A 72,089-nucleotide genomic window follows, 5' to 3' on the forward strand; every position below is an offset into this window, starting at 1 on the left:
GTGTTCTTTCATTTTTCTAAAAAGATTATGTGACTTTCATTTATATGTTCGTTTTCCAACAGCAACACTAGAAATGGTTTATTGTTGATATCATGTGACTATATGACCTCTGATGTTGTCTTATGTAGTCATGTGATCCAGAATGCAAATGGCAAGATCCAAGTCAAATTTCAGCAACAATGTACTTTTGTCTCATCTGTCAGCAGATAAAAGATATAACGAATGATATGCTCACAATTTCTGAGAAAATAAATTATATTCCTGTTGATTTCATGCAGGTATATCTCCATGAAATGTCACTCAAGTTTGTGAGGCCAGCTAGTAAGTGTCTACCCTGCTTCCAACTTTTTGATAGGCAGTGGACTCTATAGACTCTACACCCAAACATGAATGTCCAAATATCACAAATGGGGTGGCAAGGTCAGAGGAAACTCGGACTATTTAGTTAACAGTGTGCTTAGATCATGTACAATTTCCACAAGAACAATGTCCAAAAAAATGTCAGTCACATTACGTCAAAGTAGTATAGAGGTATGCCAACATTCTCTCATTGTGCATGTTTTAAATGCAAACAACTTCACTATACATACATCACTCTATCAAAAGTACACAATAACTGACGAGTGCCCCCTAGGGGCCAGGATTAACAGGGTCTGGACAAAGGTTCCATAGTCTAGGGGCCTGAATTAACAGAGTCTGGATAAAGGTTACATGATTTAGAGGCCTGGATTAACAGGGTCTGGATAAAGGTTCCATGACCTAGGAGCCAAGATTAACAGGGTCAAGATAAAGGAGGCCTCACTCTATTGTGCCCAAACATCATATGAAATATGTTAAATTTCCTGTATTTACTTAAGTTTAGGGCAAAGAATGAACAAATAGTGGACTTTAGTTAATATTGTATTTTTGCATTACGAAAATATACACACCTGTCAGTTGTGTTTTGTTTCTGACAGACAGGCTTTCATAAATGATATTGCAAATGCAACTTTTAACTGTATTATTTACAGGTATTTCTCATGAGTTTCAAAACATTCATGAACATTTACAAAAGATCCCCATAAAATTAATTTCAAAACAATGTATCCTTGTGTTAACAAATTGTACATATATACATAGCATTATATCAAGTAACAAATATGAATAAAATGTTTGAATATTTTGCATTCACTTTCAGACTGCTCAGTTGACAGTTGTGTAGATAATTCTCATCCAAAATTGGTGATGACCCTACATGGTGATGCATATGTGAAACTGGTAATATCTCAATAAATCCTGTAATACAATATCTTTTGAACACCCTCTACATAATTGACTTTCCATGCTTTTGGTTTGGTTCATACTGTATTACCTTTCAAATACACACAAACAATTATCAGCAGAGTATCAAGCTGCCAAGGGAAGTCTCTGATGCATATCCATTAAGCATAATGTTGTTAAGGGTAGTCTCTGATGCATATCCAATATGCATAATGTTGTCAAGGAAAATCTCTGATGCATATCCAATATGCATAATGTTGTCAAGGAAAGTCTCTGATGCATATCCAATATGCATAATGTTGTTAAGGGTAGCCTCTGATGCATATCCAATATGCATAATGTTGTCAAGGAAAACCTCTGATGCATATCAAATATGCATAATGTTGTCAAGGAAAATCTCTGATGCATATCAAATATGCATAATGTTGCCAAGGAAAGTCTCTGATGCATATCCATTAAGCATAATGTTGTTAAGGGTAGTCTCTGATGCACATCAAATATGCATAATGTTGCCAAGGAAAGTCTCTGATGTATATCCATTAAGCATAATGTTGTTAAGGGTAGTCTCTGATGCATATCAAATATGCATAATGTTGTCAAGGAAAATCTCTGATGCATATCAAATATGCATAATGTTGTCAAGGGAAGTCTCTGGTGCATATCAAATATGCATAATGCTGTCAAGGAAAATCTCTGATGCATATCAAATATGCATAATGTTGTCAAGTGTATTCTCTGGTGCATATCAAATATGCATAATGTTGTCAAGGGAAGTCTCTTGTACATATCCAGTATGTATAATGTTGTCAAGGGAAGTCCCTCATACACATCCAATATTCATGTTGTCAAGGGAAGTTTCTCATGCATAACCAATATGCATAATGTTGTCAAGGGAAGTCTCTGGTGCATATCCAGTATGTATAATGTTGTCAAGGGAAGTCCCTCATACACATCCAATATGCATAATTTTGTCAAAGGAAGTCTCTCATGCATATTCTGTAGTGATTCAGAGCTTTACTTTCCTGTAGTGATTCAAAGCTTTACTTTCCTGTAGCAATTCAAAGCTTTACATCCCTGTAATGATTCAAAGTTTACTTCCCTGTATCCATTCAAAATGTTTACTTCCCTGTAGTGATTAAAAGTTTTACTTCTCTAGTGATTTGCAACCCTACAATGATTTGCAGCTTTACATTTCTGAAGTGATTCAAAGCTTTAAGACCCTGTAGTGATTCAAACTATTACTTTCTTGTAGTGATTCAAAACTTTACTTTCCTGTAGCAATTCAAAGCTTTACATCCCTGTAATGATTCAAAGTTTACTTCCCTGTATCCATTCAAAATGTTTACTTCCCTGTAGTGATTAAAAGTTTTATTTCTCTAGTGATTTGCAACCCTATAGTGATTCGCAGCTTTACATTTCTGTAGTGATTCAAAGCTTTAAGACCCTGCAGTGATTCAAACTATTACTTTCCTGTAGTGAATCAAACTATTACTTTCCTGTAGTGAATCAAACTATTACTTTCCTGTAGTGTTTCAAACATTTACTTCCCAAGGATAATTTATAAAATCAGATTTGTATAATTATGAAGAAAATGTTATTTTCATATTCATTAAATTTATAATGTTCAATGAAAAAAGAGCAATCTGGTCATTTTTAAAGTAATTGGAAATTATATAGGTTATCATATTTACCCAAGAATGTGTACACAAAAGTGCTAACAGTGTAGACCATGATATGCCTTCATGTATTATGCCAGCAGCTAGGGTTTAAAACTTTCATTTTAAATTGATAAAACAAACAGTAAAATCAATAATCTGCTTAAATGACGTGAAGGTAGATCTGAACTCAAGACGATTTCAAGTGCATACATATTCCACATGAGCAAATATGATTATCAACTATCATGGGGTATCTCTTTCTCTGTCTCTCTCTCTCTTGCAATAAATACAGAACTAGTCATGTAGAAACTGTTTTCCTTTGTTGTACTTTTGGAATGAAAACCAGTACTATACGATTAGTCATAGCAACTTTATAAACAACAAAATCATTTCTATATATGCAAACTGTTTTTTACCTAAATGTTGATTTAATAAACGTTTTTAATAAAATGTTTTGTCTAGAATTTCTAAACATTTGCTCCTATTAATAACTCATTACAGCTTATGACAAATGTAAAACAATATCAAAGATGCTGAATGTCTGTTGTGATAAAGGAATAATTCCTGACAAACGAAAAAAAATTAATACTACCCTTAAATGTAAATTTTCAAAAGCTTCAACAAATTATTTTAAAATATTTAAATTCTTACAGGTTTTACCACAAGCCATTACCTGTATGAATTCTGCTGTCAACAAGTTTCTTAATTCTACTATGTTCTTTTGCTCAGCCAAGTCAGCAAACCACATTGATTTATGTTAATACTTTAATTTTTCAGCATGAATACTTGAATCAGCATGTTATCCTTTTAAGTGGCTTTTCCATACTATACATAAGCAATATTATTTAGTAGTTAGAAAAATAGGTATTTTCAATGATAAATATTTTATTATCAAAGATATGTTTCAAGAAATTATCAAGTTTAAATTAAATGAATATTTCTATGTTCAAAATAATAAACTGTACATTACTGGTATTCTTGATCTATCATCATTCAAACATACTTTTTTCAACTCTATCCTAAACAGTATACTGTGTGTTAATGGTATTAATTATCAACCACCACATCAGTATACTGTTTCCAATGCTTTGCTTAAGTATACTGTTTCCAGCTTTACACTTAAGTATACTGTTTTCCAAATCTACACATAAGTATACTGTTTTCCAGCTTTGCACTTAACTATACTGTTTCCAACTCTACACTTAAGTATACTGTTTTCCAGCTTTGCACTTAACTATACTGTTTCCAACTCTACACTTAAGTATACTGTTTTCCAGCTCTGCACTTAAGTAAACTGTTTACAACTCTACACTTAATTATATTTTCCAACTCTACACTTAAGTATACTGTTTACAACTCTACAGTTAAGTATACTCTTTACAACTCTGCACTTAAATATACTGTTTACAACTCTGCACTTAAGTATACTGTTTCCAGCTCTACACTTAAGTATACACTTTACAACTCTACACTTAGGTATACTGTTTCCAAATTTTTGCTTATGCTACTTCTTCTACTGAAGAAAAAAAAATAAGAAAAGTTTTGGTTTGAGGATATTAAAAAGAATATCTTATGACATACGCAGCTGTAAGGCTAAGATGAGACTATACGATTTATAAGTTAAATGGTTTATCTTATACAGAAACCACAAAATCTATCAAATATGAGAACTTGCAAATTGTATATTTTATGTAAAAATGGAACTCATTACCTGTAAAAATAGCATGAACTCTAAGCAAGCCATTTCATTTAATACAAGCAAATCTTCATGTAAGTAATGTAATTTCACTATTCTGACTGAAGCTGTTCAGTGAAATCAAACTGAATCTGTATCAGAATAGATGGTTTGATTCAATTTGGTGTTTTACAGCACAGCAACATGTGAAAGTTATATTGTACTGTAGCAATTGGTGTTAAGTGCCTTGCCCAAGGACATACCACAGTAGCTGACTCGGGGATATCCAAGGAAAAGTACCTTGCCCAAGGACATACCACAGTAGCTTCCCTGAGGACACACCACAATATATGACCCAGGGATAACTGAGGCAGGAACTGAACCCTCACCCTTCTGGTTGCAAGTCCCATGGGATTACCATTGGGCCACTGTGCTTGCAAGTCCCATGCAATAACCACTAAGCCACTGTTGTTTCTTTAGGACTGGTAGATTTATGGATGAGGATTAATGGGAAGAGTTAGGTGATATAACCCCATTCTACATGTCTTTGCCATGGTATAAAATGCTGCAACTCCTCACACAAATGCTGAACAGAAAATGAATGTGAATACATATTCCTAGGCTAATATTTCTGTTAAGTTGGTTAACTGTTTATTTCTCAATACATTCTAAATTCTGGAGACAATGAAGGATACTATAATAGCATTTTGCTGAATATACCCTGACTACACAGTTGTCATAGCAATATAAATGTTATGACAAACCTAATGTCACCAGTAGTATGTGTACAATAGCATAAACCTACACTAATGTTGCCAGTAGTACTTGTACATTAATTTAAACCTACACTGATGTTACGAATAGTACTTGTATAATAGTATAAACATACACTAATGTCACCAGTAGTACTTGTAAAGTAGTATAAACCTACACTTATGTCACCAGTAGTACTTGTACAAAAGTATAAACCTACACTAATGTCACCAGTAGTACTTGTACAATAGTATGAACAGACAAATGAAACCAGTAGTACTTGTACAATAGTATGAACAGACAAATGAAAACAGTAGTACTTGTACAATAGTATGAACAGACAAATGAAACCATTAGTACTTGTACAATAGTATAAATTTACATTTGTCACCAGTAGTACTTATACAGTAGTGTCAACTTAAACAAATGTCACCAGTAATACTTGAACAAAAGTATAAACTTAATGTCACCAGTAGTATTTGTATAGTAGTATAAACCTATAATGATGTCACCAGTAGTATTTGTACAATGGTATAAACCTACACTGATGTCACCAATAGTACTTGTACAATAGGATTCCTCCTATAAGAAGAGCTAATCCAACTGTTAATGGCTTGAAATAAGATTTCCTTTTCTTCATGACTTCACTTTTTCGTTGCTTTTCTCGCATCATGTTAATCACCTCTTGTGTGGCTTTCTTCCTCTCTTCTCTCTGCCTTTTCCTCAAGTTGTAACCACTGTGAATAGAATAAGAGGCCCAGGAGAATTAATACATCTGCAGAAGTGAAATTCTGAATGGTATTAAACACATAATGGTTGTGGACCTTCTCACAATAATTTGCCTGCTACGACGAAAAATGTAACTACTAAACTTAGAAATTAAGTCAATGTGACCTACTTTTAAAGTTTTAAAAGAATTTTGGGAATTTAATGACTGGTGACTATATGGCAACAGTGTCAGAACAAGTTTTGTGTCTATAAAACATATTGCCCTTACAGCAGACCAAAAGTCCAAGTAAAAGAAAAAGTTCATAAATGTATTTAAAACAACCCAGAAACAAATGCTGGGAACTATAAAAAAAATAGACGCACTTTCTTTTATTCACCCCCACATCAAACTAACCACCCCTCTTGCTGCATTTAGGATTCAAAATCTTTCTGATGTCATCTTATTTTTCTGAAACATAGCAAATATCACCTCCCTCACTCTGTGCAGATGGAGTTCAGATCACAAGGAAGAGTCCATATTTCCTATGAAAATATGACCTTTAACCCCAAAATCACCTCTTCTGGCGGCCGCATTCAGGATCTGAAACCTTCACTGTCATCAACTCAACCTAAAACATCATATCAAATATGACACAAACTGGTGTTGACTGAGATCAGGTCACAAGAAAAACAGTTTTTCTTGTGACCCTAACACAATCAACACCATTTTGGGAAACATGGACAGACATGATCTATCACACTATATACGTGAAAGTAAGGAATAAAAAAATGCATAATAAAATAAAAATCTACGTAGGTCTGGTACATATGCATAAAAACATGTCTACCAAATTTCATTGTCTACCTCAAGAGGGTTTTTGCTGAGTCATACTAAATAAACAGTAGGTTATTTTTGGGTGTGTTATATTACTATGATATGTTACTGTTGCATTGTTTTCCTTTTCCCAGACTGAAAGTCCCCCATTCAAGCTATAATGCCCTCCCCATCCAATCAGTAATGGTTCAGATATATTCTAGAACTGAAAGAACAAGAACCATTCTAACTCTTACACCACAGCCTACTGTTGGAATCTACTCTTTTGACTTGGACCAGAATGTGCAAGACACTAGAGGTGGCTGAGCAGACTGAGATGAGGAAGTCTTTGCAATAGTAGCAGGTAAGTATTGTATAATTAAAACTAGTTTACCCCACCCCCAATACATTTTAATGTCATTAATACAGTAACTGATACTACTGCACTGCTGAATACCAGTTAGGAAGTGGTTGATGTGATCAACAAATAGTTATAAATTATTGTACTTTACCCTTGTGGTAGGAGATACCCTTGTGGTAGGAGAGATCTGTATGGTAAAATGTTGAGTCACTTTTTTAGCCTTAACTATCAAGCCCAAAAAAAGATGACTGCTCCAATGACAGATGGCAGAATGATGTCATGGTAGTGTTAAAGTGCCAAAACAGCTCTCATAACATCATCAACAGCCATAACCCTATTGGAGTTGGTTCTCATAAAAGACAGGTCCCGCTCAGTAAGAGATTGTTAAGCACTCTTGACAGCGACTACAATCCACCTACAAACAGTGGATGCAGAAATATCAGAGAACCTTTAATAGGTAGAAAGTGTGTGTGATTTGGCTTTTTAACATAGCTTTACCAATTTTTCAGTCATATCGCTATGATGTCTGCAGTATGGCAGCTTACAGTGATGTCTGGCACTGAAGCTTTATGCTGCAGATATGAAACATCGTGTTGCATGCAGTCACATTATCCTGATACCAAGCCAACCAGACCAAAAACTAACCTCTTAATACTGAGCGCCAAGCGAAGCAGCTGTTAGTACCATTTTTATAAGTCTTTGGTATGACTTGGCTGGGTTTTGAACCTGTGACCTCTCACAACTGATACAGATACTCTAACCACTAGGTCAACGAAGCACTTTAATAGGTAGAATTGGATACTTCAGACCCTTCCTTCTCCATTCAAAAGAAGGACATATAAAATTGTATTGCTATATCTGAGCAAGGGAGCCTATCATGGGCATACCCCAGCACAAATATGATTGAGACTGGTATCTGAACAGGAAGTGGAGTTTAGTGAAGGTAGCCAAAACTTCGCCATAAACCCATTTTAACACCAAGTCACAATTACTGTTGAACATATAACAGCCCTATTTGATAGACAATGCATGAAACTCACTCCTCTGTGTTGCATGTGTGTGTGTGTGTGTGATTTGGATTTTTAATGTAGCTTTAACAATTGTTCAGTCACATTGCAACAATGCAGTGTGGCAGTTTATAGTGATGTCTAGCACTGGGGCATCATGCCGCAGACATGTGGCATCAATTCCAACCCAGTCACATTATCCTAACACCAGGCCGACCAGCCCTAGCACTAACTCATAATGCTGAGCACCAAGTGAGGCAGCTGCAAGTAACATTTTTATAAGTTTGTAATTATGATCCCACAAACTTCTGCATCCGAGGCAGATGCTGTAACCATTAGGCCACCGAGGTGGTCTTCCTCCATGCTGAGCAAGAAAACAGTCTTAAGAGTAAGGTTTTTGAAGGAAACCTGAAGGACACATTAGAATCACATCTAAACAATAACAAGCAGGGAACTGTTCTCTGTAGCATGAAATCTCTGATGAGACCAGAAAAATGAGGGTGGTAAATGAATAAGGTTCTCTTCGAAAAGATAGCAAAAAAAGTCAGCAACTGACTTCAAATGGGGACAGCTATGACTAACACATTTCCTACTGCATCAATCACAGAAGATCTACACTCTGTAAATCTTAGAAGTGTCCTAGCCTAGACAATGCAGTTGGCAAATTTGCTTGAAAATTGAAACAGATGGTTTGATCACTTGAGATCAGCCAAGTGTGAAGTCTCACTGTGAAGGTGAAGAATCTGGACTGTTATCAAGCAAAGATCCCTTGTACTGCAACAGTCGATCCATCCTTGGTGTTTATCTCCTGGGTTCTTCTGCAAACAGGTTAAGCAAGTCATGAGGGGTGGGTGGAGATCCTGACTTGGTGGAGCACCAGCAGAATCAATCTTCACGGCAGAGAGGCATAACGAATAGACAATCCATTTTAGACTGTTGGCATCCATTGCCCAGGCTTTCTGATCTGGAACCGGGGAGTTATAAAAGGGTGATTGTTATTAAATATTATTACAAACAAATCCATCACACCAGCTTGAAAAATGCCTCTTACTGATTGATACAGAGACCCTTATATGTGGACCTCACAGCCCCTGGAGAAAAACTGTCCACCTGAATACTCTTCCTGCTGGGAACCTGATGGGCTTGAAGAATGATGTCCTCAGAACCTTACCAATAGAGGTTGTTTCAGACTTCCATGCAAAGAGAAGGGGTATTTGTACCTCATTTAATCCTGATGTACTTGCTACTGTTGTGTTGCCTGTGTCTACCATAATGCAATGACCCCATTCTAGGTTGACACCCTTGTAGGGCCAGTATGCTTTGTGCATTTCCAAGTCATTTATGTGACTGATCATCTCTTCCTGGGACCATGAACCCTGAAGAATAATGACCTAAGTTCCATCTGAGCACTCCATCCCAATTTGTAGCCTCTGTTTACATAAAGGAGTGGGGTTAGGAAGATTAGATATGGACTCAGTCAGAAACTAGTCCTAACTGATTCACCAACTCAGATGAAAATGAAAATCACAGCTTCCAGCAGATTCAGAGGTTCAGAACTGATAAAGGATCCCTGTGAAGTCTCAATTTGTTAAGTTTAAGAATTTGACAGGATGAAAGTGAAGTCTTCATAAGGGAAGAGGAAGATACAGCAGGGGAGGCTGCACATCGTAAAAGTCACAAATCTCGATTCTTTGGGAAGAGGGAGGAGTCTAAAGGCTTTATCCCTTCATCTTACCCACTGCCTCACCTTGAGACTGTTTGAAAAATTTAAAAGGACCTAAAGGGAAGTTAGAGTGAGCTTGCTTCTTGGCCTGTTTCAAAGGGCCAAGAGTGACGGCAAAGGACCAGTAGTGTTGGTCTTTTAAATCTTGGACAGATGCAGACGGTAAAAGACCTCCAGCTCAAGTAGTGCCACTTTCAGAAGATTTTTGCTGTGATCATGCAAGACCTTTGAAGTCTCTAAAGTATTGTCTCTGCAGCAGTTACTCAGCAGAAAGTGCCTACTGGAGACAATGACACCTTCAGGCAACTGAATGAGGCCACTGTAAAGAGATTCACATGGGAGGTAATATTGACCAGCATGCAGGCTTTAAGCTCTAATGCCTCTAAGTTTTTCACTGAGGTAGGTCTCAACCTAAATTCTCATCAGAGTTGCCCTGGAATCCAATGGGGGAACCCAAGCAGGCATGTGGACTCTATAAATGAGTGTGTGTGTGTGTGTGTGTGATTTGGATTTTTAATGTAGCTTTAACACTGTTTCAGTCATATTGCTATCATGTCTGCAGTGTGGCAGTTTATAGTGATGCCTAGTAATGGGGTATTATGCTGCAGACATGTAGCATCATGTCCCACCCAGTCACATTATCCTGACACCAGGTCAACCAGTCCTAACACTAACCTCATAATGCTGAGCTCCAAGCGAGGCAGCTGTTAGAACCATTTTTGTAAGTCTTTGGTATGACTCAGCCAGGGATCAAACCTGTGACTTCCCACATCTGAGGCTGATGCTCTAACCATTAGGCCATCAGAGCAGTAGTTATGTGTCTTGATTGTTTGACAATAAAATTAGGGGAATTTGTCAACCATTATTTTGTGGCTGTATTGCATATACACCAAAGAAAGATCTGAATGGTGATGAAACATTTAATGAAATGTTTTTTTTTTAAAGAAGTGGCATAACATTAAGCAATAACAAGTAATTATACAAAACTGACCCTCATTTAAATGTAAATAGTTTTGTTTATCTGTGGTTGTGAAAAGTATTCACTGAAACAAAATCCACAGTCAATGGAACAATTTTTTAAATAATAAACTTAGACATCTTTTTTCAATCTTCATCAGATTAAACTATTTTATTTAGAATCTGAACAGTGTTTGCACAGGAAGTCACAGTATCAGTTCACAACTCTGTATATTGTAATGATCATATGTTGCACATTTGGTCCATTTCACAATAATTAGATTTGTACACTTTCTTAAACTGGACGAGGAGTTTATAACAAAAACTTCAAAGGTCTTTACCATTCACAGGACTGCAATTTTCTTTTCCTGGCTTTACCCATCATCATCATTATAAAGAACCTCTGCATCAGAAAGATTGAGTTAGTGTGTTATTATTAATCTGTTGATGGTTTTGGTGAGTTGATGGTTTTTGTGAGTTAGTGGTTTAGGTGAGTTTGTGGTTTTGGTGATTTTATGGTTTTGTTGAGTTAATGGTTTTGGTGATCTTCCTTTACACAATTTGCTGTTTTCTTCCTTTTGCCTTTACTGTTGATGTTGCATCAGACATATTCAGTTTCTGCTACCTAGATTCTTTTGTAGCTGATGATGTAAAGGAATAACAAACCAATTTGCCCTTGTCATTCTTCTACAATACTATCTTCAGTGACTGCTTTCCTTCTGAGACTGAAATGCTAAGCAGAAAGATTGTCTTTGCCTATCTATCTTTTTTCCCCATTTTAGAAGCTGATTCTACCATTTTCTTCTTTAACAGTTATTCCATCATCCCTTCTGTCAAATCTAAGATTCTGCACTTCTTTTGGGAAACACCTGATTGAATTAATATTTCCAGTCTTACAGCATTGTTGTTGAATCAGCGGTTTGCCAATTCATCTCCATGTATCAACATCACACTACTGATATACTGATTCAATAGCTGTATTGCTCCATGAATATCCCCTTATACATTGCATCAATAGCCATACTAGTGTTGGTATACCCCTTATACATTGCATCAATAGCCGTACTAGTGTTGGTATACCCCTATATATATTGCATCAATAATTGTACTATGTTGGTATATCCCCTATATATATTGCATCAATAACTGTACTACTGTTGGTATATCCCCTATATATATTGCATCAATAACTGTACTACTGTTGGTATATCCCTTATATATATTGCATCAATAACTGTACTACTGTTGGTATATCCCCATATGTATTGCATCAATAATTGTAGTACTCCATGAATATCCCATATAAATTGCATCAAAAGCCGTACTTACTGTTGGTATATCCCCATATAAATTGCATCAAAAGCCGTATTTACTGTTGGTATATCCCCATGTATATTACATCAACAGCCATACAACTGCAGGAATATCACCATATATATTACATCCTGATTGTGACACTACAATTATAAAGTAGGACTTGAAGCCAACACATCATGATGTACATGAATTAAACCTTTCAAGAAAAAATTAAATTGAAGAGCTTCATATCTCTTCAATATAAAAGTATTAAAGGTTTTGGTGCTGTTTTATTATGTATTATTAGCCAGATATAAGTCAACAGACTGGTTCCCCATCTCAGCAAGTGAAACCACCAGTTTCAATGACAAAACATTTTATTCAGACATGGTTAGATAAAATAATCAATTTTTGAACATTTCTATTTTTATTACAAATTCAGGTGTGAAAGATAGTTTGTAGATTTAAATTCAATTAAAAAACTGCAATCCCATACAGCTTGCAAAAACCGAAAGGACATTTCATACATATACACTACTCAAGTACATTCAAGGCCCCACTTCTAGATATAATCATGTAAAACTGGGTATAGCCTACAACGCTATAATGATGAGACTGTTGTGTCTACTTTCAACAAAACTGAATTTCCATTTAAAAATAAAATAATCATTAAAAAAAATACTGGAAGCAGCTTCTTGCATATTGACAAAAGTCGGCAGAAAGTATATAACAGACTATATCCAGTTTACGTGATCGACATGAACAATCTCTGCGCTCAAAATGTGGGCGGTACAGTTCCTTCTTTTCATAAGAGTATTGTTCAGTTAGGGATTTAGCTGATAAAAGAGTAAAAACATTGAAAACTGAGATAAGCTTTGAGAAAAATGCAAAATCCAACAATAACTTTATGTTGTTTATGTAGACTCTGTCAATGAAGAAATCTGATCAAATGTTAACTGGATCAAATGCTCAAAATTCTCCTGCACACCTTCATTACAACCTGCAAATGGATTTCTTGAGAGTGAACAATAAAACCCAGCAAAAAATAACTGAGCACAAATCCTGAAAATAATTTGTTGATAGTTGTATTAATAGTTGTGGGTCTGTATCATGATACACTAAAGACCTGTCTCGATAGCTGGAGTCTGTATCATGAAACACTTTGGTCAGTCTGGTATCAATAGGTGGAGTCTGTACCATGCCAGATAATATACTGCAATTCATACATGCATCAATGACACTGAAACAGTGCTAAGTCTCTTCATACCAAAATCTCAGCTGAAACAGTCTGACGCCAACACATTAACATGTGATCTGTTTTCACCAAAGCTCAGCTGAGACAGTTCTGCTGCCAACATATTAACAAGTCATCTGTTTTCAACAAAGATCATCTGAGACAGTTCTGATGCCAACACATTAACACGTTATCTGCTCTCACCAAAGCACAGCTGAGACAGTTCTGATATCGGGATATTAACATGTCATCTGTTCAAAAAAACCTGGATGAGACAGATCTGCTGCCAACATATTACCATGTGATCTGTCATAGAATAGCCCATCAATTACCAAGTGATCTGTTCACAGAATGGTCCAGCAATTACCATGTGATCTGTTCATAGAATGGCCCAGCAATTACTATGTGAAATGTTCAAAGAATGACCCAGCAATTACCATATGATCTGTTCACAGAATGGACCAGCAGGGACAGTTTCTCAATATAATGGATAAGAGGTTAATTCTCTTCTCTTGTAAAAAAAAAAAAAGGATCTTTCACCATTTTTGCACTGAGGCTGACTTTCAGCAAAACATTGTCTTGTAAAATCTGTGGGGGAACTCCAAATCTACTTCCAGCATCTTAATTAACATATTTTCTTTCTTTGACAGCTGTGAAAGCTAAGCTTAAATTGTTTCCACCATACTGTTTCAATTTTCTTCTCTCAATGTGTTTGGGGTTTTCTGAAAAATAAATTGACAGAGTTCATTCTAGGCTGTGCAATTATGCAGCTGACCCTTTTCACTGGTGCAAGCTGCCTCTATTGTGCCCCAGAAAACAAAAATAAATTACATTAAGGTTCACTCAGACTGAATGGATCTGTAAATTTCATGCAGATTTAGTGAATAAAAAAGCACTCACTGCCAAAGAAGAATAAAAAGATCGATTTCATTGGTTGACAGGAATGTTTTACTGGTTTTTATTAGTTTGGGCACCAAATGACATCACTTATCAATGATCACATATAGAAGATGTAAAGAAAATAAGAAAACAAAACATGGCTACATTCATTTCTAAAGTTGCCTACAGCGAGGAAAAAAATGGACACAAACGTCCAATACAAATTCAAGTAGGGATTCGTTGCTCAGCATGAGGAAGGATCGTGGCAGTAAAGGTTGATAATGACATGTATGAATTTTCTTGAATAAGCAAGAAACAGGTAAGGTTATTTGCAACCCATTTTTTGTCTCCCATCTAAATTACCTTACGTTTTGACCTGGTAGAAGTCAAAGGCCCCAATTATTCCACTCCTGGAATGAAAACTGTTGACATACTTTTTGTTTAAAATTTTTGATCTTGTTCTAAATACTACCATTAATATCAACACAAACATAAAATATCAACATAAACCTTACATTAACATCAACTCAAATGGTTGGATATGTTTTAAAATTTATTTGCTTATCAAGAAGAAAAACAAGATGGTAAAAGCCTTTTTTATCTAATGTATTCATTTTTCGGATCTTTACAACAAGTATTTTAGCCAACACAGGTCATATGATCACATGACAGGCATGTGACACTGTATATGATTGCTCAAGAATGAATGCCAATCTGAAGTGAATGCTGTAACAGCTGATTGGTAGGTAGAAAAGCAGGACATTAATCATAGATGAGTTAATAAAGAGAAAATAGAGTTATTAAACAGTGTACTTTTTATGTTTTGCTTTTCTGTGTTTAAAGCATTTAATAATTACCTGTTTTGATCACATTTTCCTTGTCTTGAGATTTTCATGCCTGTATCACCAATGCTGCCAATCAAATGCAAGCACAAATTTTCATCATTTAGTGACAAATTCGCGTAAGAAAACCCCACGTCTCAATGAGAACCAATGACTTATTGCAAATCCATTACTTAATGACTACCCATGATTCATTGTCAACCCATGACTCAATGACAACCCATGACTTCATGAAAACCCATGACCTAATGACAACCCATAACTCAATGACAACCCATGACTTAAAGTGAATCATTACTTAATGACAACCCATAATTCAATGACAATCCATGACTCAATGAAAATCCATGACTTAATAACAACCCATGGCTCAGTGAAAAATCCCTGACTTAATGACAACCCATGACTCAATGAAAATCCATGACTTAATGACAACCCATGATTCAATGACAACCCATGACTTAATGAAAATCCATGACTTATTGTTGTTGTTGTTCTAGGGTTTAATGCCATTTTTCAGCACAAGATAGGCTATACATGGCGGCCAGTATAACTGGTGGAGGAAGAACCCTGGAAAACCCAGGGAAGAACCACCAACCCATGAGAAGCTAATGGCAGGCTTTCCCATGTACCCACGCTAGTCGAGCCTTGGACTCAAACCCACACAGACAGAGGTGAGATGGCAGTGATAAATCCATGACTTGATGACAACCCATGACTTACTAAGAACAGACCACAAAAAAGAGAGAAGTTGTACTGAGAGTAAAAAATATAATCAGGAATACATGTCTGTTAATGATCGCAAGAAAATTCGCACCAACTTTTATAGATTACCACACAAAATTCCAACACTTGTCATCACCTTGCTTCACTGAAAACAGTATAAGTTTTGATAATCTTCACCAACACACACCATTTTAGATCCTTTATAGAACACCCACCACACAGTATCGTTTTTGCATCCTTTACACCCACACCTTCACCAACATCTGAAAACAGTATCATTTTATACCCTCCAAACCCACACCCTGCAAATCTGAATATTTCATCATTTTGAATTCTCTCTAATCACTGCCATCACATCTGAACACAGGATAATTTTAAATCCTTTACATCAAAACCCACCATATCTAAACCAACTTGCTTGATTGAAAATGATATCATTTTATATCTACTACACACAAACACACACATCTGAACAAAGATCCTGGAGTGAACATGCATGCATGTGTGCATGAGCACACACATACACATATATGCAGACACACACACAACATCTAAACGAAGACTCAGGGTTGAAATCTGCTACAGATATTATGTATATGATATCCCATGGTACTACTGAAAAAGTCATTGTATTGGAAAATTCTGTACATCTGACCTTTGACCCCTTCCAAGGATTTCAAAAAGAGTGCGAGTCGATAATAATATCCTTCTTGCATGTGGTCCCCATATGGTCAAATAATTACCAACTGTGGTGATTTTCCAACAAGTGGTTTCTTCAGAAATGCTTCAAATAAAATATTTTGCATATTCTAAATGCATTAAAATTTATCTGTTTATATCTCTCAAAAGAATCCCTCAATGCAAAAAACATTCCACTGGCCAAGAACAATTTCTGTTTTCTTTTATCTTTATGTTCATTTTAACTGAAGAATATTAAAATCACCTCCGATATTATTCAGACACTCCAGCATACTAAATTTGGTAACAAAATATTTTCTTATATTTTATTGTTAACATATTCACCAATACTTGCATGTGGAAGTTCAGTCCTAATTGTTCGTCATGGCCTTTGACAATCAATATGATATCAAGTACAGAAGACCAATGATCTTGTCTCAGAAACTGTTGAGATATACCCACCTACTAATAAGAGTGGCAAAGTGTATAATTACTTTTGGTATGAAAGAAATGGTTCAATTTATTGAACTGGCATCATTCAAGGTATTCTTCTGATATATCTATACAATGGGTTTGATACAAATGCATTTATACCAAGGTTTTTTACAAGTATCAACTTCACAAGCCAGAAAAGCTACAGTCATGACCTTGGATCTTAATATCAATGTCAGAGTGCTTACAATCGACTTGTTCATTGGAATCAACTAAATACAAAATCTGGTTTAAATTCATTTGTGTTCATATACATCTAACTGTGTTCATAAACACAAAAATGAATGCAATGATCTCTGAATTGATCCCAAGGTCAAACAGGTCACATACTAAAATACTTCACAAAGCTGCAGATATTTTGGCATACTGATTTCACAAAACTGAATATTTTGGTATACTGATTTTAAAAAAACTGGATACATTGGTGTATTTATTTCAGAAAACTGGATATTTTGGTGTGCTCATTAAAAAAAACTGGTTATTTTGGTGTACCACATTCACAAAACTGTGGATACTTTGGTGTACAGATTTCACAAAACTGCATATTTTGGAATACTGATTTCACAAAAGTGGTGACATGTGTATTACCTGATTTGCACTAATTTTCATTCAAAACTGATTTTCACTATTTTTCATTCAAAACTGATTTGCACTAATTTTCATTCAAAACTGATTTGCACTATTTTTCATTCAGAACAAGCACATTCATATGTAAGGTGAAAAAAGAAAATACCGTGAAGTCACTATTGGTTGTGGGGCTGGGTTGGGTTGGGTGGGGTGGAGACATGGTGCCAATTTTCATGGATTTTGTGGTTCAAGACCCAATAATGAACCTTCAGTAGAAACAATAAGACCACATTCTCAAACCATGAATTTTTGTAGACAAACCCCCCCCCCACATCAAAACTGATGCCAATGAAAATACACAAATTCAAATTATCTTAATTAATAAAGTACTCCATCATTTAACGTCTGACATCAACACTGTTTTGTGACTGTGAAGTACACAGTCAATGTAAAGCAAAAGGGTGTCAAACATTACGACCTGCAGGATGGATACAGACTGTCAGACTCATTCATAGCTGCCAAACCTAGAGTACAAAAACATTGACTGCTTGTGAAAAAATACTGATTTTCAGGAACAAATACTGATTTTTTAAATTTTAATGCATATGTAACTATTTACAACATATACAACAAATCAGTAAAGTATGACAGTGCCTTACATAATTATTTAATGTGAAAGATGCATGTGTTGCACACTTGTACCTTCTGGACGGGCACCATGTTCCATTTGGGTACCCATTCAGAAAGTAGAGAGCAACATATTCAGACACAGGCTGTTTATAGGAGCCTTTTTCACACCTTATTTTCCCCCCAGTCATTACCAATTCCAATGTACCAACTTTCATTGATGATCTAAATTATATGTGATTTTCTTACTTAACTGTTTTTGTTCTAGCATACAAGTAATCTTTTGCAATTTTACCGTCTGGAAAACATGTGTGAAATAAACCGCCAGCAGCACTAGTAACTGAAAGAGGAAGGTTCATTTCTAAAAGAAATTTAATAAACCGAATTTCAGTCAAATTACATCAAGGCTCTCCTGGTATTTATATATGTCATAAGTTCAGGCTGAGTTGTGTATGATGAAGCAGCAAGCTGATGTTTATCAGCTTTCTCATGCTCTTGTATTTCATAGGCACCTCCATGCCCAATAGTGAAATCACATTACACAATTTGCAAAACGTCAAGTTTTCTCCTTTACTAGAAGGTTTCATTAATCTAAACAAGACAGCACAATTGTCTGTCCATTTCTGTTTTCTTTTCATTCCTGGAGAAAATTCTGAATATTCTGCTTTCCTATTCAACATGATTAGAAGTTGAGCATTACAAAGTGACAGCGGTAACTGTTTGCGAAATCCAATATGGCAGATAAATGGCGGATAGCATGGTAGCCTCAATTTAGAATGAACCAATCATCTTGTAGAACTGTATTCCTATATACATGTGATACATTTCTATCAGAATGGAACCAAGTGCCCGTTCTAAACTGAAAATTGCAAGGAAATTTTGTCATTTTTTAAAATTAAAAAATGTACTTTTTGTATAAAAAAACGTACACCTGTATTCAGGTCCAAAATACGGACAAAACTTGTCACATGGCAGCTATGCTCATTAGTCCAATTCACATACCAGGTCTCTTCTTAGTGTCACATTTGTATGCATATCAAAGCTCATGATACATATCACCCCAATATTTATATCAAAACTGGCCTGTTTGACACCCCTGACCTAAAGTAAAAAGTGCCCATTCAGTTAACCTCTGATTTTAGCATTGTTCTGTGACTGGATAGTACACAAGAGTGTACAATAAACTATGTAACTAGGATCTTCTCAGCTTACCTTTCTGTGTTGTTTTCCTCTTTTTGTGTGGATGGATCAATGTTGTGTCTTACAGAAGGATCAGATTCTGGGGTTGTGTTCTCCTGAATTCTTTTCTCCTTGTCTTTCTGTGATCCAGCATAATTATTGTTCTGCATTGTACTGTCAGTGTTTACTGTACTAGGGGAGACAACCACAAAGTCCACATTATTGTCCATCTCTGTTTTAATCTTTTTCAATTTATGCTCAATATTTTTATCCAATTCTCCTTCTTCCTGCATGATCTTCCTTTTCTCATCCATTTTTGTTGTTTCTTCCCCTTGGTCAAAGTCCCTGGGTGGGGGAGGTGGTGGCACCTGCTCCCTCCTGTTTGGTGGTAGACTGGATGTTCTTTGAGGGGGTGGGGGTGGTTTGTCTTCTTTACCCTAGACATTATGGACAGAAATCACTAGATTATCAAACGTATAACAAATTTCAATGTGAAACTGATAATTTCTCAGCTGATTTATATAACAGTTTACCATTACACCATGTTTATGTGGTATTTTAAGAACACAAACCAAAGTAAACTGTCCCAATCTGTACATCATATTTTATTTTATTGCAAGGAAATTTAAAATCAGCTGAGAAATAATATTACTATAGTTGATGAAAATGCTTTCCAAAGGAATCTTTACACCTTACTCGTAAATTAGTTTATCCATCCCATTTTCAAACTTCTTATGAAGAAAAAAAAGACTCTAGAAAGCTACAAAGCTCAATTAATGATAAGCAAATAAACTCATTAATATTTGAAAATCTCACTTGCTGTAGAAACTGTCTAAAATCAATGATACCATTTCACTTAGAAAGCTAGAAACAAACAGTCTAAAGGGAGATAACAAGCCATTCAGATACAAGATTACCTCAAAAATATGCACAAATCTTTCTCCTTAAGAAATTCCTCAAACATCATATTTATCAAGTCTGGTTAAAATGCTATTTAAACAAACCCACTCTCATCAATGGTAACATTCTTGACTAATTTGATTCAAGATCAACTCATTAATATGTATAGGTTTGCTATTTGAAAAAAACTCATCCAACGTATGAAGTCTGATCAATTATATAACTCAACTTGAGTAAGTGTTCACACAGTTTTCAAGTACTAAACTTTAAAATATGTTTAATATATCCAGAACATAACAGCATAGTTTATATTGCTCAAATGTGGCATCACTTAACATGAACTGTGTTTATAGCACAAGTAATACAGTCATAACAATAGATTAAACACTTAAAACACTTAAACTTCTCATGCATAATTTGAATGCATGCAGTTTTAGTAAAGTTGTTTACACAAATTACAATTGTATTTCTACAGTTCTGGAACTGCATACCTCCATATTAAGCTTACAATTTTGTCTATCCTATACATTCAAAAACCAGTATATCTTCCATTTCACTAATAAGGTAGAAAATGTTACATGTAAAACCCTCATCGAAACTTTAAAATTTATCTCTCCTCATGGAAGTTTAAAAAGAGTGACCAAACTTTGTCTTGTCTGCTCTGCTGAGGAATATTTCAAATATCAGATAGTCACTAGAGTGTAAAATGTAGGTCACTGTGGCCTACTTTAGCATATGATGAGCAGTAACCTGTATGAAAAATACATGCATTTGGTTTTATGACTGTATTTAAAACTGTGTAAACAAACTGCTAAATACAACAACATAACATCAATGTCTACATCAACAACAATGACATCACATATGTCTTTGCAGGCAAGAAAAAAGTCTTAACTTGAGTATGTTGCTTGTTGCTAAAATAATCTATCATATGGTACTCTATATCAGTATAAGAAAATTATGTTAGAAGTACTTCAGCTAATCTTTAATGCCAATAAGCAACTCTACATCACTGTAAAACATTATGTTAGAAGTACTTCAGTTAGGCTTTAATGCTAAGTAGCAACTTTCATTGTAAAACATCATGTTAATGTACTTCAGTTAGGTTTTAATGCCAAGTAGAAACTCTGTCACTGTAACACATCTTGTTACATGCTCATTTTTTTCTCCTTCAACTTTACATTGTCAGAATTGGACATTATTTTTCGATACTGAACACTTTTATACTGCATGACTAAATTTCCTTACTACACTTAACTGACCCAATAAATCAAGTCCATCACAAGCAGAAAAGCCGAATTAAGTTGGATCAACAGAAAAACAAAATCCATCCATCCCAAACTAACTGAAAAAGTGTTTTCAATGTGCATGAATTCAAAATATGACTCTAGATTTCAATTTTAAGTAGTCCAAAGCAAGAATTTGTTATAAAAAAACAAAAAAAACTAATGTCATGCATGTGAAGAAGTTCAAAGTTAGTGGGGCAGTATTATGTGTGCATGCTATTGTGTATTGATAAATCTGCAGTTGTGCATTTAATTTGAAAAACAGCATAAATTTAACTGCTTTATTTCTGATGGCGTATTCCTTTATTATTAAGCCTTACATAGGAAAACAAATGAGTACGTAACAAAAAGGTTACTGCATTTATGTGGGAAATTATGAACTCCTTTTTCAGATTAATACTTCACTCCCAAGGTCTTGCAGAGTTACTCAGAAAAATCTTATTCATATTTTACCATAAAAATGCAGTAACCTCTAAGTGTTAGAAGTACTTCAGTTAGGCATTAATGCCAATCAGCAGCATTATTGGTAAATCACTGTAAAACACTCACCTCCCCAGTCTTTTTTACCCTAGTGGTTCAACTATGCCATCATTTCTGCCTGTGATGTTTTATAACTCACAGCAATGCTATGCACTTGTGCTGCTACGCTATATATTTCCCATTATCCATACACAGTTAATCTAATAAAAAGCATCCTGTCACAAAACGCGAAGAAATATTACTAAAATGACACCTGTTCTTACCTCTTCATGGGCATTTAATTAAAATAATCCATAGCCATGTGTTTGGCCAGTGATGATAATCTACCAGTAGTGTGTCATATAAATTTCAGTCATTTCCACAACCAGTAATAAAAGTTATACAGATTACATTTCAAGTTAAGCAAACTCTTGTCAAAAATGGACATACCACCTCCAAAACAATTTTTAAATTTTTTTTACATAGAATCAATGTTAGCTTCCTAAAGAATCTTACCTCAGTAAAACATTTAATTAGGATTCCAGTTATTTGGTATCTCTTTGTACATCTAATAATAAATTTTGTTTTTTTTTTCTTCAGACTGTGAAAGGTCATTATCTATGATGAAGAGAATTAAAATGTGTTATGGAACATGTTGACATTTAATGCAAATGAAGTCTAAATGTGACAATAAAATGATGGATAAGTGAAGAAATGAAGGATATTATTTTTTTAACAACAAAACTAATGAGTCTTACATTAAATCCTGTGATAACCAAGGGAAATACAGAAAACTATGCAAATATGTGTGTTTTTACTTCAATGATTTTTAAAACTCTTATGATCATTGCGTGCATTTTTTAAACATTGTATAATGCTAATGCGCACTTACACAGATGCTATCAAACATTTCTGGGGAGACCAATGAATAAAGATACTTTTTATAATAAGCATATCACATACTACAGCACTAACCTTGACTTCCAAGTAAGCATCCATGACAGAGCTGACATCTTTGTCTGGGATCTGAAGGAGTCTGCGTCCCCCTTCTATCACAGCAAGGTAGGAGAAACGCAGCTGATCGTGAGTCTGGATTAGACCCATGCGAAAAGATCTCATGCTGAGTAGTACTGCAATGATGTCTAGGCCTTCCATGCTCCGATTTGTCTCAATCTGAAAAAAATGACTCCAAGCTAGAAACAAAAGCCTCAACATAACACATTTGTCATATTTTTTTCAGGTACATGTACCAATAGTATTAACTGTTCTTGCTATCTATTATTATTACAATTATAGTTTATTTTTATTTATTGTTGTTTTAGTTACTGAACAAGTGCAGACTGCATGGCACATGTTGTGACAGCAAATCTGTTTATTTCAGAGTACACATTTTGCTGAGCAAAGGTCAAGGCTGAGTAACTATTATAACAAGACAGGCCTAGACCTTGATTAAACTTGAGAATTCTTATGCAGGTTAAGTATTCAGATCTTATAACACTGGTTAAGTAACTCATAATGAGGCATATCCAGATCTTATAACACTGGTTAAGTAACTCATAATGAGGCATATCCAGATCTTATAACACTGGTTAAGTAACTCATGATGAGGCATATCCAGATCTTATAACACTGGTTAAGTAACTCATAATGAGGCATATCCAGATCTTATAACACTGGTTAAGTAACTCATAATGAGGCAGGCCAAGATTTTACAGGCAAAAGTAAAGTAAGCTAACCAAGAGCCTCAACAGCAGACTGATGCTATGATGGGTTTAAAACATTTCCATGAAATCAAAACAAGATCATTTTTTCCTTTTAACTGCTTAGTGTGTTCATACCACCTCTGTTATTCTTCAGTGATAATAATAGTTTCAAACTAGCTGTTGTGGGGGACGTACTTGATGTCTGGTTGGCACCATTTTTATTTAGAACAAAATGACCCAATCATAATGTTCATCCATTCAGGGGGAATAGTGAATTTTCATGCTGGCCACTGTGACTGCTATATTAGAGATCAAATTGGCACCATTTTCATTTAGGCCTAACTAGATATGATAAGAAGTCTTCCGGAAGAACACCATGTCAACAGGACTTTCTATTCAGTAGTAGTGACAACAAAATTTTCAAAATGGATGCCATGTGGCCATATTGGACTTCAGACCTGTTCCATTTTTATTTAGGATGTACTAGGCATCATACCAAGTCTTTCTGTGAAAACCCCATGGTAATGTGCCTTTCTGTGAAAACCCCATGACATAGTGCCTTTCTGTGAAAACCCCAAGGCAATATGACTTCCTGTGAAAACCCCATGGCAATATGACTTCCTGTGAAAATCCCATAGCAATATGACTTCCTGTGAAAATCCTATAGCAATATGCCTTTCTTTCTCTTTCCAGGAAGAGTAGCGATAAGAAGATTTTCAAAATGGCTGCCATGGTGGTCATTTTATCAGCACCATTTTTATTTTGGACCAAACAGACATCATAAGAAGTCATTCTGAGAAAACCAATTGTTGATATGATCATCCACGAAGGAGGAGTAGTCATAGCGAGAATTTCAAGATAGCCACTGTTGTAACCGTACTGGACATATGATTGGCACCATTTTCATTTAGTACAAACTAGACATCATAAAAGTCTTTTAGTGAAATTCCCATACTGATAGTGAAAATCCCATGTTGGTATGACTGTCCATTCAGAAGAAGCTGCAATAACAAGATTGTGAAAGATGGCCACTGTGTCAGCAATACCGGGTGTCCAAGCATGAACATTTTCACTTAGGACTGAGGAAAGGTTGAATGTGTGTGTAAAGTTTCATGGCAATCCTCCAAGCAGTTTAGAAGGAACAGCAATAAGAAACTTATGCTAACAGATGGATGGATTGACAGATGACAAACCATCCCATAAGCTATTTTGGTCCATGAGTTAATAAAATGGGTTTAATTTTGGAACTCAATATAAATCTAGGACATTTAAATTAAAAGTAATCCAGAAAATTATTACTCTGGTTAAACATATATCATGACATCAGTCAACTTATCAGTTAGTCCCACGCTTCTCTATTTTTTGCCATAGTGAACAGAAAATGACACCAGTCAACTTATCAGTTAGTCCCAGAATTCTCTATCATTCACCGCTGTGAACAGAAACTGACACCAGCCAACTAATCAGCTAGTCCCAGGATTCTCAATAATTCAGCACTATGAATAGGAATTGACAACAGTCAACTAATCAGCTAGTCCCAGGCCTCTCATTTTTTACCAGTGTGTGTGTGTGTGACTTGGACTTCTAACCTTGCTTTAATAATTTTTCAGTCATGTCACTATGATGTCTGCAGTGAGGCAGTTTCCAGTGATGTTTAGCACTGGGGCATCATGCTGCAGACATGTAGCATTATGCCCCACCCAGTTACATTATCATGACACCAGGCTTACCAGTCCTAACACTAACCTCTTAATGCTGAGCACCAAGCAAGGCAGCTGCACGTACCACGATCTAGCATATCTGAGGCGGACAATCTAATCACTTCAGCCACCAGTGAGATTTTCTTCACCAGCGTAAATATCAACTGACTAACTACATGCAACTAATCGACTAGTTCCAGGCCACTCAATCGTTCACTATTGTGAACATAAATTGACTAAAAGAAATGTCATATTTGTTTCAAATACATCAACACAGACAACTAAATTCCAGACCAATCCAGAGAAGTTATCAATGTTAATAAATGTATTCATACAAGACAGGAATCAACTACTCAGAAGAACCCACTCACTCTTAAAATAGTGAAAAATTGTGGAATGTACTAGATGTGTAATTAAAACCAGATGCTGTGAATTTATTAACTTTTGTGGGCTTATGTTTGTGGAGTTTTGATTAAAATAAAAATGTTCATTAGTAATTAAATTCATGAACATGCCTCTAATTGGAAAGGGATTATAATTAAAGTCTGTACAAACCTAGTGATTCGTTTCTTCAATGACTTTTCAAGAAGCTTTCAAATGTTTTCATGGGATAATTTATCTTATCAAACTGAATTTGTTTCATATGTTACTTTGCTCATGGCTGCATAAATAAGCATAGAAGTAGAATATAAAACACTAATTACCAAAGAGATACTACTCCATCTGTCAAACTACTTCCATGTTATTTTCCCTATGAAAAATTCAATGAATTTTGGGTCAAATTCAGTGAGGTATTCAACAAAGTCAAAACTTTTCAAAAATAAAACCAACATTTTTTAAGCTCTAGTTTTCACGGCTGCTGAAAAATACAAGGACTTTTTAAAAGGTTGTAACCATGACATTGTTGTCCCACATTGATAATTGTTCAATGCATTTTTATATATACTCTAACCCTAACCCGGTAGCAACAACAAAATCCATAAAAACTGACACCCCATTTAATAACAGCAACTTTCCAAAATTCAAATTCTGTAATATCAGAATGAATCCAGAAAATTATAATGTGGTTTAAATGCATACCATGATAAGACAAGAGTCAACAAGGCAGAAGGTCCCAGACCTCCCAATCCCTGCACTACAGTGAATGACAGCTGGTCCCACATCCTGCTCCAGTACCCCCTCCTGCCGCACTGCCATCAGGAAATTCAGAAAAGTGATTGGAGAGGGTGGTACCCCAAAGTCTGGCCAGCTTACATATTGATAATGTAAAACTTCCCTTTTGCTTCCAGTCTGGATTAAACAGAAAGAATGCCGCTGTACATTATGCATGCATGTTGCCAGTGATGAATCTGAACATAATGAAATTTAAAAAACAAACAACAAAAACATGCAACATCAGCAAATTGGATATAACTGCTGGAAGCTGGAGCAATGTGTTACCAGCAATGAGTAGTAATCCTCAAGATAAGACATTACTTGAGTTTCACAACGTACTTCCATAAATCTACAACTTTGGCTCAACAAGGAAAGCACTATGATTTAGATATTAACTTCCTCACAATTGCCATGTAAAATACTTCTGTCAAAAACTAAATTCATTTGCATACAACTACTCATAAATCAGCTTTACTAAGTGGAAAAAGTCATTTGCATACAACATAGCATACTTTTCCTGAACTTGACAGTACCTCAAGCTGCTCTAGTTCTAATTTCCTGAGAAAATAGTTATTTTTGAACTCCTCTTCCAGTAGGGTGACCTTGAAGTTGACGTCTTCAAAAACCATCTCGTATTCATTTTGCTCTTCCCCTATTGGCCAGTACTGGTAACATTTTACCTGAAAGAAAAAATCAGAGATATGAAGTATTACATATATAAGAATCGAGATCTAGTGTCATTTGTATACAAAATTAACTATAGACATTTTTTTTATAAGTGAATTCCAAACAATTCACATTTTCTTCTGTAGATAAATTGACACATGTTGGATTTATTCTTCAAATGACTTGACATCATTTTAGTTAGTACAAAATTGTTTGGAATTGCACCAGGCCACTATTCTGACAAGTTAAATGGTATCCTATCTCCTTTCCCAGGATGCTCTGTCCTATTTGTTTGGTCATGTTGTCCTTTTTTCAATCAGTCTCCAAATATTTAATTCAATATGCAATATATGTTGCATCAAAATGCATAAGTCACCTGAAGATGGTATGTGTAGTCTGTATTGCTCTCTCTTATCACCCACTCATAGAATACCAATGCAGTTAATTCCAAAACTAATTACAGTGATCAACTGATTAATGAATGGTCTCTCAAGTGAGTGTCAATTTCTCTGTCACTTAGCAAAGCACTTGCTTTTATTGCTAGGTCACATGCATCTGCAGACATGTGACACTATTCTGAATTATGCTAAAGTTAATGGTAGATTCAGTGAGTTAAAGTAAAGACAGTTATTCTTATTATTTCAAACAAATTACATTACTCCCTTATTAGGTTATATTATGTCACAATATACCCACCCCCACTGGGTTTCATAATAATTCTTTACTCATAGTAATTTGCAATCAACAGACCCAATACTATCAATTTGCCATGAAATGTGCAGTATTAACAAAGTAATGATGATTGTTGCAATTATTACATTACTGACTTTATCATGGTATCTTCTAGTATTGCAACAAGTACTTAAGTACCCAAGTATGAGTCAAGTACATCTCTGACTCGAGTCCAACTCTGAATCTCAATTACTCAATAAAGAGGAGACAACTCCTACTGACAATGATAAAGAAAATGCTACTTGTGATTTGTTTTGTGCTGAAGTTAAATTTGCCTTTTAGCCACCAAATATAGTCTTCTTCTTTCTTGCATGACAGACACTTATACTCTGATTATTTCTTGTATGACAAACACTAAAACTCATATTCCTTCTTGTATGATAAGCACTGATACTTTTCGTCATTTTTGCATGATAACAACTGGTACCAGTATTCCTATATGAGGTCTATACCATGAGTAGATGGTTCTTGCTCCACCAAATATTACTGGCCACCATGTATAGCATATCATGTGCTGAAAAATGGCATTAAACCCATAAGAACAAAATATACTATACTTTCTTTTGGGAACACAAACGAGAACACTTCCATGTGACCCAACAAAATCTTTATTGATGCTGAGCTTAAATATCTGACTTTCATACCATTAAATAGTGCCTGCCCATTTCTCAGTGTTTTGACAGACAGAAGGCCAAGGTAGTACTGCCTAGCTGTCATGATACAATGCACTGACCGGACTACTGTACTCTGGCTGAATAACCAAATATGATGCCCAAATGAAATTTTTCAATAGCAATTCTTCTAACTGATGTGTAGCTTTCAGTGTGGGTATACTTAACATACAAGTAAAATTAGTGCTTTTCTGCCCGATTGAAAATTAATTAATATTTCCAATTTTTCCCAAAATCTGAGAAAAGGGCTTGAATTGGGTCGAGATGTTTTAATTTCAGGTACTCAGAGCTGATTGAAGAAGTCTATTTCTTCAAGTACTAAATTTGCTACCCATTGCAGCCAAAGCATGAAACTTTTATTATATTATGACTTGTAATTTCTAACAAACTATTAGTTGTGCCAAAGCTCATAGCAAACATGCCTTCTGGAGACTGTCAATTTATAAAGTTTATATCAATTTATTCCACATGACAGGCGTTCTGCATAGTCTACTGATTTAATTTTTAAAGAAAATGCCAAAATATCGAACACTTTTATCTGATCAGTGACTCAAATTTAAGCTGCGTTAAAAGGTTTTCTTTTTGTCAAGTTGATAGTACTCATTCTTTCTCCCTAGCACTTTTCGATCAGATTACAAATAAAAGAGTTATCCTAAAAAACATGCAAAAATGCATTTGAGAAACTGTATTGCCTCAGTACAATATCAAGAATTATGATCAGACCGTTTCTTCATGGCTGTCATTCAAGTAATGGTGGTGATGATTTTGATTTAATTACCGAGTCATTTTACTGTGGAGACAAGATGTGGTACTTACAGATCCCTTCTCTACAACCTTGTTTAGCATGATGATGGCTCTAGTATTTTGCTCCCAAACCATCTGCCAAAAATGTCCTGCTGTATGCTCAAGTGGACCCTTAAAAGAACAAGGAAAAACTGGTAGAAAGATGTTAAAAATACTGCAGATACTCACAAGTTGAGTCCAACTGCAAACTGCACAGACCCCAGATCAGCCATTACACAATGCACCGGCAGATCAGGGTCTACATTTGCAGCTGGACTTCTCCTACATGTGAATATATATATGGTAAAGGAATATATGAACTAGTACATGGTACTAGCACTATTCTGATTTGCAACAGTATTCAACGTTTTCTTTGCAATCTTGCTACAAAAGGTCAAACTGCATCTACTTTCAGACTGACAGTTCACTTTATAGCTGTTAACTCATTCAGCCCCTGAGGTTTTTGTCGTTTTTGCCTGAAATGTGCATAGGAAAGACATTTGGGGGGCTATTTCTGAATACATTGTAATACATCGGCTTTCAACAGATTTTCCATGAGACTAATGCCTAGTTGTATTAGAAACATCATTTTCCATTGGTTATTTTGCTTACACATGAGCAGAAGGGTAAAAGTTGGAGTTCTTTTTTTTTTTTTTTTGCTTAATGGACCCATCATTTTCGTATGGAGACCGCAATTTATTCCAAATGCCCACCTTATCCTAGTTTTTGCAAAGGTTCACCTGTCTGTGTGCAGTTAAGACCAGTATGCCTTAGATCTGAGGCCAAAAGGTCTAAAATCCGGACACAAAATCACATTCCGATCTGGGGCAAATTTTGGGTGGAAAAAAACCGGGTGCAAAAAATGAGTTTTTTCCTCTGTATTTTGTAGTGCAACTAGAACTTCCAGATTATTTGATATCATTTTAGAGCTATATCAGTCTGCTTTTTTTTAATACCACCCATGTTAGTGTATCTTAAATGAACTTGATGCTGCAGAGCTTGGAAGTAGGGTACAGCCTCATCACGCCTACAAACAGGATCGGGGCCAAATCAATTAATGATGTATTGTATTGCTAATGTGCTTTGCTAGATAGTTATGTAATAAGGTTAAGGTTTTATTATTATAACCTATAATCAGAAGAAATTCAAGGTTTAAGGCCCTTTAACTGCATGTGAGTGTGCTTTGGATTTTTAATGTCGCTTTAACAATTTTTCAGTCATACTGCTACAATGTCTGCAGTGTGGCAGTTTATATTGATGTCTAGCACTGGGGCATCATGAAGCATGATGTCCCACCCAGACACATTATCCTGACACCGGGCTGACCAGTCATAACACTAACCTCTTCATGCTGTGCACCAAGCAAGGCAGCTATTAATACCATTTTTGTAAGTCTTTGGTATGACTCAGCCGGGGATCGAACCCAAGACCTCCTGCATTCGAGGTGGATGCTCTAACCACTAGCCCACCGGACCAGTTCCTTTAACAGTGAATTTCAGGCCAAGCGATGTGAGCACAGATGTGTTTTGTTTAAATTAAAGAAAGATAAAGAGTGAATTTTAATGGCTTGCTTGAGGTTAAATCATATAATGTGTGTGTGTGTGTGTGTGATTTGGATTTTTAACATAGCTTTAACAATTTTTCAGTCATATCGCTACAATGTCTGCAGTGTGACAGTTTATAGTGATGTCTAGCATTGGGGCATCATGCCACAGACATGTAGCATGACCGTTTATAGTTCTACTTTAGCAGAATGGAGGTTGTTATTTCTAATCTGTGTATGGCTATTGCTAAAGTGAGCCAACCACTGATCCAGGATGTTTCATTAGTGGGGCAATCAGAGGTGTATGTACAGCCCATGCTTCTAGCAATGTGGAAACCTGAGAAAGTAATGTCAAGCATCAGATGGCCCCAAAGAGCACATACCTGATGAACAACTCCACATGAAGCAGTTGTCCTCCCTTGATGAGTCACCCTGGCCAATGAACTAACCAAGGCTGTGTCAGACTATAATATTAATTTATACTAAAGTACTCTAACCTTGAGGCATACCTATGGTGATTGTTTCCCCCTTGCAGAGGTATGTCACCACAACCAACTGTCCAACATTATCCGGACTGTGTTATATGGGTATGTTCCATGCATGTGTGAAGGGCATCAAGAATGGCTCTAACTTCCAACAGACTGATATGATGAGCTTTCTCTTGAAAAATCAATGACATCATTGACCACTGAAGGTCCAGAAGTAAACTGGCATTTTAATAGGTCCACCCACAGTGAGTGGGCCAAGGAGCTTTAGGAAATTTCATCATCTCAACAAGGTCTTGTTTGATGCTTTCTATTATGCATTTGGAAGAAAGATGCCAGGTTAATAAATGTATGTGTGGACAAAATGTTTAGAAGGGCCAAGGTATGACTTCTCTACATTGATTATCAACCCTGAACTACAAATGAGGGAAGTAAAACTGTTCATGTTGCAAACCATAAGTCATATTTATCATTGAGTTTTGCAGTGTCTTCCAGGAATGCTGCCTTCTCAGTGGATGGCATCTTAAATTAGGATATGACTAGGTCTAACATCTTACTAAAGGTCCTATGTCAACGTCTTTTTTTGATGAATTCTCCAAAGCATGAATGGTTTTTATCATGTGTTTGGGAGGAAGATGCCAAGTTGATAAGTTTGGATGTCCTGAACTCTTAGTGAAGGCCCAAGGGCTTAAGATTTGAATGAATTATGTGTCAGATATGCCAAGACTGATCATATACTCATTGCATTTTTATCACAGGTTCTAAATGCCACTGGAATTCATAAACATAACTGTTTTGGAGTAGAAATCCTGTTTGTTTACTTTTCTGACCATCTACAGTGCTCTTTACAACAAAAAAAAACAACTACATTTTCTTTGGTAAAAAATATTCATCTTCAAGTGATCACTTGAAGTTCCTACATGCAGCTAGGATGGAAAATGAGGATTGTTTGGATAGCAAAATCTTCTGATCCTCTGGCAGTTTTGATCACTATCGTTCTGCAAGAATGGAGCAATCTGGCACACAGGTGGGTCAGAAGAGGATGTGGCTGACAATGTATTGTCACTGATGACTGACTGAAGGTATGGGGATGGAGAAACTGTTCCTCTCTCTCCCCTCCCTGCTGAATGCAAGAATCGAGGCATATGACCACCTATTATTTGCTCAGCTAGGAGAAAAGAAAAGAAACCCACTATTGCTGAGAATCACTAAGTGATTTCTCTAGAGACAATTGCCCCTTCTTATGGTCATGCCAAGATAGTATATGCACTAAAAGATGTCGACCAACCTTTATGCCTCTTGCTTTGTCACATTCTTAATTCGAAGCCAAAACATAAGCAAAGAAGTGCATAGGAAAACAGCAATGACTGTTAGCAATCATTTTGACAGATGAAGGAACAAAATTTATGTAGGGAGGAAGTCAACACAACAATCATGACTAACTTGACATGGTATTAAAGATTTATGTGCACACTTTATCAGCATTTAAAAATGGTACATTCACAGAAAGTATCTTTGTGATTTTTGTACCAGTGGTGCGAGAGAGCTGCATGCATCTGACTCAGCATACTGGAAAAGAAGCTTTTGCATTCCCTGGATGCTCCAAGAGATGCCTGGTAATTTTTTCAATCTGTTACAATTATGACAAGATGCTGAATGACTAACAAAGCAATGACTTTGAAGGCAGAATTGATTGATGGTGGAGAAGGGATTTCAACAGAGACAAAAAACTATCGATTTCCTCTATTGTTGAGGTGATCTTTTCAGTTTTGGATAAAACGTGTTTACTATATTATTTTGACAAAGGTGGTCATTAAGAAGATTCAGAGAAGCAAAATTCATGTAAAAGAAGGAAATAGCTAAGCAGAGGTCTTGTTTGGATTTTAAAACTAGGAGTCTAGGACTCCTATTTTGGTATAATGTTTTGCTAAAATAGGAGTCCCGCCAGCAAAAGTTCCAGTTTGCTCCCAGAAGCACATTGGGCATAACCTCAAGTGGCTAGATGCCCATATGAAAAGAAAATGCGGTTGCCACTGAGTTTAATTTTCCAAATTCTTTACATCACTGACTTTTAGCTCAAGTTTGTCCATTACAGTGAGACTAAATTTTATCTATCCAAGGAAAGTTCTTATTCCATACACTAAGCCAAGCATCACACATTTTCTTCCCCTTGGCTACTGTTCCATCCAAACAATTAGTTTTAGCAACTTTAGCACTCTTCTGAATCTCATTGCAATCTTTGTCAATTTGCCATTTAACCCCAAATTACTTATCCAAAGTTGCATAAGTCATTTTGTCTAAGTCTAGACATGTTTTAAATTCAAGTTCACACGAACTGCTTATTCAGCCAAACATCAAAATGACACAATAATGAAAGCTAAAGTTGTTCACCTGATGTACTCTTATAATTACAACAGGTACATCTCTGCAAATTTCTGCCTCTGAATTCAGTCATTGTCAATATCAGCATATTTTCCTACCACTCAGCAGTTAGTCAAAGTCTTTGAACTTGCCATGGAGCTAATGCATTATAATCTTCTGATGTACTCTTATAATGACAACATGCACATTTAGAAGTCTTTCCACCAGCGAAATCTGTCATTGTAAAAATCAGCAGCGCTAAAATGATCAACTGATCAACATATTTCCCACTCAGCAGGTGGCTGATGTGGAAATGAGTTAAGGCTTGCACTCAGTCTGAAGTAACTATTTCTCCAATGAGACATAAACCACTCTTTTCTCATATTTTCATGATGTCAGAAATCAACCGTGACCTAAAAGAGATCATCCAATTCCACAACAAAGCATTGTTATATACATTTCTGACCAACATAATTATAGTTTAGGTTAAATCCTCTATCACATAATATTTAGACTGCTTTCCATAATTTTTCCTTAATTTATTTTTGTAATGATTTATGAAAAGACATCTAACAAAGAGGTACTTCAAAACACTGCAATGCCTGCCATAATTTCCCCATGACATATTCACTTATAGTTCCAACTGATTTTATGAAGAAAATATTGCAAACACAGCAGTTAAAATCTTCAACAAAATAGAAGTTATAAAGTACTTTTCTATTCTTAAATCCCTATTGTTATTTACATAATGATGTTCAAGTTTCGAAACACAAGTTGGTATGTTTTCATCATCAAATGATAACTTGCAGAAAATTTAAATTGTTCTGTGATTTCACCAGTCAGCATTTATTATGAATTTAAACAATTCATCTACAAAGAACAGAATGAACAGATGTCGCAGCAGAGCGAGAGAATAAGAATACAAATGAATAACCAAATCGACGAACAAATTAATATTGCTGTTAAAAATCATAATGAAACTACTATTTCACATTTTACTGAATCAAATGACTCATCTGTGTATAGTATGATATGGCATTATACAGCAAATTTTACTTCTTAAATATCCCAAAATGACCATTTACTTCTTAAATATCCCAAAATGATCATTTGCTAATTTGATATTTCAGACATAGAACGTAGGATGACCATAATTGTCCCATGCATTTATTTGGTCATTATGTTTTTCCCATTGTTTCAACACTACAGCTACGAAGCACAAGACAAGGTGTGAAAGTGTATATCATGGACTTTAGAGAAAACTTAATCAACGATTGACTCTCAGACTGTAGTACTGAGATATTACCACACACTTTTGCTATATTACACCAGTCCCACACATTACATGTCTTATTAGCTATATTACACCAGTCCCACACACTACACGTTTTTTTTACTGCATTGCCGGGTCAGCAAATCAAAATTGATTAATAACATGATTTAAAACAAATGATAATAGCAACAATAATTAACTTTTATTATCATCTTCCAAGACATAACAGAGGTCTTGATCAAATAAACCTCACTTTACCAGAAATGGCTGTCAGTTTAGTGTTACATATTTAGTGTTACATATTTTTGAGGTAGTAAGCTGCTAGTTGTCAATTAATAATAAATTTTTAAAAACTTATGAGTGGAATTAAATACTCTTGTTGGGTGATTATGCAAAAGAAAAAATGATTTTGTAATATAAATAATAAGTCTGAAAAGAAACCAGTCCATCATGGAAGGACAATACCAACACATAAGCAGCAGCAATTCCAGAACCAAAAATGATTCCAGTGTATTTAAAAATTAAGTAAATTCATGTTGTCTTTTTAAAGAAATCATAATCATACCTCCATCGAACATATTTATACAAAATTTCACAACTGATCCATTTTAATTTTCAAGGAAAAGAGCTGTTAGAATTCTAGATTCCTGATATATCTGTATGTACCATCCCTACCCTATAAACTAATCAACATGGGTGATAATAATGAACATACACCATTAAATGAAATGAAACATCCAAATATTATAGACAAAAATCATTCAATTAATGACATTTTTCATATATATATATTTGAATTAATTAATCCGATTTACCTGTGACAGGATGTATCTCCTCTTGGCTTCTGGTACTTCTATTATACTGGCATTGATATAGTCACTCTCCCCAGACTCGAGTACAACTCGACTGTGATCATCTATATGGAACAGAAAATGTAACTGGTAAATTTTGTCTTATATATAACAAATGTAAGCATGGTTATGGTTGAATGACATTCAAGTCTTAGTAATATTGTACTGATCCAAAAATGATTAATTAATCCCTAATGACCACGACATTTGAACTTGCAATTGTGAAATACTTTGAGATGTCTCACTATCCCTGTGTAGACAGAAATGCATATGTCTCAAGATCCCTGTGCAGACTGGTATACAGAGTCTAATGACATTTTACCACAGAAATAGCAGGTCCCTGGGTGGCTAAGAGGTCTCAAGCGATTGCCTTTACCGATTGCTGCCATAACATCTTTGTCCACATAAGTTCAAGTATCTGGCTTGGCCAATATGGGTATGTGAGAAAGCTGCCAGTAGCTTCTTGTAGGTCGGTGGTTCGTATGTTATATTATACTGGAAAACACATACAGCCTATGTGATATTATTTATACTGGCCAACATGTATAGCCTATGTTATATTATACTGGCCAACATGTACAGTCTATGTTATAACATACTGGCCAACATGTACAGCCTATGTTGCACTGAGAAATGGCATTAAAACCAAAACAAGACCATAGAAATTGGAGACATTTCATACAAAACAAGAAGTATGGAAGCTGAAATGCTACAGCCTCTGACTATCCATGGAGCATAGTAGATTCAGAATCTTCCTAGACTAACCTATACTGGATGCCTCACTGTGTCTTTGGGAAAAGTGTTCCTAGACTAACCTATACTGGATGCCTCAGTGTGTCTTTGGGAAAAGTGTTTAGTTCCAATTTGCTCAACATGATATGGCCAGTAAAGTGGTGTAAATGCTGTAAAAAGCAAACCAACTTCAATCAAGAGTTGATGCATGATTGGTGAAAGGACAGAAATCATAGAGAAATATACCTCACCTTTCATAACATAAATTGCAGGCAATACAAAAATAAATATAACAAGATCAACTATACTGGTAGATATCACATATTTCCATGCTTTTTATTACTAACCACCACCACCACTCCATCTACCAGTGACTTGGGAATTCAAATACAAAATTTTGTCATATTAGATGTATCTTTCTCCTATGAATGCATGAGTAAAGTATGTTCAAAAATATTTGAAAATGTAATAGTTATTTTAGTTCTAGTGTATTTGAACCCCTCCATATGAGTCTGGTGTAAACGTCAAATATAATACATCCCTTTTGGACACGACCAGGATATGGAAAAGACATATACCAGCAAAGGAATGTGGTCACACCAAGTAAACTGAGCATTTTTAGGATATGGAAATGTGGTTACACCAAGTAAACTGAGCATTTTTAGGATATGGAAATGACATATCCCAGCAAAGAAATGTGGTTACAATGAATAAACTTGGCAGCAGAAGGAAGCACTTCAGTGTGAAAATGATAATAGCTGAACTTCCCCTGCATCATAGAAATAAAATTTTCTTGATTGTGAAATATTTTTAGTCACATTTTTAAAAACTTTCATGATGATTAGGGTTCAAACATGAGTCAGAAAAATGGAAAATGTGACTTCTTCTGTCAGACAACAAAATGGAAGCATGAGAGAATTTGTGGGAGAAGCATGGAGAAATAGACTGTAAATATAATTTTCATTTGCAAAATACACATTAATTGAACTGATGCACCAAAATAGTCCTTACTGTTGTCAACATAAGTCAATATTTTGAATTCTCAAATAAACAAATCCTCATAGTAGTGAAAAAACTGACATAATCCAAGATGTATCCTACAAAGAGATTTTAAAGGCAACATTTTGAATTTTTCATTGCAATAATAATAAAATTTAATTATTTTTTCATTTCTTAAAGCAGATTGTAAGCTTGTTGTTCCATATTTTGTTATATGTATAATTCCCAAACCTGTACACAATTTTTTTACTCTAATTAAAAAATAAAGTGGTCTTTTTAAAATTTGTTGCATTTAATTCGACAGATTACTATGTCCATTAAATGGAGGTCATATGTGGATGTATAAAGAGGTTTCTTCATTTTTATTTTAATATCAGTCTATGGAATCACTACTAGCTGTTTTTGGTTACAATTTGAGAGGACCTACTTATTTAAATTATTAAAGTGAATGACAAAATATTCATTTACTTTTTGGACAAAAACAATACGTACTTTAGGATTATTGATGACCCATTCAAAGACATTCTGGATTGTATCACTCTGATACATCATAACTATTGGTACATAAACTCATTCAAGGCCTGGTATATCAGCACATTTAAGACCATTGGAATTCATTCCGAACATGCTATAATTTTGGACCTGTGATAAAACATAAAATTATTTGGATTTGGATTTTTTTTAACGTAGCTTTAACAATTTTTCAGTCATATCGCTACGATGTCTGCAGTGTGACATTTTATAGTGATGTCTAGCAATGGGGCATCATGCTGCAGTCATGTAGCATGATGTCCCACCCAGTCACATTATCCTGACACCAGGCTGACCAGGCCTAACATTAACCACTTAATCCTGAGTGCCAAGCGAGGCAGCTGTTAGTACCATTTTTGTAAGTCTTTGGTATGACACGGCCAGGGATCGAACCCACCAACTCCCGCACTGGAGTGGTCATAAAAATATATGGGATTTAATTCACAATTATGTAAGTTACTCTTAAATTTTCACTCTGTATTTGAGGGAAATGAGTTTTATTTTTTTTTTAACTCCATTTGCTGGTTTTGCTTCCATCTGTTACATAGTTTAACCCATTTTATCCTGTTTACCAATTTCAACTGCAGTGCCTGATTCCTCAGAAGCAATTCTAAATACACTGTGGTAAAACAGAGCATCATACAGCAGCGGGTTTTTTTTTCCTACGCTCCTGTTCAGCATAACGGTTTGTTTCATCGACAGGTTTTTTCCCCCAGATTAAATCATCCCAAATTAACTCAAAGTAATGTTGAGCATCGGTTTCTTCTGGGTGTTGAACAGTTGTCCCTCGCATCAATTTAAACTGTGGCGGCAACTGAGGTGAAAAATCATCCCAGACCCATTCCTCTTGACAGCCTTCAAAGTGAGCTTCACTCTCTGAATCACTGTCAAAAAGTGCACGAAACCATGCAACATCTCCTTCATCAACTTGATTAAATTCTAACCCATCATTTAAGTCAATATTATCAACAGAATCATCCAAATTATCAACTTCAATATTGCTACCCTCACTATCAACATCCATGTCGTCCATCATTTTAACGACTGATTTTCAATCCAACAATTTCTTTTCCAACCATGTTTTTTAAAAAATTTTTTACTGCGCATGTGTGCTTTAACCATTTCCTGTGTTGGTGAAGTACACAAATATTTGTGATGTATAACACATGTTTCTAGAGACACTACAGACTTTCTGTAGTAGAGTATGACCATAGTTGTATTCAGGATAAAATGGGATACAATGACCACAGGTTTATTCAGGATAGAATGAGGTATTACGACCATAGTCATATTCAGGATAAAATGGGTTAAGACCATAGATTCAAAGCACAAGTTCTATGATGATTAAGCTTTGCAAATAGTTTATACTAAGATAAAAGTTATTGAAAAAAAACAAATGTTGATGCCTGACAGATGGCTATTATATTCAATATGTTACACATTTTGCCACAAAACTTTGTTTTATTTTGGTAAAATCCTTGACTTTAGGGCAAACTTGTTCAAACAAGCAGTTCCCTATAGCTGTATACTGAGCTTTAGGTTGGTTTGGTTCTGTGTGTTTAATGCTGTAATTAAGTTGTTGTTGTTGAAAGGTTTAACGCCATTTTTCAGCACAAGATAGGCTATAATGGCGGAGGAAGAACCTGGAAAAACCCCGGAAAGAACCACCAACCCACGATAAGCTACTGGCAGGCTTTCTCACATGCCTATTATGGCCAAACCCAACACTCGAACCCATGCAGACAGAGGTGAGATGGCAGTGATCTGTAACGGTGAGCGCTTTAGACCACTTGGGGCCCCCTGTATTTAAGTACTTAGTTATAAAGATGGCAACCAATATAATTGGTGGAGGAAAAAAGGCTATGGCCTATGAGAAGCTACTGGCAAGCTTTCTTGTATCCCCCCTCGGCCAAGCTGAGACTCAAACTCACAAGGACTGAGGTGAGATGTGAGTAAAATGTAAAGGCGAGTGCCTTAGACCACTTGGCCACCTGAGGCCCATACTAGCTTTAGACATGGCTTGATGGCTTTAATATCTGCAGATGCTCAGCAATGAGTCTGATAGCCTTGATAACCTATACAACTTATGGCCTATGAGAAGCTACTGGCAAGCTTTCTCATATCCCCACCCCCCTCAGCCAAGCTGAGACTCAAACCCACAAGGACTGGTAAAGGTGTTTAGAGTTACAAACTATATGCATGAACCATGTGATACAGAAATGTATATCCATTTAAAATTCTGTGTATTCTTTATTAAACTGCAAAAAAATAAACAAGTAAAATTTTAGTTGTTGTTGTTGTAGGGTTTAACGCCATTTTGCAACACACGATAGGCTATACATGGCGGCCAGTATTAATGGTGGAGGAAGAACCCGGGAAATCCCCCGAAAGAACCACCGACCCTTGAGAAGCTACTGGCAAACTTTCTCACATACCCACATTGGCCGAATCCGAGACCCGAACCAGCGCAGACAGAGGTGAGATGGCAGTGATCCGTAGCGGAGAGCGCTTTAGACCACTCGGCCACCCAGGACCTCAAAAATTTTAGTTGCAGTTTATGCCAATGTTTTGCAGTAATACATCAGGAAATTGCAACTCAACAAAAATATTTGTCTGCTACAGGTGAGAAAAACCTACAGTAAATTAAAACAAAAATGGGCTAATAATTTCTTTGAACAAAATATCTTTTTCAGCTCCCCATTATCCCAAACACCCAACTGTATAGTTGATCACCATAATAAGACATACATGGACTGACATCTCGGTATCTGTTCTTGCCGCGATTTTCCGGTTTTCTGGCTTCTTTTGTCGAGAATTCCTCGGCCAACATTTGAGTGGCTGCATCATTCTTAATTTTCTGCAAAGAGAAAAATAAATTTGGATTTTCACAGATCTTTAGGTTTTGGGATTTATCAAACAGTCTGACATAAGAGGTGTCGTGGACACTGGCAGACAGAAACAGAATTAACCATCTACCCAAATTTCTTGTTACACTCTGGTGAATCTTGAAGAAAAATTTTACATTTAAATTGCTACATGATTTTAGGAGCTAGCATGAGCTCATGGCTGGATTTGTATAAACTGAATAATGGGGTCAAATGAAAGGGTGACAGTGACATAAACCATGATTACTTATCTACAGAAGCTCAGCAATTAGTCTGAATACCAAAAATGCTAAAAGCAAAGAAAATGATAACTGTTACAAGCAATGAAATTATTAAAAAGATAAAACTTCTTAAACTGGTCAAGATGTATATTTAAATAGTAATTAACACAACTATGATTTTGCTCACTGGCTCAACATGTCAGATGAGGTACATCAAGTTTTTTTAAATCTGGTCATATCTATAGATCAGGGGTCTCAAACACGTGGCCCACCAATCCTACCCTGTGGTCCACAAAATGACTGGCATCACAAGGTGTCATGAGAGATAACATAGGTGGTGTGGACCTTGGACCATCGAAAATGACCTCATGTGGCCCACAGGGTAGTTTGAGTCCCCTGCTATAGATGTATGCATGCAGTTATTGCTTTATGCGTGCAATATAAATTTGCCATATTTTGCACAAAATGATGCATGCACAATAATACCTTCTCAAGTAGACCAGTCCAAGGAATATTCCAATGGAATGTCAGACCATCAAAGTCATTCTAGCTGAATTGATCATCTTCATCAATGTATGGGTGTACATGTATGTACATAAAGAGTGAATGTGAACTATAGCAACAAAAAGAATTTAAAAAGCCCATCTCCATATGTTGCAAATAAAAGTTCTATATTTGGCATACATTCAGCCTCAACAAAAGTACAAGTATGCATTGATAGCTTAAACTGAAAAATACAGCTAATACCTGTCTAAGGGACACATATTTGTTATAACAATGCAAATAAGATTCAAGAATTGTTGCAGTTTAATGAACAACTGGAAAGCTTGATTGGTTTCTATAGATTTGAGCATTTAATGAACAACTGGAAAGCTTGATTAGTTTCAATAGATTTAAGCAAGTGTCTCTCTTGCCCACGTTGCCTTAATGTTATTTTGCCATCTAGGAAAAGATTCAAACAAACAGTGACCTTGATAATGTAGTGTATGAAATATTTCATTTGGGTTGTATACAGTCAGGAAGCTAGATGCATTACAGTCATATCTGGAGATATCTGGCTAATACATGTATTTGAGTTGTATCTTGGTGTCTTTGGGTGCATATGGATAAACCTGACTGACAATAGATGATTCTGTTTATCTGATGAGCAGTAGCTGCAGATTAATAACAACTGTTATCTTAATTTTCTCATCCTGTTGAGTCTAATTATTACCATTGTTCAATGAAAAGCAAACGAACATGTCTGATCACCTCCACTGTATTGTATCTACTAGCTCAGATGTCTAGAACTACTTCACATATATTGTGTTACCCAACAGATGTTTAAACATCAGCAGGAATTTTAGCATGTAAAATACTCTTCCAACAATTCTATAGTTCATATTCTTTTACGTGTATGTAATACATCTGCATTTGACCAATCTTCTACAACACTGCATGACATTTAATGTAAATTATTTTCCTATTTCACTCATTGTTCAATGATTACTATATGATGGTGGTGTATTGTTTGGTTAAACCAATGTGAACAGTTTGGCATTCATTTACCTGAAGTGAGTGTGTGGGTTGATAACATTTTAAAGTTATTTTTTTAAAAACTTACTGTTTTCAGATATAAGATAATTTAGGCAATTTTCATAGTTATCCTCCTACTAAAAAAAGTTGAATAGGAACTTTTTTCTTTGCTACTTATACTTTAATTCCATATGTCACTGCTATTCTTGACATTACAAATCCTCGACAATACCAGACCTAGGTGGCATTTTTGTTTCTCTCAAAAATGGCACTTTAGCAAGTTAAATTCTTAACAAATCTTGTCAATATGCTTGACTGTACCTCAGTTGCCTAACAAACAAAAAGCTAGGTAAAACATGGAAATTTTAAAGCTTGAACCAGCAGATTTAGCACTAAATGACTTGCTGATCTCTGGATGAAATTATATATATCATATTTCAGTTCCTGGGAGCAGAAAATTGATCCACCAGACATTCAAATGTTTCTGTTTCTCTCTCCTTATGTCACAGGACCATTTGGCAGTGCAGTGGAATGGTGGGGTTATTCAATCCAGGTTAGATTTGTTTTAAAAAGTCTTCCAATGTCACTCTAAACCCCATTTTTTGGTCTACATCATTCAAATCTACATTTGGTTCTCATACAGAGAGAGAGTCCCAAAACAGATTAGTAATGGCATCATAAAATGCTCTCAACTGCTGAATTCTAACATTTCCACAGTGTTTCTATTTTCAAATCTGTGAAATGTTTTGGCCTAATAATATATTTTTGTTGAAAAGAATTTAGAAAATCATGGAATTTTATAGCCTATACCAAATCTCCAAAGACAATGAAGAACAATACCAGTCTAATGTCACAGTGTCTACATTTTCTAGATTCTACATCAGCTCAGTTACTAAACGTAAAGACAGCTTGCCAGTAGCTTCTCGTGGGTTGGTGGTTCTTCCTGGGGTTTTCCTCTACCATTAATACTGGCCACCATGTATAGCCTATCCTGTGCTGAAAAATGGAGTTAAATCCCACAACAACAAAACCCAAAGACCACTCTGATGGCCTAGTGGCAGGAGCAGCTGCCTTGGATGAGGGAAGTTTCAGGTTTGAACCCCAGCCAAGTCACACCAAAGGTACTGGCATCTACCTCACTTGGCGCTTAACATTAACAGGTTAATGTTAGGACTAGTTGGTCTGGTGTCTGGATGGGTGGGACATGATCCTACATGTCTGCAGCATTATGCCCCATTGCTAGACATCACTATAAACCACCACACTGCAGACATTGTAGCGATATGACTGGAAAATTGTAAAATCTATGTTAAAAATCCAAATCACACACAATTCACAAGTTTATTCATGCTCTGAGATTTTATTAAAATGTGTTTTGATTTTGATATAATTCCTTTACTAGACATTTTCTTACTCAGATTGCTGTACTGCATCTTGTTGTTGTTATAGGGTTTAATGCCATTTTTCAGCACATGATAGGCTATACATGGCAACCAGTATTAATGGTGGAGGAAGAACCCAGGGAAAACCCTGGAAAGAACCACAGACCCACGAGAAGCTACTGGCAAGCTTTCTCGCATACCCACATTGGCTGAATTCAAGACTTGAACCCACGCAGGTATTGCATCTTGTCTTTTCAAGATTGACAGAAAGACACTAAACAAAAATGCCAGTGTTGTGTGCAGTGTAACTATTCAGAATATGGACATTTTTATTTCATTTTGAGTAAAGGTCTGAATTTTGGGTGAATCTGTAGGTTTTAAGTTGTTCCCTCAAACACTAATTCAACAATGAGTAATTTATATAATATTAAAATGCTAATTTTCTGTTTGAATTTTCAGAAAAAAAGTATATGATTTGAATATTTGGTTACTCATTTAATTTCTGCCGCTTTCAACATGATATAGAAATTTAAATGTAGCAAAGTAAACCAGTGCCATTTTAAGTTGGTGTGGTCCCAGAGTTAAAATCAGACCTGGACCCTAAATATTTTTTTTTCAACTTGATGATGCAACATTATATTAAACCTTTTACAGAGGTCTCACTAGGATTTTAAAACTAGGAGTCCAGGACTCCCATTTTGGTAAAAATAGCAGTCCCACCAGCTGAAGTTGCACTAACCTCCCAAAATACTATGCAAATTAGAAGAACTATTGGTTGCCATTGAGTTTAATTTCTACATTCTTTATAACACTGACGCAGCTCTTGTTTGTCCACCAGAGTGAGATTAAATTTTGTCAGTCCAAAGAAATGTCTTATTCCAAGCACTAAGCTAGGCATGACACACTTTCTTACACTTAGCTACTGTCCCATCCGAATTGTCAGTTCTAGCAACTTGAGTACTCTTGTGAGTCTCATTACAGTCTTCCGCAGTTTGCTGTTTAACCCCAAAATACTTATCCAAATTTGCGAATGGCATTTCGTCTAAGTCTCAACATGTCTTGATTCTGAGGTCACATTCACTGCATATTCCGCTATGCTCAGAAATTAGCACAATAATAAATTATAAATCTGTTTGTTTGATGTATTCTTATAAATGACCACATGTACATCTCTGGGTCTTTCTGCCTCTGAATTCAATCACAGTAAATATCAATAAATTGTCAAACCCAGCAGCCAGTTAAAGCCTTTGAACCTGACACTCAGCTACTGCATTATCTTTTGACGTACTCTTATAATGGCAACTTGTACATCAATGGGTCTTTTAGATACAAAGTTATGTCATTGTAAATATCAGCACCGCTAAGTCTTTGAATTTTGCTGCCCACCTATTACAAGTGAACGGAGGACTCCCACCTAAGTGATTTTCAGCATCCAAGATAAAATACTGGCATCCAAATTTGTGTGATTAAACATTTCTGAGACCACTGTTTTACATTATTAATTTTGACAATAGTTGTGTTTGATTTAAAGTTTAGTGAATCACTTATGACAGTTATTCCATCTGTCCATGAAAAGCCAGGCACACATACCAGTAGAAGTTTTTGATTTAGCATCTGTCTGGAAGATGGATATGCCATTTCAGCAAGAAATGTTATGTTTTATGCAAAACAGGATCACCAACACTCCCAAGATTTACAAGGTCAGCAATACATCCTAGATTAACAGGATAACCAACATACCTAGATTTGCCGAATGAGCATACAATGTATGTATCGATAATGTATTGTAGGCTGTGTATCATTAATTATATTGATAAATGACATTGTCACTTTTCCTCATTTACGTGCTTGTTGGGTATCACTAATGTCAGTCAGCATTACTGCAGATCTGTGCTGACGAAACTGTTCAGCACAATTTCCAATTTCTATGTCTATTTTGGCTCATCACCAACTTGTCACTAAATCTAACATTACACAAAAAAGCACAGCAAATTACTTTCCCAGAAGAATCAGTAATGTTTCTCTCTATAGCATTAATTTCTGTTGCAATAAACATTTTTTTCAAGTAGGTATTTATTGTATTCACACTAAGTACTTGAATGACGCATCTTGATTTACAGAAATCAGTAGATGGCAGCAAAGGTTGAGTATAATACACACAATACACTGGAATACTTTCCAAATACTTCTCATGACAAACAATTGTGAATTATTTTGACCTGAATAGTGCTTATAAATTTGGGCTCTCAACAAAGTAGTGCTCTAGACCATCTTGGAACATTTTTATCCACTCTTCCACTTAATGAAACATACTTTCCAACAACAGCTATTGAAACTGCAAACTATCTGGCTTGCAAATCTCAACAGCAAAAACCAGGCAAATGCAGGATGTCATAAAATTGCAAATGTTAGCATGCCTGACTAGCTTCACCCACATAATTGTTTTCTTCTTCAAAAGTAGATTGCTTTACTCTATGCCAATCTCAAAACTGAATGACATGCAAAATAGGTTAGACCAGATGTGGTATGTACTGCATGAAACAGTAGCTTCACCTTCACTCTTGCTATTATTTAATGCAATATCAGCCAATATGATCTAACTTATACTTGGTAGTATACACTAACAAGTACAAACAATTCAGACTAAACTGGAGACTAACAAAATTACTGGGTTTACTAAATTGTACACTTGCATTGTAAATTAAAATTAAACCTCCTGAAAAAAACAAATCTAATTAAACATTAACTAAAGTTATATTTTTGTCTTTGACAACAGTACTGCTTGCTCCAATGCAATGCATAGGATCACTTCGTAACCTTGAGCAAGTTAAGGCTAACGACAACGTAGTTTCAACAGACTAAAAAAAGACTATTTTTATGAGCTAAAATCTTTGCTTACCTTCAGCATATGCTAAATACCAAACATGCACAGTTGGTTGTATACACTGTAGTGACTCCCCGCTGTCATGATTACTAACCCCCCCCCCCTTCCCGATAAATCAGGAAGCATATTGTTCAGCACGTTAGTGGCCAAGTGTTCATTAAGAAACCAGTATGTCTCGCTTGCAGGAAGGGTGGATCATTGACGGGGTGCTCCCTGAGTTGCAAATGTGTTTTTAAACTTGGAAAGTTAAAATGTATATAACCAAATGTCGAACCGTCTCAGCAAAGACCTAGAAGCTGGTCTGCGATAACTTGTCCAGTTTTCAACTCACCCTTACACAGAGTTAAGAGGTAAACGTTTTCAAAATTAATCTATGTACTGATTTTAATTTACCTGATAGACATAGGGCCACGAACTGTTCTGGTCATATTCCTCGAACTCTCTTTCAATTTGAGACATAATTGTAGTTTCAAACAAAAAATAAGTCTAACAAATTAGAAGATCACACCGGACGCGACGCCATTACTGCACTGGGGAACGGAAATGTGAAAAGAACAATTTTATTGGATGACAACTGGCCAAATAACCAATGAAAATGTCTTTTGCATAGGAGTTTAAAAATTAAAAAAGTATATATATATATATAAAAACTATTTTGCTAGAAACGTACTGGCATATTTGCATGGCGTTGTTTGAGAAGCTTGTATAAAAAATAAATTAAAGTCAGTATTTTAAGTAGTCACTTGGCTAAACATAACAGTAAGCTATGAAAGTAGAACACAAGTTTCAAGTCATGTAAAATAGGCAAAAGATTTTACACGTCACTAATTCTTTTTATTTTGCATATTTAAACGTCACGTTTTTATTCGTGTTTTTGTCTTCCATGCATTTTGAACAATTTATTGGCAATATCATGAGGAGGGAATGGGAGACCAATGCCTTTCTCGAGGGAAAATCAATGCAGCCGACCAGGGCTGTGCTAGCTGGCCTTTGCTGGTATCGACCAAGGAACCCTTGTATTACGAGTCCGACATTCTATTTGTGGACTTTTCTCTTTTTGGGGGGGTTGTTGTTGTTGTTCTAGGGTTTAACGCCATTTTTCAGCACATGATAGGCTATACATGGCGGCCAGTATAACTGGTGGAGGAAGAACCCTGGAAAACCCAGGGAAGAACCACCGACCCACGATAAGCTGCTGACAGGCTTTCCCACGTACCCACGCTAGCCGAGCCTTAGACTCGAACCCACGCAGACAGAGGTGAGATGGCAGTGATCCGGCACGCTGAGCGCTTTAGACCACTCGGCCACTCGGGGCCCCGTAGCTTCTCGTGGGTCGGTGGTTCTTCCCGGGGTTTTCCAAGGGTTCTTCCTCCACCAGTTAATACTGACCGCCATGCATAGCCTATCGTGTGCTGAAAAATGGCGTTAAACCCCACAACAACAACAATCACAACGAATCAATGAGAGAAAGTGTGTAAGCCTAGTTATGAAAAGCGGTAGCTTCCATGTATCCTGCTCTTGCCACCTGTAATACTTTGGTAGTATGTAATTCATTTAAATAATAATTTTCGACTCACATCTTTTATAAAGTATTCAAGCTTTTTTTCATTCTTTTATTGTTTTAAATTGTCAACATATTGAGAAAAATGTACTAGAGATGTCTCCATATTAAATTCAAAATATCTAGAGTATCAATATAAGGGATGTAACTAGCAAAAAAAGCATAACTAACGCACTAAGAGATTTATCTCCCTGGAACGGTCACCCACTTGAACTTCATGAGAATTGCGCCATCGTTTTTGTAATGTATTAAACTTAAATAGGTTTTGTATAAATTAATTGTCTTCATAGGTTGATAGGTATAAATGATTTGAATTGAAGAAATTATCAGGTAATTTTAAGAGCAATACTGCTTTATCTAGAGCATGAATGTCATTTCTGATAAGAGTGAGAGTTATTGAATTTACATTCAGTCAAAAAAAAAAAAAACAATTTACAATTGCAACTATCCTTTAGTTTCATAATTTACTACCTGGTCTAAAGTCTGTCTGACATATACATACATACATGCATGCATGCATGTGTGTGTGTGTGTGTGTGTGTGTGTGTGTGTGTGTAGCTAAAAAGAGATTATGTGTTACTGCTCGTTGAGACGTGCGTGCGTTAGTAATATCTCATAACTCACCATAATGACAAAGACAGAGACTTGATACCTATAAATATTATTGAGAATGGTCTGGATATATGCCTAACAGTATTAAAATTCGGACCCAGCCCCTGCTGGTGGTGGTGGTGGTGGTGTGTGTGTTGTAACATATTACTACAATACTGACAAAACATTTACTTGAAATCTACGGATATGACTGAGTGTGCATGTGTTGAACCACGGCGTAAAGTGGGCAGTATCTTGTGTGACAACGTTTCTTCATTTTTGAACGATTTCGGATTTGCTTACTGCGTAGACGGAATTAACTTCTTATAACGTTCGGATGTTATTACAAACTAGCTGCTATGTTCAGATAATTAATACGTGACTAAATTGTATCGTTTTACACCCCATCAGGCACAAAAACCATGTGCGTTTCCGGTAGGCCGACCGACATTGTTTTCCATTACCGGCGCCATCGCTCTTTTTGTGCATTTAATCGAGTCGGTTTTGTCCAGTGATTTGAAGCACTTAGTACATTACATATACTAATGATTACATATAATGTTTTAAAAGTTTTTTTTAAAATCTACCTACCTGCCCCAAATATCAAACAAGTGCAATAGGAAACACATATTTTTGAGGGGTAGGGTGGGAAGTCTCACCCATAATGTAACGTGAATAATGTCACGGAATTGTATAAATCCTTTTATTTATTAAATACATATACTCGAGTCTCGTTTCTTGTGTACAACGATACCCGAGGGTGATTTATGTATATTGTACAAAGATTTTGAAATAGTGAGTTCGGTTTATCCTATGCCGCACGTGCAAAGTGCATTCGATGAGAAGAACCGAATACTTCCAGCGCACAGACATATATTGCGGCATCGTATGTGTATAAATGCCTCACCGTAAGACAAAATGTTTACATTACGGAAGTCTTGTCAGTGAGCGGTATACTGATTCTGTTTACTTGAAGAAACAAGGAATACAAATTGGATCGTATGAACGATATAGTTGGGTAGCGATATACTATTAAACCCCCCCCCCAAAAAAAAGGATTTTTCTCTCACCAATTAACATAGATCTAAGGGTAACAGGGAACATCCACATGTGTGAAGTAAGTTGCACAGACGTCGCAGGGCTATGTAATAAGGCGCTACGCGAAGTGAACAGGCCTGCGAAAGAGCATCAGAAAAAAAAACATGGTGGAAATGGACAAACAGAACAAAAACAAGGGGAATTAAGACATACAGTAATAAAAAGCTACCCACACTAACCCTAGGGACTAACCCCCCACCCCAAAAAAAAAAATTCTTGTGGAAATTGTACATTCTATTATAAAAGAGAAGGCTAAATTCTGCAGAGGAGAAACGTTACGAATAAAGAAAAATGCGGATCCTAACTCAGATACAGCCTCTCAGTCTAAAGTAAAGATATAACGAGAAAACGACACACAATGATAATAATAATAATGAGGACTTTGTATAGCGCCTAATCTTTAGAAGCTCTAAGCGCTTTACAACTTTAGACAACACCTGTAAGATAAGAAACATAATAATATTATTACAAAAACAAACAGCATGAAATTAGAAAAACATTTTTTTAAAAATAAAATAAAAAACATGCTGAGAATATTTCAGGTAGGAAACATTATTAGGTCTTTAAGTTTGTTCTTGCAGTCGAAATAAGTGAGTTTTGAGAGCCCTCTTTGAATGTAATTACTGTGTCTTTGTGTCTAAATTCAGTGGGCAATTCATTCCACGGTGCTGGGCCCTGGTATGCAAAAGAACGATGTCCATATGACTTTGTTTTCATACTTGGAATAGTGAGTATACGATTGTCAGAAGAGGGGCATAAGTATCTTGCTGGTGTGTACACATGGGTGAGGTCATATAGGTATGTTGGACTAGAGTCCGACAGTGAAACGTAGCACAGAGAACAAATTTTGTGTTTGATTCTGGATCGAATGGATAGCCAGTGTAGGGTACAGAGCAGCGGAGAGGTGTGCTCTGATCGTGGTACTCTAAGTATGATCCGAGCAGCTGTGTTTTAAACCGTTTGAAGTTTCTGGAGTAGATATTGAGATGAACCAGACAGAATTGAGTTACAATAGTCCAGTCTTGAAAGTACTAATGAACACAAAAGTGTTTTAGTGGCATCAACTGAAAGATATTTGCGAATTGAGCTGATGCGTCTCAGCTCAAGATATGCAGCCTCGCATATGTTCATGACATGTTGGTGCAATGTGAGAGTACTTTCCAGAGTAACACCTAGGTTTCGTACTGATTGTGTGAATTTAATGTTGGCGTTGCTGATATTTATTGTTTGAGGTAAAGGATGTGAATGAGAAAGTCTTTGTTTTGTGATCAGAATGGCCTCAGGTTTATCATCTTTCTTCTGCAGCTTGTTACAAGTCATCCCTGATTTCACATCAGAAATGCACCTCTCTACAATTTCGATGGTAGCATCAACTTCAGTTGGGTGGCTAGATTTGTATATTTGCGTGTCATCAGCGTACAACTGATGAGACACTGGATGATGATCTATGACACTTGAGAGCGACTGAGTGTAAAGAATGAAGAGAACAGGTCCAAGAACAGACCCCTGTGGAACACCACAACATAGATCAACTGGATTGGAGTGTATTCCTTTGCAGATACAATTTGTGTCCTGTTGACCAAGTAGGACTTGAACCACAGTAAGGCTGTATCATGAATGCCAAATACATGCTGGAGACGGTGAAGTAATATATCATGGTCTATTGTGTCAAATGCTGCAGACAAATCAAGAAGAGTGAGGACTGTAATCTTTCCGCTATCCAATGCAGAGAGAATGTCATTATCTACTTTTAAAAGAGTAGTTTCAGTACTATTGCAAGGGCGATATGCAGATTGTACATTGCTAAAAAGACTGTTTGAATTTAGATGAGATACAAGCTGGGATAGAACAACCTTTTCTAAGATTTTTTAAATGAATGAGAGATTAGAAACTGGGCGGTAGTTCTTTAAATCGTTATGGTCTAGTGTTGGTTTCTTCAGCAGAGGCTTTACAATGGCAGTTTTGAAAAATGATGGGAATTCCCCATATGAGAGAGACGTATTAATAACATCAGTTAGTGAAGGCAATACTGGATCTAAGCACTCAAGCAGCATTGATGTTGGAATTGGATCAAGTTCACATGACTTTGGTGCACTCTTCATCACGATTGTACGTACGAAATCCATAGAGACAGGTTCAACTGCTGCTAATGGTTGCCGCTCAAATTCTGTATCGCAACTGTATGGTGACGACGAGTCAATTGAAATTGTGGTGTCAAGCTTATCTCTAATGGTTTGTACTTTGTCACGGAAAAAATTTGCAAATATGTCCGGAAGGTCGACTGGAGAGAAGGTAGTTGGAAGTGGTGTTGATTTGTTCCTTGACATTAGCTTGTCAGTAATCTCGAAGAGTTCTTTGCAGCTGGAACTTTCCATCATCTTAGTAGTGTAGTGGGCTGATTTCGCTGCATGGACTCTATTTGTGACATTCTTCTTAGCGACTTCATATATTTGCTTATGAATAGTGAGTCTGGTGGAAAGCCAGAGCCTCTCAGATTTACGGCGGTCTCTTTTAGCAGTGCGAAGCTGGTCCCTAACACTGCTATACCATGGAGAACACTTTTTAATTGATACTCTGCACTTGGTAGCTGGGGCATGTTTGTCAAGTAATGAACGCAGACAGTTATCGAGTTGTTCTGCGGTAGGAGGTAAGCAAGTTGTTAGGTTAGCTTGGATGTCCTGCATTAATTTGGTTCTATTTATCATACGGAGGTTTCTCTTATTAGCTGATAAAGGTGGAGGGTTTTTTCGACAAAATTGAAACGTTCATTTTTTCAAAATAAAATCAAACCTCAATAATTTGGATAAAATAAATCCAAATAACTATAACTATATGATAAGACAACTGGGAGATAATTGGACTAAGTTTGCCTCCCAACAAAGAAATCTATAGCCTACACACAATATAGCAAATATACACATATCATACACGGGACTTAAGGAGATCTCTGGAAAAGATTACGAAATAAACAAGGGAAAGAACTCCGACAATGGTGTTTAAAACCCAGAGTCGGATGAACAACCCTTTAGATCACACTAGGGATATCAATTCCCCATCAAACATTCTAAACTTTGATTTTTTTAAATATCTAAATTATATTAAAACATACAAACATACATACCTTTGGTGGACAAGCAAAGAAAAAAAAAACTCTTTTTAAATTTTTTTTTGTGGAAATTCAGGGAAGGTCATCTGTCTGAGGCCCCCCAAAAAGAGTATAAACAGTAACAAAAGGTAATATCTTGTCTATAAGCATTCACGCATGCAACAAATCTAAACTACAGATTATCATCAACATAAAATATAATTTACTGTAGATAATGTCTTTGTTCATAGATTCATTTTTTTTAAAAAAAAAAGTTTATTTAAGAGCTACACTGCGCTTATCTGCGCCAAACCAAACTGGCTACTGAATATGCAAAAAACATAAATGGAGAAGCCTTCTTGAAGCAATACTTCAAGACGGAAGAAGACATAGAAGACATTAATGACGCTGGAAAGGTACCACAGTTTTGCAAAATCGATGGCCTGCCGGTGCAAACCTGGTACTATAATTGCTAAATGACGAGACCATGTGGCAGCTGTGGTACAATAGACCATGATAGATGGAAATGCAAAAACCCATCCAAAAACCAACATGAACAACAAGAAATAGATTTAGACATAGAACCAGGCCCACCAACAAAATTTCAAAGATATGCTCAAGCTGCTGCTGCAGCCCCATCACTAACAACATCAACACTAACAACACCAACACTAAGAACACCATTACTAACAACACCATCACTAACAACACCAACACTAACAACACCATCACTAACAACACCAACACTAACAACACCAGCACTAACAACACCAACACTAACAACACAAATACCCACACGAGAATCACAAGCACCACCAACACCACAAGCATTACAGGAATTAATACCTGCACCCATTTCGAAACTCACAACACAAAGAACAGACACACCACTACAAGAACAAATACTCACCCACTAGTGACATCGAAACAGACACAACTTTGGACAAAACTCCAGGAAAAAAATGGAAAAAAAGTCAAACAAAACAAAGAAAAGAAAACTCTTCCAAACAAAATGACAATAAAAAAGGCCCCACCCCCACAAAAAAAACAGGCACACTAAACACAACAGAAATAAAAAATGATTAAAGAAATGAAAGGTAAATCCCAACTGATACCTCCAATGGTAGACGACAATAATGCAACACCACAAGCAACACAAAACCCCCAAACACAACGCAGAGGAAACGGATCAAACATATACAGCAAAGAGCAAACAGGACAAAAAAAAAACACCCCCATCAAGGCCCCGAAAACAAAATCTTCCCGATGTACCGGGAAAAAAATAAATAAATTAAGAAACCAGAAGAAATCTGACCTAAAACAATCCAAAAGATTCGAAAACACACTCCCCAACAATGACAATGACACAAATACAAGCACAATGTAAAACAAAACTTTACTTTAAACAGTACAAACCAGAAAAACAAACATAAACAAGAACAAAAACCCAGCCATTTTCACTTTGAAATGGAAAAGCATGACATAATTAAATTACTGTCAATTAATGTCACTGGACTAGATCTCAAAAAAGCCAAACACCTAGTTAGCTAAAATATACGATTTCATTTTGTATACAAGATATACACAATATCCACAAGTAAAACAATTTGCGGAAGACCAATTAGACGCGATTTTCGTAACACAAACAGATTATATCAGCCCTAAATCAGGAGTGGAAATTATAATTAATAACAGAACGCTGCAAATGGTTTGGAAAAATCTTCCACACCACCCGAATTAAAGGGAAGAATGGTGCATATATATATATATATATATATAAAACACATATTAACACTTGTCCCAGCAAGAATGAACCGAATTAAAATAAATGGCGACCGATTTCGCTACTAAACTTAGACTGTACAATTTTGAGTAAAATCCTTGCAAACAGATTAAAATTAACTTTTGGAAATATCATCAGTAAAACCCAACACGTGGGTAAGAATAAAGTAAAAGCTTAAACAATATTTTATCAATAAAGACAATAATAGAAAACATGGAGTCGAACAATTTACATGGTGTTTTAGTTCTATTCGATCAGGAAAAAGCTTTTGATCGAATAGAAATAAAATTTATTTTACACATGCTCAACAAATTTTATTTCGGACCCAACTTTCAAAAGACATTATATAAAAACATCCAATCAATAGCCCAAACAAATGGAGCCAAGACCTAGCCCTTCCTAATCAACAGGTCAGTTAGACAAGGTTGTCCCCTGTCAGTGCTCATGTATGTACTCGGAATAGAAACCCTAAATATATCGATACAAAATGACCCAAACATATATGGAATAAAAGCACGTACCGAATTTCAAAGAAGAATACAAAACTTTTCAGCACGCCGATGATTGTTCAAACTTCATCACAATACACCAATCTTATTATCACCTAATAAAACCATAAAACCTTTTCGGCATTGCATCCGGCTCGCAAATAAACCAAGATAAAACTAATACGTTTGATAGGAAATTGGAAAGGCAACCACTCTGGGCTTCCCCCAGAAATTTAAAAAAAAATCAAAGTCCTAGGAATTTATCTAGGAGAAAACAGTAAAAGATTAAACCTCAAACAGATAAAAGATAAAATTACAAATCACACAGCAACGTGGAATAAAAGAGACCTCAACCATTTACATGTAGAAAAAAAAACGCAAATTGCCAAAACTTACCTTTTGAACTCCACATAGTATGAATTTGACATAACTGATTTTGAACTTTACTTCATTAAGAAAATTGTATCATTAATTTTAAATTTCATATCTAAATGTACGCTAAAAAAAGATAAAGAACAAGGAGAAATGAACATTCCAAATCTAATATTTAAACAAACCTCTAACGTTATTGTCAGATTTAAAAAAGCTAACCCCGGAACCAGAATATTCCTGGCAGGGGATCTACTTATATTGGTTTGGATTCATGATGTCAAATAAACAAGAAATTCACAAAAATAAGAAACTAATCAAAATAATTAAACCACCAGTAGTAGACAAACGGAAGCACTAAAAGAATATAGAGATAACAAAAAAAATCTGGATCACAAAGAATAAAGACGAGATATATGATATAATAAGAGACCAAAAAATACCACCTAATAAAACTGAAACTCCAAAGCCACTTCACAAATGGAAAACATCTGGACAGACTGGACCAAAATCAAAGGATAAAAAAACAAGCCAAAATATTTTAATACCTACATGATGCGTGGTAGACAGGAGAAAAAGCATTCCAAAGGAAAACAATAAGAAACAATCCGCCCTGTCCAGTATGCAAAATAGTATTTGACAACAAATGGCACATGATCCTACACTGTCAAAAACTTAAGCACCAAAGGGAAGAAATTATTCAAAAAGTCATAAACAAATTAGGATATTTCGATGAATCAAACTTATTGAACACCAATTTAATACAAGATAACTTATTCAAAGATGTAATTGAATTTATAATGATAGCAATAGAAACTTTATATACAGCCAGTTTGTTTATATTAGATGCAATGTCCGTGACTATTTTGTTTGAAGAATATCAAGGTTGACAATAACCTATACCTGTCGTAACTATAGGTATAAGTGCAACAGGGGACCAGTCTACTATCCAACACCCTACACTTATTATCTAACACCAAGTAAATTACAATCCAATACCCTATACTTACTAACAAAAACCCAGTTATCTGCTATCCAACATCGCAAACACTTACTATCCAACACGCTGGCTATTGGCAATAATTGATTGATATAGTTGTTTTTGAAAGATATGGATAGCGTTGAAAATGGCTTTGGGATGGTTAACCAAAGTTTTCTCATTTCTTGGAAGATTCTAAGGACAGACGTCTTTATTCTTGACATTTGTAACAGGCATCTTTACTTTTGTTTGTTTTATCCTGTCTTGGACGTTCCTTTACTTTGATTTTGTAACTATTATAGGACACAATGTGATTTCTCTTGACAGACGTCACAAATACCTTTTTTCTTTCTCGACAGGAAGAGTCTGAAATCTTGCTGGAGGTGTAGTTTTGAATGACTCCTTCTTTCTATATATATATATATATATATATATATATATATATATATATATATATATATATATATATATATATATATATATATATATATATATATATATCTGAATAACATATTCGCTTAGGTAAAGGGTTCTTTGTATATAGTGAGAGAGTGAGAATTCCAGTCGAATGAAACCTTAATTAGGTACCGTTATGAACCAGTCACGGCTTTCCAGGAGAAACCAGAAGCCAGTCGGAGAGGACGGTCTTTGTCGCCTCATACGTTGAGATAAGTGTTGGCAGAAGTTAACTTTAGTGAATTTAAAACGTACACGAGTAGTCTTTGCATACCATCTACTTCCTCAAGGCTGAAAGAGTCAACATCGGAACTAAAACAAATTCATTCGGTAGCCCTTGAAGATATTTTTTTCCACGTTCGAGCTACCTGCAAAGTTACCTCCAGAAAATTAAGAACGACTGCCTTCACTTTAATATATTCTCATCCATTATCGTTCTGTAGTTTGCACATGTCACCTTACGAAAAAGAAGAATAACGAGTATGTGTTTATAACGTTCATGATTTATTTTCTTGGTCATGAGAAATATTTACTGTTAACAATATCTAAGATTTTCAATGTTTTTTTTTTCTTCTATTTAATGACAATATATAAAAAATCTTACAACTCAGAAACATTACAGTAAACAGGCAAACAACGTACTCAACAATACGTTACTCCTCCATAACGCGAGGCTAGTCAGGACACACAAGCGTCATCCCAACAAGTTTTGCACCCCCCCCCCTCCCAGGTTTGACCTATTTGATATTAAGTATCTTGCAGTGACAACCATTATATTTACGACGAGGTTGCGCAAACGACTATCGTATAGACTGGTTCCTTGCCTAACTTCATAACTTTAGCTTCGTTATTTACTATATAGTTGAACATCGTTGTTATGATAAATCCTACCCTACCTACTTAAATATGTTCGTAATAGCAAAGTTGGCAGAGTACCAAACTCTGATAAATAAGCACACACGGTTTCGTAGCACAGTCTATCGATTCGAAATATTTCACATTAATGTTTCATATCTTTAAAATTGGTCAGTGCATTTGAATAGAAGTTTGGTATTTACTTCCGTTCGTTTAACATGTTCATTCATGGTACATATATAAATCTTAAAGATTGGCTTGGATGAAAAGTAAATGAAATAATATGTGCACATCCAGACACACACACACACACACACGTATGTAAGTACATACATACATAGCATGCCTGATTATCATTTATTTTAAAACTTGAATTCTCATGAACTACATATTTCCTAAACCTTAAAAACGATCTCATAAATTTTATAAGATATCGTATAAAATTGTTCATTATATAAGATATATTTTATACGATACTTAAACGTTTAATGAGATTTCGCTACATTCTATTAGATATCGCATACAGTCTTTACGATATCTTATAAACTTTATAAAGTCATGTAGAAAATAAGCTGATTAAGTCTAAAATATATCTTATACGCAAAAAGAACTCAGTTATAAAAGTTAACCAGGTACTAAATAATTATAAGATACTGTAAAACATTGATCATTCAGACACATCGGTGGAATTAGATTTCTTCCAGATAATCGGCCGTCTGGATGATAAGATTTTGGTCACATTCTAATCTCATTTGCTTTATCTGGATCAAATGGGCGTGATCACCGTACGTTTGTCTGTGTATGTACCAGTAATTAATGGGCCTGATCATCGTACGTTTGTCTGTATATGTACCAGTAATTAATGAGCGTGATCACCGTACGTTTGTCTGTCTGTGTATGTACCAGTAATTAATGAGCATGATCACCGTACGTTTGTCTGTGTATGTATTAGTAATTAATGGATCTGATCATCGCACGTTTGTCTGGGTATATATCAGTAATTAATTTGCCTGATCATTGTACGTTTGTCTGTGTATGTACCAGTAATTAATGGGTCTGATCATCGTACGTTTGTCTGTGTATGTATCAGTAATTAATGGGTCTGATCATCGTACGTTTGTCTGGGTATGTACCAGTAATTAATGGGTCTGATCATTGTACGTTTGTCTGTGTATGTACCAGTAATTAATGGGCATGATCATCGTACGTTTGTCTGTGTATGTATTAGTAATTAATGGATCTGATCATCGTACGTTTGTCTGGGTATGTATCAGTAATTAATGGGCATGATCATCGTACGTTTGTCTGTGTATGTATTAGTAATTAATGGATCTGATCATCGTACGTATGTCTGTGTATGTATCAGTAATTAATGGGTTTGATCATTGTACGTTTGTCTGGGTATGTATCAGTAATTAATGGATCTGATCATCGTACGTTTGTCTGGGTATGTACCAGTAATTAATGGGTCTGATCATTGTACGGTTGCCTGTGTATGTATCAGTAATTAATTTGCCTGATCATCGTGCGTTTGTTTGTGTATGTATCAGTAATTAATGGGTCTGATCATCGTACGTTTGTCTGGGTATGTACCAGTAATTAATGGGTCTGATCATTGTACGTTTGTCTGTGTATGTACCAGTAATCAATGGGCATGATCATCGTACGTTTGTCTGTGTATGTATTAGTAATTAATGGATCTAATCATCGTACGTTTGTCTGGGTATGTATCAGTAATTAATGGGTCTGATCATCGTACGTTTGTCTGGGTATGTATCAGTAATTAATGGGTCTGATCATCGTACGTTTGTCTGGGTATGTATCAGTAATTAATGGATCTGATCATCGTACGTTTATCTGTGTATGTACCAGTAATTAATGGGTCTGATCATTGTACGTTAGCCTGTGTATGTACCAGTAATTAATTTGCCTGATCATAGTGCGTTTGTTTGTTTATGTATCAGTAATTAATGGGTCAGATTATCGTACGTTTGTCTGGGCATGTACCAGTAATTAATGGGTCTGATCATTGTACGTTTGTCTGTGTATGTACCAGTAATTAATGGGCATGATCATCGTACGTTTGTCTGTGTATGTATTAGTAATTAATGGATCTAATCATTGTACGTTTGTCTGGGTATGTACCAGTAATTAATGGGTCTGATCATCGTACGTTTGTCTGGGTATGTATCAGTAATTAATGGGCATGATCATCGTACGTTTGTCTGTGTATGTATTAGTAATTAATGGATCTGATCATCCTACGTTTGTCTGTGTATGTATCAGTAATTAATGGGTCTGATCATCGTACGTTTGTCTGGGTATGTATCAGTAATTAATGGGTCTGATCATCGTACGTCTGTCTGGGTGTGTATCAGTAATTAATGGATCTGATCATCGTACGTTTGTCTGTGTATGTACCAGTAATTAATGGGTCTGATCATTGTACGTTTGCCTGTGTATGTACCAGTAATTAATTTGCCTGATCATAGTGCGTTTGTTTGTTTATGTATCAGTAATTAACGGGTCTGATCATCGTACGTTTGTCTGTGTATGTATCAGTAATTAATGGGTCTGATCATCGTACGTTTGTCTGGGTATGTATCAGTAATTAATGGATCTGATCATCGTACGTTTGTCTGTGTATGTACCAGTAATTAATGGGTCTGATCATCGTACGTTTGTCTGGGTATGTACCAGTAATTAATGGGTCTGATCATTGTACGTCTGTCTGTGTATGTACCAGTAATTAATGGGCATGATCATCGTACGTTTGTCTGTGTATGTATTAGTAATTAATGGATCTAATCATCGTACGTTTGTCTGGGTATGTATCAGTAATTAATGGGTATGATCATCGTACGTTTGTCTGGGTATGTATCAGTAATTAATGGATCTGATCATCGTACGTTTGTCTGTGTATGTACCAGTAATTAATGGGTCTGATCATCGTACGTTTGTCTGGGTATGTACCAGTAATTAATGGGTCTGATCATTGTACGTTTGTCTATGTATGTACCAGTAGTTAATGGGCATGATCATCGTACGTTTGTCTGGGTATGTATCAGTAATTAATGGATCTAATCATCGTACGTTTGTCTGGGTATGTATCAGTAATTAATGGGTCTGATCATCGTACGTTCGTCTGGGTATGTACCAGTAATAAATGGGTCTGATCATCGTACGTTTGTCTGGGTATGTATCAGTAATTAATGGATCTGATCATCGTACGTTTGTCTGTGTATGTACCAGTAATCAATGAAACTGATCATTGTACGTTTGCCTGTGTATGTACCAGTAATTAATTTGCCTGATCATAGTGCGTTTGTTTGTTTATGTATCAGTAATTAATGGGTCAGATCATCGTACGTTTGTCTGGGCATGTACCAGTAATTAATGGGTCTGATCATTGTACCTTTGTCTGTGTATGTACCAGTAATTAATGGGCATGATCATCGTACGTTTGTCTGTGTATGTATTAGTAATTAATGGATCTGATCATCGTACGTTTGTCTGTGTATGTACCAGTAATTAATGGGTCTGATCATTGTACGTTTGCCTGTGTATGTACCAGTAATTAATTTGCCTGATCATAGTGCGTTTGTTTGTTTATGTATCAGTAATTAATGGGTCTGATCATCGTACGTTTGTCTGGGTATGTATCAGTAATTAATGGATCTGATCATCGTACGTTTGTCTGTGTATGTACCAGTAATTAATGCGTCTGATCATCGTACGTTTGTCTGGGTATGTACCAGTAATTAATGGGTCTGATCATTGTACGTTTGTCTGTGTATGTACCAGTAATCAATGGGCATGATCATCGTACGTTTGTCTGTGTATGTATTAGTAATTAATGGATCTAATCATCGTACGTTTGTCTGGGTATGTATCAGTAATTAATGGGCATGATCATCGTACGTTTGTCTGGGTATGTACCAGTAATTAATGGGTCTGATCATTGTACGTTTGTCTGCGTATGTACCAGTAATTAATGGGCATGATCATCGTACGTTTGTCTGTGTATGTATTAGTAATTAATGGATCTAATCATCGTACGTTTGTCTGGGTATGTATCAGTAATTAATGGGTCTGATCATCGTACGTTTGTCTGGGTATGTATCAGTAATTAATGGATCTGATCATCGTACGTTTGTCTGTGTATGTACCAGTAATTAATGGGTCTGATCATCGTACGTTTGTCTGTGTATGTATTAGTAATTAATGGATCTAATCATCGTACGTTTATCTGGGTATGTATCAGTAATTAATGGGCATGATCATCGTACGTTTGTCTGGGTATGTATTAGTAATTAATGGGTCTGATCATCGTACGTTTGTCTGTGTATGTATCAGTAATTAATGGGTCTGATCATCGTACGTTTGTCTGTGTATGTATCAGTAATTAATGGGTCTGATCATCGTACGTTTGTCTGGGTATGTATCAGTAATTAATGGATCTGATCATCGTACGTTTGTCTGTGTATGTACCAGTAATTAATGGGTCTGATCATTGTACGTTTGCCTGTGTATGTACCAGTAATTAATTTGCCTGATCATAGTGCGTTTGTCTGTGTATGTACCAGTAATTAATGGGTCTGATCATCGTACGTTTGTCTGGGTATGTACCAGTAATTAATGGGTCTGATCATTGTACGTCTGTCTGTGTATGTACCAGTAATTAATGGGCATGATCATCGTAGGTTTGTCTGTGTATGTATTAGTAATTAATGGATCTAATCATCGTACGTTTGTCTGGGTATGTATCAGTAATTAATGGGCATGATCATCGTACGTTTGTCTGGGTATGTACCAGTAATTAATGGGTCTGATCATCGTACGTTTGTCTGGGTATGTACCAGTAATTAATGGGTCTGATCATTGTACGTTTGTCTGTGTATGTACCAGTAATTAATGGGCATGATCATCGTACGTTTGTCTGTGTATGTATTAGTAATTAATGGATCTAATCATCGTACGTTTGTCTGGGTATGTATCAGTAATTAATGGATCTGATCATCGTACGTTTGTCTGTGTATGTACCAGTAATTAATAGGTCTGATCATTGTACGTTTGCCTGTGTATGTACCAGTAATTAATTTGCCTGATCATAGTGCGTTTGTTTGTTTATGTATCAGTAATTAATGGGCATGATCATCGTACGTTTGTCTGTGTATATATCAGTAATTAATTTGCCTGATCATCGTGCGTTTGTTTGTGTATGTATCAGTAATTAATGGGCCTGATCATGTTACGTTTGTCTGTGTACGTATCAATACTTAATGGGCCCGTTCATTGAACATTTTTTGTCTGTGTATATATCAGCAATTAATGTGTCTGATCACCGTATGTTTGTCGGTGTATGTATCAGTAATTAAGTAAATATTAACGATTTGTCGACATCGAACATTTTCAAGAGCATGCTGGAATGATCACAGGTGCTCGACGCGAGCTTGATGTCGAATAAGAAAAGCAATAATCTAAAGGACAACTAAATCATACCTAGTGACAAAATTACCTCAGAGAACCCCCATGATTTTTTCTTTCAGATTATTGCTTTTTCTTAACATCAAGCTCGCGTCGAGCACTTGTGTGAATAATAACATAGGTGAAAAAGACGACCATCCTATATATTCTATTCACACTTGCCTAGGTAGGTGATTAACTTCAATCACCCATTCGTGATTGGTGAATTTTATAAAATATATTACACAATTATACATTATATATCTTATAAGGTATATTATAAACTTAATCAAATCTTGCATAAATTTGAAATAATATCTTAGAAAAGATTAAACACGTGTTTTATAATATATAAAATGTCTGATTAAATTTATAAGACATACACAAAATATATATTATAAAAGAATGAACAAATATATCTTACAAAGTTTATGAGATACATGTATTTCTTTTTGTTTATATATTGCAAGGTACATGATTTAACTATGCTCATAAGATGTCTTACTTATTTTAAATCTTACCAACTTGAAGAGATACCTTATATCTTAAAAAAGATATCTTATTAACCAAATTAAATTAAGTAATACTGAAGTTAATTAGACATCTTATTAATCTTATCAGCCAACTATAATTAACTATTAGATTATAGTTTATATCTTAGCAAAACCTGTATATAAGATATATTATCATAAATATATAGGGGATGTTATAAAGTGTATGGCTATCTTAAAATGTTTATTGATATCTTATAAAATTATCGTATATAGCTTATGATATATCTGGTTTTTAGTATAATTAATAATTTGGCTCGCCATACATACAACATACACACGAGCTTGTAGGGAGGGAGAGAGAGAGAGGGGCGGACATTTATCCACACGATTCAGAATATGATGTGCCCCTTAACATACATACATACATACATACTACATAACAGCATACATACATACGCATACATACATACAGACATACGCATACATACATACATAGACATACATACATACAGCCATACGCATACATACATACATACATACATACATACACACATACATATATACACGCATACATATATACATACATACATACATACATACATTTCTTAAGGGCCAATAATAATAAAGGTGCAAAACAGCTGTTATCAATGAGATCACGAGTGTTGTATTGGTCTAATTCGTCTCCAAAGAATAGCACGTCGTAAATATTTAATGAGATATGAAGAAGAAACAAATGGTAATACGATTAGACTTGGGAATGATTGAACAATTCTGGTTTACAATTGACATTTGTAAATCTTTCGTGCTCTACATCACGCAAAAAAGTCTAACGACAAAAATAGACATACACCGAACCTTGCTAAGGCTACCACAAAATACATAAAAGCTTGCCTAGTAGAAATTTCGCGTGACTCATTACTACTGATATAATTACTGATGATCATCATATTGTCAGCTCTATCAGGCTGTCTGTCATTCTGCAGTGGCAAAAGGTACTTTATTCAGTCAATGAAGTATATATTTCGTCAATTTATATTTTACAGACAAGGACTATGTCAATTCAAGAGTCGCTGAGCTTAACCGTATCGAGCAATTTACTTTCACCTGGCAACTTACAAAGGAAGTGGCATTATACAACTTTGATCGTGAGTGAAATAATACGGGAAGTTGTTTAAACAAACATTGCTGACTAGCATGCAATTCTTCAAGCTTATCAGACCTTTTAAAAACGTTGTTAGCTGAACGAGGACTTAGTGTTGACTCAATGAATCTTATCGCCGGACCTTGTGTTATACAAACTGCTATGACGTGTGTTCTTTTACTTTCGTACTTGCGTTATTAATTTCACTATCATCGAACACTTCAAACAGAAACGAAGTGTGCTATATTTAAATCAAACTTCAAGATCAGCTGAGTGGACTGGTGATTTTTGTCGACGATGTGTTGTGGTATTCAGCAGTAACGGAAGGTCTCCATCGAAAAATATAAACGGGTTCACATCAAATTTGTCACTTACTGGAAATTAAGTATGGCTTTCTGTGTAACATACCAGTGTATTCAAAACTATAACATTCGGAACTTATATGGAGGCCTCCCAACTGAAATCAAATGGAGGACACCAACCTTTTGTCCCGTATTGACTCCTGCCAAACGCATCCATGACGAACAGAGACTGCCTCCAGATCGCTTTGACGTCAAGTTCTACGAGTATAACAGGGAGTATGATATTAGAGTACCCAAGGCTCCTGCCTTCCAGATGTTAAGTCGAAAGGAAGTACAAGAAATAGTTGACAGAGTATATCGACCCATCTCTCGTCGACAGTGTAAGCGGGTAGGATCCAGCCATTCGGAAGAGGATAAATCGGGTCAGAGACTCAGTGGATCACCCACGTCTTACAAGTCCAAGTCTTCAAGATCGTTGACATCGGCAAAAAGCTACAGTCAGTCAGACCTGGAGGCTATTACTAACAGAGTTTCCAAGGCAACGGTGGCGAGTGATATTAGGGTGAAAATGCGAAACAATGTTAGCACGCCCCTTCCAGATCTTGTGAAATGTTGGAAAGTAGATAACCCAGTGCACATGCGATTTAAGCTGAAACAGTCCTCAAGCCCGACACAGGCGCGACTCACCTTCATAGAGAAGACACTGTCAATGGATGAAGAAACGAATAGTGATGATGAACACACATTAGAGTAATTATCCACAAAATATTGTGATCACAAAACTTATTTATTAAGAGAATATTGCCAAAGATTTTCCTGCTGTTGCGGAATTTCAGTGGAAATACATTAAGTAAGATTCGTAGTTGTCCTCTGACATGGGAAATATATGTTAAAGACCATGATTCCTTTTGGCGCGAAAACATTTCAGTATATAAGGAATGATTATCGTGATTATTTGTGCAGTAGAATAATAATTCTTCTAAATTAAAAAGTAGAGAAAATAACGAAACACACAGTCTAATAACTCAATCGAAATTATTTTTAATATTTGTGCAACCTAAACTCAGAATTTAACTTTGTTTAATCCTGTGAAATTAAATTTCTTAATAACATGTGGAAAACAGATATATCGTTTTCTTTTGATATTTCTGTCAACAGATTCCATTCAAACAGTAAGTAGGGCGAAGGGATCATGGGTAATGGCGATTAATACTAATGACGATGAGGTTCATATAAAATGGGGGATAGAGAGTGGTTGGACAGGTAAAATGAGGGATCAAAAGAGGATGGACATATAAAATGGGGGAGTGAGAGAGGTTGGTCAGTTGAATATGGGAAGATTGAGATCTGATGGGCAAATAAATGGGCAGTAAGATAAAAAAAATCGAGATCTCTGACGTAGCGGCCATATTTGTCGCACATAGATCTCGATCTTAATATGAGTGGATTAAAAGAAGAAAAAAATTAAGTGGGCAACGGCAACATGGGTACGGGGTTTCGCTCAAAGGGTCTAGGCTTGACGACTGAAATTATTTTTATCAATTTAACTTTATTGTTGCAACGGTAAAGTATAATTTTAGTTACATAAGTGGTATTGCACTTAAGTATAAAATATGCCCGTTGCATACCCCCCAATCCCCCCCCCCCCCCCCGCCATCACACTAGTATCTAAATATCGCTAAAGCAGTAGGTTAACATCTTTGCAGCGGTATATGTATGCCATGGCAACAAATACCGATGCAACAACACAAGTATTAGAAACAGCGTCTGTGTGTCTGTGTGTGTGTGTGTGTGTGATTTGGATTTTTATTGTAGCTTTAAAAAAAATTCGGTCATATCTCTACGATGTCTGCAGTGCGACAGTTTATAGTGATCTCTAGCACTGGGGCATCATGCCGCAAACATGTGACATCATGTCCCATCCAATCACATTATCCTGACACCAGGCCGACCAGTCCTAACACTAACCTGTTAATGCTGAGCACCGAGTGAGGCAGCTGTAAGTACCATTTTTATAAGTCGTTGGTATGACTAGGCCGGGGTTCGAACCTGCGACCTTCCGCATCCGAGGCGGACGCTCTCACCACCTGTCCACCGGATATTAGAAAAAGTGTTGCAAAGTAAATTGTATTGTTGTATCGGCAAAATACAGTTTCATTTACATTTACAACAACAACTAGGCACCATTGAAACGATATCTGGATATTGTTGTAATGGTGCTGAAATTTTGATTTATTTGGTATGCCATATCTCAGGATGGCTGTTTGATGATGAACTCATGGTACCAGTGTGCCTTGAGAAAATCGACCGTCGACCCTTGCATCTTGGACCACCAAGGTATCTCAAGACCTCATACATCGTTCATCGATGTGTAATCCCGAGGCCAAAATATAAGACAGGTAGGACGCATGCGCTTCAATCAAATTGAAACTTAAACAGTATTGAAGATATTGTTGATTGTCCTTTTACAAGATGCGCGCAAGAAATGATTTGGCTTGGATGGGTTAGTTGTAAAATATTTGCCAAGAAGGCTTTTGTTTTCGTTGACTCACAGAATTGTCCTTCGCTGTGAAGAGAAGCCAGAGCGATAGATTAATTAGTTTCAAAGAGTGATGGTGAGTTGTGTCCCCTGATCTGTATCATTTGTTTTTTATTTTCTTCTTTCTTTTTCGTATTGACTTCAAGTGCCTTACCAACCCTGATTTGTGATTTGTGTAGGAGGACTCAGATCACAATTAATTTTCCTGTATAGTTTTTACACTAATTTATGTGTCGCCAAAATACACACAGACAACCATACCATAAGCTCATATTCAAAAGTGTGTGTGTGTGTGTGTGTGTGTGTGTGTGTGTGTGTGTGTGTGTTGGATTTTTAACTTAGCTTTGACAGTTTTTCAGTCATATCGCTACGATGCCTGCTGTGAGATAGTTTATAGTGATGTCTAGCACTGGGACATCATGGCCGCAAACATCTGACATCATGTCCCATCCAATCACAGTACTCTGACACCAGGCCGACCAGTCCTAACAAAAACCTCTTAATGCTGAGCGCAAAGCAAGGCAGCTGCAAGTACCATTTTTATATGTCTTTGGCATGACTCGGCCGGGGTTCGACCCAACCTCCCGTAGTTGAGACGGACGCTCTAGCCACTAGACACACGCACCCCGATCAAGGTGAATACAAAATTACTTTTAGACCCATACCAAAAATGCCTGAATATAACTCTTGTATCACAGCCAAAAGGAGAACGAAAAATATGTTCTAAAAGTAGACTGGGACTACATTCGTGTGTAGTGAAATGGAAGTAATAATTGTGATCTGAATCCTGTCAGGCTAAATTATTTTCGGCCAATTTTAGTCAAACTGTTATATTTGCATGCCACACCTATTTCAAATTTATATATGAAGTCTTTTTGAATTTCTTAGTACACAAGACGTGTGACAGGTGTAGGCCAACAAGAGGTGTGGGGGGGGGGGGGGGAGAAGGGCAACCGGGGATCAAGGGCGGATTAAGGCTCACTGGTGCCCTAAGCACTGACAAATCTTGGTGCCCTCCTCCTTTCCACGCTGACCCAGTCCATTTTAGTTGTTGACCTGTCTGATCAAGAAACAGAACATTATGATCAATTTGCACTAGTTTTATCAATTTTGTTTTTACAAATCTTTATTCGTTTTTTTTCTTTTCACCCTTTTCTCAGTTTTGTGTGCCCCCTTTGGCCCTGGTGCCCTAAGCACGTGCTTAGTCTGCTTAATGGTTAATACGCCCCTGCAGGGGATATATCCCCGTGGCCCGGCCCCGAACAATACTTTTAATTTTATAAAAGAAAAATATTGCTTGAATAAGAACTAAGAGAGACCCGGGTGCTTCTTACCCCAGGGCCCGTGATCACTCTACGGCCCTGGACAGCTATCAGAAAGTGTGTAGTGCTGGTGTACCACATGGTGCAAGTTTTGGTATAAGTACTCTTGAGAAACCAAACCTAAAAATTGCTATAGCTTCCTTAATTATTGGAATTTTTCAATGCAGTAAAAACTTAATTGTAATACATGATAAGGCCTGTCTTACAATGGTTTAAAATATAAAATTGATAACTAAATTTTAATGGAAATTAAATAAACATTTATATTTAGAAAACTAAGTTTTAACTAAAAATAAATAAATTTTCGTACAAGTTTTAAAATTCAAACTGACAACATTTCAGACAGCAAAGTTGACTAAACAATGGCATTTAAAGTAAAATGATAGTTTGGGTCTGTATAACATGTTTCCCCAAGTTAAGCAAGATAGCTCACAGTTATTTTGGCAGCAAATCGCAATATGCCTGTTCAAAAACATATGGGTGTACACACTAAAGAAACAATGCCTATTGCTATGTTCCACATTTATTGTGTCAGGTACCCAGCCAGTCTTTAGTATAAATAATAGCGCATTCAAAAAAAAAAACAAACAAAAAAAAGCAAATTCATTGAATCAGTACCATGTTTTATAATGCATTCCATTTCAATGTCGAAAACTACAAAAGGCGACGATGTAATAGGAAAATACAGTTCCAGGAATAATGAATAATGGTAATGATCACTCATGAAAACCTAAGCTATGTCTTTGAGGTGCTATACATCAGTGTGGTAATATGAACTAATCTTGGTCACTTACAGCAGGTACATTCCATATGAAACATGGCTATCACCCGTAGACTCCTAGAGAACAGCCAAGCTTATTAAATTCATTCACATTGTTCTAGCTACCAGGCTAGACCTGAAGAGATAAAACATATGTCACTTAATCTCAGAGAACAGTAAGATGTAGGAAAACTGAGTTAAAATATGTTAGATATGGATATTTCAATATGTCGCTAAGGGTCCATGCACGGGAAAAATATTAAACTTGACATAATGACACTCAGAAATGTGAAGCAGTATATATGTATCAAAGTGATAAAGTCATCCCCGTAATTTATGAGGTTTCTAGGAGTATATTTAGCCATTTACAGGCTAAATAACTAATTAGGTACACTAGGTGTCATAACGTTTAAGGCAATATGGAGATGGTGAGGTTTGATCATTGGTGCAAACATTAATACATGTCAGTATACAGGGAAGTTAAGTTACAATGTACTAAAATAAAAACATTTTACTGTAAGTAATCTTATCCATGATTTAAATAACAATTTTGGATAGTGCAAGTGAATAAATCCAAATGTGTGTCTCACATATCAACTATAGGTACCAACAGATCCTATATCATCAGCTAAACGTGAAATTCTGATCCCCAAAACCTGCACACAAAAAAGGATAGACATTTGCATCACGTGCGACATTTGTCATGTACTTATTCATATCAAATGTGCAAACGTAATACAAATGATCTGTTTGGACATTTTTATAATATAAGATTAGGCCATATTTTCGCACTACGTCAATCAATGTCTTAACCAAACTAAACAATAAAATGGAATGCATTTTGTGTTAAACTTACTTGAGTTGGCTGTTTTATTACATGCAAGGGTACATATACCTGGGGAAAGTATATTTTATCCCTCTGACCTGTATTTCATCTGACATTTTTCATTATCTGTCTGTTTACAATGATTTAGTAGCCAACTTTAGTAGGTTCTGCTATAAAGTTTTCATCTCTGTCCTCTCATTAAGTACCCTATGACAGATTGTAAACAATTACTGACACCGATACTAGCAGATATGTGTTAATCAGGAAGTCATCCCATCATAAATACATAAATAACTGCGTGGACCCATAATATATAGTTTGAATGACATAAAGCCACAATTTCGTATAGAAATCTGTCTTCATGTATTTTAAATCGTGGTCTCCATATAATATCCATCATTGCAGCTTGTTGACTCTGGCTATTACAGAAACCATTATTTTCTTATTAGACTGATCATGACCTGAAACATCAAAATTCGTTATTACAGTGTGCGCATTTCGACCTTAAATTCAATATATTTCTTCTGTACCTTCAGTGTTAGCCACCCACAAAGTTTTGTTAAGATAAGTGAGCAATAGAGTGCGCCAAAATATGCTCTAACTGGACCCAATGTTAAACAGGGTCAAAAGGTTATAGAAATAAACAGGAGTTTAACAGTTGGCCGCCATTTTGAAATGTCTGTTTGCAACAGTACAACAACATGCGTCGGTTAGCTCTCTAACTGAAATGCCGTACTGCGTTATATGTTTCACAGGATGAGTCAGTTTATATCAGTGTTAAGTGAATTTGTCTCCACTCTATTTATAATAAATAAAGGTTT

At 35.9% G+C, this 72,089-nt stretch overlaps 2 protein-coding genes across 4 annotated transcripts; one reads left to right on the forward strand and one right to left on the reverse strand.

The window, feature by feature from the left end:
* Positions 1–889: 889 nt before the first annotated feature.
* Positions 890–47,683, reverse strand: LOC149782636 (tyrosine-protein phosphatase non-receptor type 1-like). Of its 3 annotated transcripts, XM_089934127.1 has the most exons (10): positions 47,547–47,683; positions 41,015–41,123; positions 35,969–36,069; positions 29,525–29,623; positions 27,173–27,319; positions 26,565–26,774; positions 23,057–23,254; positions 19,470–19,873; positions 15,183–15,236; positions 12,572–14,168 (listed from the first exon to the last, which is right to left on the reverse strand). In XM_089934127.1, exons 1-10 carry the CDS (start codon positions 47,610–47,612, stop codon positions 14,150–14,152), a joined length of 1,407 nt encoding a protein of 468 aa, XP_089790253.1. In that variant the 5' UTR covers positions 47,613–47,683; the 3' UTR covers positions 12,572–14,149. The 3 variants fall into 3 exon arrangements, with proteins under 3 accessions (XP_089790252.1, XP_089790253.1, XP_089790254.1); XM_089934126.1 differs by lacking the exons at positions 12,572–14,168; positions 15,183–15,236 and adding an exon at positions 890–6,083; XM_089934128.1 differs by lacking the exon at positions 15,183–15,236.
* Positions 47,684–65,389: 17,706 nt separating this feature from the next.
* On the forward strand, positions 65,390–66,946 carry LOC149782637 (uncharacterized). Its single transcript, XM_089934900.1, has one exon. It carries the CDS (start codon positions 65,907–65,909, stop codon positions 66,573–66,575), a length of 669 nt encoding a protein of 222 aa, XP_089791026.1. The 5' UTR covers positions 65,390–65,906; the 3' UTR covers positions 66,576–66,946.
* Positions 66,947–72,089: the final 5,143 nt, after the last annotated feature.

This window comes from Sinohyriopsis cumingii, chromosome 15 (assembly GCF_028554795.1).
Source record: "Sinohyriopsis cumingii isolate HCF-2022 chromosome 15, ASM2855479v2, whole genome shotgun sequence".
NCBI classification, from domain to species: domain Eukaryota; kingdom Metazoa; phylum Mollusca; class Bivalvia; order Unionida; family Unionidae; genus Sinohyriopsis; species Sinohyriopsis cumingii.

What these genes read in the sequence shown, in the direction of transcription:
- LOC149782636 (XM_089934126.1), bottom strand. Translation starts at nt 47,612, where the DNA reads ATGTCTCAAATTGAAAGAGAGTTCGAGGAATATGACCAGAACAGTTCG. An exon ending in CGTGGCCCTATGTCTATCAG is followed by an intron (nt 41,124 to 47,546) that starts GTAAATTAAAAT and finishes TTCTCTTTGCAG; the next exon opens with AAAATTAAGAATGATGCAGC. An exon ending in ATGCTTACTTGGAAGTCAAG is followed by an intron (nt 19,874 to 23,056) that starts GTTAGTGCTGTA and finishes CATAATGTCTAG; the next exon opens with GGTAAAGAAGACAAACCACC.
- LOC149782637 (XM_089934900.1), top strand. Translation starts at nt 65,907, where the DNA reads ATGGCTTTCTGTGTAACATACCAGTGTATTCAAAACTATAACATTCGG.